Genomic DNA, 72,089 nt, shown 5'->3' with positions numbered 1-72,089 from the left:
CACAGTTCCGGACACCCAGTCCTGAACACGCAGCTCAGGACACTCAGTCCTCACCATATTCTCCTTGAGCTAAGGTCACATAGACCTCGCCCAATCACTCTGGTAAGTCTTCAAGGTAGACTCCCAAACCTTCACAGACTTCGTTCACCGGCAATCCACAATGTCTCTTGGATGCTCAAAACGCGATGCCTAACCGGCTGGAGGATGCACAGTCCTCAAGTGTAATAAGTCTTCAGATCACACAGACAAGAAGACTTAAGTGATGCCCAATTCTCTCTGGCTCTGGTGGTTAGGGCTTTATCCTCGCAAGGAATTCTCTCTCAAAGGCTTCGAGGTGGGTTGCTCTCAAACGACAAAAGCCGTACTTTCAATCTGAGCATCCAACCGTTTATGGTTGTAGGGGGTGGGCTATTTATAGCCACTTGGCAACCCGACCTGATTTGTCCGAAATGACCCTGGGTCACTAAGGAACTGACACGTGTTCCAACAGTCAGATTTCAAACTCACACGACAACTTTACTTGGGCTACAAGCAAAGCTGACTTGTCCGACTCTGGACAAGATTCGCTCTCATAGTCTTCACTCGAAGACATAGGTTTTTTGGTTTAGGCATCACTTCAGTCATTCTGACTGGTTCTCTTGGACCCCACTTAACAGTACGGTGGTTCCTATGACTCAACACAAAAGAAAAAGAACTACGAAAGATCTAAGTCTTCGAGCTCCATAGGCTTCATATAGTGTCTTCTCTTGTCATAGTCTTCAATGTGAATATCTTCATATACCACCTTTGACTTTAATGTCTTCATACATTTTTAGGGGTCATCACTGGTAGTAAAGCCGAATCAATGAGGGACTTCTACCTGTGTTATCCTGCAATTCTCACAAACACATTAGTCCCTCAACTAGGTTTGTCGTCAATACTTCAAAACCAACTAGGGGTGGCACTAGATGCACTTACAATCTCCCCCTTTTTGGTGATTGATGACAAACTAGTTGAAGTTTTCAACGGGGAATATAATCTATGAAATTGTAAAGGATAAGGAATTGTCTTCATAAGTTGTAAGGGCTCCCCCTGAAGATGTGCATATAAGTTAATTTGCTTTTGGAATGCAAATGCACATGGCAGGTTGTACTTGTGGAGATCCACTTCAACTTATGATGACAATCCACTATGCATGTGAAAGTATATGAAGATAATGACATGCATAATGGAAAATGGACGTCTACAGAATGAGCTAAGTGCGGAATTTATCGTCGCACATGCGGAATTTATCTTCGCAAAACAAGGTGGCAAATAAGTAGCAGACAACCATCTAGTTTAAGTGTTACAACTCATAAGAACCAAATGTAGCAAAAACGAGAGTTGTAAGTACGAAGCAAAATATAAAGCACCCGTCCATATGGACCCGCTTGAAGACTATCAATCTCATATGCTTCTCCCCCTTTTGTCAGTAATGACCAAAAAGGTTTGAAGACATAGAGCCTCTACTCATTCCCATGAGGAGTAGGTGAAGTAGCAGGGTTGTTGGTGTTGTTTGGCGGTGCAAAAGAGCTTGGAGGTGCTGAAGGAGGTAGCGGTGAAGTAGCATCGTCTTCTTCCTCAATAATTCTGGCAGTCACTGTGGCAGCAGAGGAAGAGAACTCAGAGTCTTCAAGGGATGGAGTTCCTAGAAGCACAGCCCGCCGAGGAGGTGTGGAGTCAAACTTGAATCTCTCAGAGAAGCCATCCTCTTGAAGATCAGCTTCAGAACACATCACCGTGAGCCCTTTCCATGTGCGGCGACAGGTTTCATGGGCAACGAAAGCATTCTTGGTGGCAAGATTTCGAGTGCGATTAACATCCACCAAGAGGCTTTTCATCTGACGCTTCAGCCAGTCATGATGCCTATCATGTTTCTGATGTAGAGCCACCAGAAGCTCTCGGTCGTTGAGAACACGAGTGCGCTTCTTGCGTCTTGGAGCGGTGGCACTGTCAGTGGCTTCAGTGGAAGCAGGGTGTGGTGCACGTGTAGTGCCAGCCAAAGGATACACCCGAGAAACTGCTTCAACGCCTTCAACGCTCTGAGTAAAACTCTGATGTTCTGCATTCTGAAGACTTAGAGGTTGCTTGGCAGGCTCAGAATATATGACTTCAGTAGACATGTCCACGTCAGGCAAGAAGATCCGATGGTTGCGGGCTGAGGGCTGATACGAGATGGCGGAGTGTAGCTTGATCAGCCGCATGACCCAAGGGGCGTAGAACTTCAAACCAAACAGATCAATGCCTGATGCAGCAAGTTGGCGTATGAAGAAGTCCTGTGCATTGAAGCATTTGCCATGAAGTATATAGAAGACCAAAGTCTTCATTGCACCCTGTAGCTTGGCATTTGGAGAGTGCCCTTTGATAGGCCAGAGAGTTCGCCTGATGATGTGATAGATGGTTCTTGGCAGGTACTCAAGGTCATCAACGAATAACTCTGTGGGATAAGCAGCATCTTGGGGCAATGGCTTCATCATGCTGAGCATCTGACTCATATCAGGTTCTGACCGCTGAAAGATGCTCTCAATAGCTTCAGCATGTAGCTGACAGCCTTGCTCGAAGAGATCGCCAGGAGTGGGCAAGCCAGTGAGCTCAATGATGTCAAATGCATTGGCTTCGTGATGAACGTTGCCAGCCATCCACTCCAGGACCCAAGTCTTCGGATCTCTGCTGTACCCTCTGATATGAAGTGTGGCATAGAATTGAAGCAGCAACTCTTCATTCCAATGCTCTTCGTCAGTAATGAACTGTAGCAGTCCAACTTCCTTGAAGCAATCTAAAGCTTCTTCCAGATAGGGCAGACCAGCTATAGCTTCAACGTCAAGGCGCTTGTGTGGGAAGATGCGACCTTGGTTGTAATGAATGCAAGAGTAATAGCTTCACTGAGGATAGCTCCAGAACCGATCAGATGATATCCTTTCCCTTGAGTAGGGGTTCCTGGAGCTATTGAAGAACGTGTTGTCTGCCCTGAAGCCATTGATGTTGAAGGAGCCAGGTGCTGATGCAGGACCTGGAAACCTTGACAATCTTGGGATTGGCTTCTGGACCTGAGGCCTGTGCTCAACATGATAGTCGAATTGGGGACCGGCAGCAGACTCAGGAACAGAAGTGGCGGGATCAGTGGCTTCGCTGTCTTCTGAAGCTTTTGCTGGGGAGGGCTCCACATTAGCTTCATTGGTGGCTGTGGCAGCCTCACAATTTTCATCCTCCACTTGACTAGCTGAAGGGTCGGTCACAAGAACATTCTCCTGAAGAACTGCTTCTTGGTGGGACAGGGGAGTGGGATCTTGTGGGACTCCTTCTTCTGCGGCTGATGCAGCCAGAATGTCTTCAGCAGAGACTTGAGGCCTTGGACCTTTGCGAAGCCTGCGGAACGCAGACGACGCCTGTGGAGTTGGAGTGGGCTGGGCCTCATTGTCTTCTTCCTCTTGTGGGCGATCCGCCCATGAAGCATCCTGTGCAATTGGCGTCAGTGCACGACCAATGCTGATGAGTTCGCTGTTTTCATGCTAAGGAAGGACTGCACCATCTTCTACATTGTCATGTTGACCAATGTCTTCAGCAGCGATGGGATCAGCTGCTGGAATGTCTTCAGCTTCATGAGCCTCTGTGGAAGCAGGCTTATGAATTGTCAGTTGTCGTTCAGCTTCAGGATAGACCATAGAAATGGGTTCAACTATCAAGGGCTCTGTGGAAGCAGCCCGAGCTTTCTTGGTCTTCCTTTTCTTCTTGGAGGGGGCAGTTGGAGAGGCTTCAGAGTGTTTCCTCTTCCTGGCTTCAGCCTCAGCAGTCCTTGTCTTCTTGAGCTCTGAAGCTGTTGACCGGCTTTTTGGCTTTGAGCCAGTCAGTCTAGTTGGGAAGACAATCGGAACTGCTTCTTGCCTTGGTGCATCAGGTTCAGCCGTAGCAGGCTTCTTCTTCTTCTTTGCGGCCATCCTGGGGTCGATGCCAGGACGCCCAAGTGCCTTGCGCTTCTCAGCCTCATTATAGGCTTGCACACATCTGTCAGCTAGAGTCTTCATGCGCTCATGCGAACCCTGAGCTTCTGCACGCTTCTTCACAAAGGCTTCCTTGAGCTCGTGCATCATTGTTTGAAGTTCTTCACTTCTTGCACGCTGAGCTTGGCCATATGCTTCTTGAACTGAGCCTTTTCATAGTCAATCTTCTGCTTTAGTTCAACAATGCGCTGGGCAATTGCAAGTTCTAAAGCAATGGCGCCTTGGAAGACGACACTGAGGCCAATGGGTAGCTGCAGATCTTCAAAGCTGATGTTTGGTGTGTCAAACCACTCGTCAATGAAGTTGTGGATGATGGTGACATCAAAGAGAGGCAGATCACTGAAGATTTCTGCTTCTTCTTTGCTCTTGATGAGTTGCTCAAGAGCGTCATCTGCAAGATCTTCATCACTTGACAGATCAATGTCGTCATTGCGTAGAATGGAAGTAGCTGTTAGCTCTTTGCCAGTGTGAGACAGAGGCATCTTGGCCTTCTGGGGCTTGGAGACGCGTGATAAGTCTTCAGACTGCACACTGTCTTCAGGAGGTGCAGTTCCCAATGGCTTCGCCCTTGAGATTTTTGATGAAGGGGCCGGCTTTGAAGCTTTTGGCTTCTTCAACTGCTTTGGCTTCGGCACTGCAGGCGCGTCATCGGACTCAGTGTCAGCTGCAGGCTCATTCACTGCAGTCCCTTGAACCAAGATGTAGGTGATGAGGCCTTCAAGGTTGGCGAAAGGACCGATAACATTGGGTTCTGCATGTCGTGTGCCATCTGCCCTTGGAGATGAGGGACCAGGGTTGAAGTCTAACCCAAAAGTCTTCTTGTTCTGCTTCACTGAGTTCTGAGCAAACTGGAAGTTGCGCTTGAACAAATTGTCGTCACGACACCATAGCAGTGACGACGAGTGTGCATCAGCAGGCTGTGGTCCACGGACCATGCATGGATAGAAGCCTTGAGCAATGGCTTCATCTCTGGACCTGGGTAGAAGATTCTTGAATGGGATGTCTCCCCACGGTCTCTTGATGGTGTTTTTCTCAGCATACTCCTGGGTCACAAATCTGTATTTGAACCATTGTTCTGCCCAATATCTTCGAATCCATTGGATTCGGGTCTTGCGCTGACTGTAATCCTCTTCAGGATCTGTCTTGTACATTTTTGAGAGTTCATCTGGCAGATCTCTGGAGGTCTCACCATGACGCTTTCTGCCACCCTTCCTTGCTGCTTTCTCTGAAGCCATAAACTTTAACTTGAAAGGCTTCAAGACGTTCAAGGGCTTCAAAGGTTTTTGTTTGCTGGACCAACAGGAACTGGGTTCGGGAGAATTTATGTGATGCTGTAAGAATTCTGCAAATGAATGCAGACTATGAGAACCAAAGGATTCTCCCACGGACATGTACCTGTGACAGCATTAAGGTGCGAGGGAAGGGGAAGAGGTCATATGCATTCTCAGAAGATTTTGAAGATAAATCAATTTAGAAGACATTGACCTCATCGTGCAAAGACATTCACTCATAGATAAGAAGTTGGTTCCAGATTTGTACGAATCCACAGATCAGTACAAGTGAGGAATCTAACTACTTTGTGAAGCACAAGTGAATATACTAGGCATGTTATGAGATGCAGTATGAGAGAGATCTAGCTTGTGTGAACAGAAACTGCTTGTGGTAGAAAGTGACAAATCCATAGGATCAATGGTGCTGTAAAAAGAGGAAGTTTTATTTACCACACTAAGAACTGCTAGACGGAGTGTAAGATGAGGCCGAGCAGTTCGATCTTCCGTGCCCTAACTTGGCGACGGAGGACACCTACGGCGACGGCGGAGAGGACGATGTCCGCGGTCGACGTGAAGACGGCGTCGGAGAGGTTGCGGCAGCGAAGCGCTTCGTCGCCGGCGTCGTCGAGGGCTGGCGGTGGCGCTAGGGTTCGTGCGAGGGTGGAAGAAGAGATAATGACCGCTGTGAGTGTGTATTTATAGGTACAGGGGCAGCACTGTGCTATTACACAGGTGCCCCTGGCGATTCGCATCTGAGGAACACGTGGCCATTATGCGGAATTTTGGGGTTTGTTCCACGTCCCACGCACGCCTGGATTGTCGGGTGCTCGTTCCTACTTCTCCGGATTTCATGTGGAGGAATGAGCATTGAAAACGGACTTAATGGTTGTCTCTGTACCTTTTGCCGACAAGGACGCAGAGAAGACATTCGACAGTTTCAATAGAATGCATATGACTTGGAGAGATAGAGTTTGAGATAGAAAGCATAGAGAGGTTAGGTCCGATCACATTCACTTTGTTCAAAAGATTCAACACGAAGACATAGCTATAAATGAATGGTGTAGAGGACAGAACACTAGTATATATATATATATATCTATAATCAACATAGAGATGATAATCATGAAAATATGTTGAGATCGAAGCCAAACCAAATGTGAAGACATTGCAAGGTAACGCCATGAGTGAAACACTTCAAAATAGAACGTTTGGTGGTGGCGTTACCCACCGTATAGGAAGTATTAGACCCAGACACGGCGCACAATTATCGTGGCGCTCCGAAGTCAAATTCCACATTAATGTATTCACACTTACAATGTATGTCTTCATTGATTGAAGATATACTTTACTTCGTGTGTTGCACATCTAAGTCATCAATATGCATAAGGGTTAGGATGTGTGCCTGATCACAGGACATTTGAGGATTCCAGGATATTTAGCTCACACCGTAACTTGCAAAACCTTTTCTCATCCAAGGGCTTGGTGAAGATATCTGCCAATTGCTCTTCAGTGTTGACGTGTATGATATCAATGTCTTCCTTCACAACATGATCTCTGAGAAAGTGATGACGAATTTCAATGTGCTTTGTCTTCGAGTGCTGAACTGGGTTGTTGGCAATCTTGATGGCGCTTTCGTTGTCGCAGTAAAGTGGCACTTGCTTCAGATGAATGCCATAGTCCTTGAGTGTTTGCTTCATCCACAGAAGCTGAGCGCAGCAAGATCCAGCAGCAATGTATTCAGATTCAGCAGTGGAGAGAGATACACAGCTCTGCTTCTTTGAAGACCAACATACAAGTGATCGTCCGAGAAAGTGACATGTGCCTGATGTAGACTTGCGATCAACTTTGTCACCAGCATAATCAGCATCCGAGAATCCAACCAGATCAAACTCTGAGCCCTTTGGATACCATAATCCTAGAGTTGGGGTGTGAGCCAAATATCGAAGAATTCGCTTCACAGCTAAGTGATGCGACTCCTTTGGTGCCGCTTGAAATCGAGCACACATGCAAACACTAAGCATAATATCTGGCCTAGATGCACATAGATAAAGTAAAGAACCAATCATGGAGCGGTATACCTTTTGATCGAACTCTTTACCATTGTCGTCAGGACCCAGATGATGTTTGGCTGGCATTGGTGTTGTGAAGCCTTTGCAGTCTTGCATACCGAACTTCTTCAGGCAATCTTTGAGATACTTCTCTTGAGATATGAAGATGCCATTGCGTTGTTGTCGTATTTGAAGACCAAGGAAGAACTTCAGCTCCCCCATCATGGACATCTGATATTGCTCTTGCATCATATATCCAAACTCTTCACTGTACTTCTGATTGGTGCAGCCGAAGATAATGTCATCCACATATATTTGGCACACAAACAGTTCACCATCATATGTCTTCGTGAAAAGAGTGGGATCTAGGGAACCAGGTATGAAGCCTTTGCTCTTGAGGAAGTATTTGAGTGTGTCATACCAGGCCCGAGGGGCTTGTTTGAGGCCATACAGTGCCTTGTTGAGCTTGTATACCATGTCAGCATGTTTTGGATTTTCAAATCCAAGCAGTTGTGCAACATACACTTCTTCTTCAATCTTGCCATTGAGAAAGGCACTCTTCACATCCATTTGATATAGAAGTATGTTATGATGATTTGCATAGGCCAGCAGTATGCGTATGGCTTCAAGTCTAGCCACAGGAGCAAATGTTTCATCGAAGTCAATGCCTTCCACTTGAGTATATCCTTGAGCAACGAGACGATATTTGTTTCTGACAAGTTGACCATGCTCATCTTGCTTGTTGCGGTATATCCATTTGGTGCCTATTATATTGTGCTTCCGTGGATCAGGACGCTTAACCAGTTCCCATACATTATTCATCTCAAACTGTTGAAGCTCTTCTTGCATAGCTTGAATCCATTCAGGTTCCATGAAGGCTTGTTCAACTTTCTTGGGTTCTGTTATTGAGACGAATGCGAAGTGCCCACAGACGAGTGAGTGGACCAGGTGCATTGATGCTATCAATTATTCTTTAAATCTGCACTTCATTGGCAACGCGAGGATGTACAGGGCGAAGACTTTGCTCTTGCTGTTCATTGTCGTTGTTGGAAGGAATGTCTTCAGGCTGAGCATTGTCTTCATGTTGATCAGGTGCTGATAAGTTCTTCTTTAGGATGAGCTTCAGAAGGTATAATTTCTCTAGTTCCCATTAGCTTGATTAATTCACTGGATGGAACTTCATCTAGCACATTTGGCAGCTGCTCTCTTTGTGAACCGTTGGTCTCATCGAACCGCACATCCACTGTTTCAACCACTTTGTAATGAAAGAGATTGAAGACTCTGTAGGAGTGCGAATCCTTTCCATATCCAAGGATAAAACCCTCATGTGCTTTTGGTGCAAATTTTGAGGTGTGATGTGGGTCCTTGATCCAGCACCTTGCGCCAAATACTCTGAAGTAACTGACATTTGGCTTCTTGCCAGTAAGGAGCTCATAAGATGTCTTGTTCAGTAGCTTGTGAAGATAAACACGATTGATTGTATGGCATGCAGTATCAATGGCTTCAAGCCAGAATTTTCTTGGGGTCTTGTATTCATCTAGCATCGTCCTGGCCATCTCAATTAGTGTTCTGTTCTTGCGTTCGACGACACCATTCTGCTGTGGCGTGTACGGGGCTGAGAATTCATGTGTGATGCCCAAGGCATCAAGATATGTATCAAGGCCAGTGTTCTTGAATTCAGTGCCATTGTCACTTCTGATGTGCTTTATCTTGGCGCCAAAATTGTTCATAGCTCGATTGGCGAAGCGTATGAAGACATCCTGCATTTTAGTCTTGTAAAGGATTATGTGCACCCAAGTATATCTAGAATAATCATCAACAATAACGAAGCCATAGAGGCAAGCAGTAGTATTTAGAGTTGAGTAATGAGTGGGACCGAAAAGATCCATGTGAAGAAGTTCGAAGGGTCGAGTTGTGGTCATGATTGTCTTCGAGGGATGTTTGGCCCTCGTCATCTTCCCTGCTTCACAGGCACTGCATAAGTGGTCTTTCTTGAACTTGACGCCCTCGATGCCTATGACATGCTTCTTCTTCGCAAGGGTGTGGAGGTTCCTCATGCCAGCATGTCCAAGCCTCCGATGCCAGAGCCAGCATTCTGAAGCCTTTGCTAGAAGACATACTGCAAGCTGTGGCCCTGTTGAGAAGTCTACCATGTACAAATCATCTTTTCGATACCCTTCAAACACTAGAGACTTGTCAGATTCCATTAGTACAAGGCAATGATATTTTCCAAACATCACAATCATGTTTAAATCGCAAAGCATTGAGACAGACATTAAGTTGAAACCAAGGGATTCAACAAGCATGACTTTATCCATGTGTTGATCCTTTGAGATTGCAACTCTACCTAGACCCAATACCTTGCTTTTACAAGTATCAGCAAATGCGATGTGACTTTTGTCAGATGGACGTAAGGTTGAGTCCATGAGAAGGCTTCGCTTGCCAGTCATGTGATTGGTACACCCACTATCAATAATCCATTCTGAAGCTGCTGGTGTCGTACCCTATAGTGCAGTTAGGGGGATGGGCTTCACAAAGAGAATTGTGAAGCAAAAACATTTGACGAACCAGTGGATTATTAAAGCTTAGATCGAGATTAGGACTGATAGGGCAAGTAGCAAGCGATTCAGGAATAAAGTACATAATAAGACCATTTGGGCATTTGATCTTGCGCCCTACAAGAAGTTTAAGGTTCCCAGCAATAGCGTTAGACGATTTTGGTTTTTGGCTGGAGACCTTTCCCTGCAAAAGAGAGTTAAGCTTTCTTAGCCACCCACATATTCAAGGGTGGCTTCGAAGCAATGAGTCTAAGTGCAGCATCTGAGAACTTTGGCTTTGGAGCCCTAGCAAAAAGTCTTGCAGGTGGACAATAGTACTCATAAGAATAAGCAGAATAGTTCTTGGTCTTATGAACATGGCGGTTTGATGAACCGCGCTCATATTCATAGGCCTGAGTATGGCTTCCCTGCAAAACATTTGCGTTAGTGCGACTCAGGTGAGTCCTCTATCTGTATGAAGCCTTTGGACCGTATGAAGCCTGTGGTCTGGCGTTTGTCTTCTTCACATGTGGTGTCATGATGACATTCACAGGAAGATTCTTCAAACACCTTTTCGGCACCTAGATCTTCTTCATAGGCGGTCCATTCCTGCAGTTAGTACCAATATACCTGGCAAACACTTCACCATTCTGATTCTTAAACAGTCTATAGTTTGCATCAAAGGATTCATCAATAACAATGGGATTAGCACAAGTGAAGCCAGATAGGGTGGATGGATTCGTTGAAGGTTCCTTTGCAGTAACCCATGTGGTTTCGGGGTACTGCTCAGGTTTCCAGTAAGAGCCATCAGCATTCATTTTCCTTTCGAACCCAACACCCTCTTTCCTAGGGTTTCAGTTCAGGATCTGCCTTTTGAGGACATCACATAGTGTCTGATGCCCTTTGAGACTTTCGTACATCCCTGTTTCAAGCAGTGTCTTCAACCTAGCATTCTCATCAGCAATAGCAGTGGTATCCTCAGCAGAGGGGTTAGTTACCACATCAATAGTTGAAGATATTGCAACAGTAGCAGCAGTAGAACATTTAGCAACAGAAGTAGAGTTATCATGCTCAAGGCATTTAAGACATGGTGGTACAAATCCTTCCTGAGCGGGACTGATCTGTTCAGCGCGAGGTGACTCGTTTTCCGTTTGAAGATCTTCATGAGTCGTTCTCAATTTCTCGAGTTCTTGCTTCCTTTGAAGATAATCATAGGAAAGCTTTTCATTAGTTGTTGAGAGCGTTTCATGACGACTTTCAAGTTCCTCATACTTAACATGAAGATTTTTTATGTCTTCAATTAAGGACTGAGATCGAGTCATTTCAGCGTCCAACAGGTCATCGCTTTTGTCTAACAGTTTTTGAATATGTTCCATAGCTTTCTGTTGTTTAGTGACAAGGGAAGCAAGTTTTGCATAGCTGGGTCCAAATTCATCACCAGATTCATCATCACTGGATTTAGATAGATAGCATTCAATTACCTTAGCATCATTTTCCATAAGGCATGATGCAAAAGATGATGATTCTGGTTCGAATGTCATTGCTTTGAGAGACTCCTTAAAGTCCTCGAACCAAGGATCATGACGAGTTCGATGACCTTCAAAGACCTCAGAGAGACGGTCCCAGATAAGCTTCGCATGATCGAGATGCATGATCTTCCTAAACTGATTTTGAGATAGACAGGAGCAGATGACGTCCTTCGCCGTGAGATTGAGAAGAGGGTACTTGCGAATGTCATCAGCTTCCGCCATCTTGCACAGATCGGTCAGACCAATCTCAGTGACGGTCCACAGCTTGCTATTTGTCGCCATGAGGCGCTTCTTCATCATGGCCTTCCACTTGGGATACTCGTGACCGTCAAAGATGGGGCATGACACAGTCTTCATACTTGTGGTCGACATAACTAAAACTCCAGGTGGTTAAACCAAAATCACATAGAACAAGGGAGTACCTTGCTCTGATACCAATTGAAAGTGTGTTATATCGACAAGAGGGGGGTGAATAGGCGATTTTTATGAAAGTCTTCAATACATGGAAGTTTCGAAGACAAATGATAGAAATGAACCTATTACCATGCAGCAGAAGGTAGACTACACTAGGCAGACCATAGTCAAGTATTCAATGAAGTGAAACCACAATGACTAATAGCAGCTAGCCAGTAAGGATCAGGTACACGGTGAAGACAAATAGATAATGCAAATAGGCACTGACTTCACAAGAGCCAACTGTAAATAAAGAGATGGGAAGGATAGAACCAGTGTGCGTGATGAAGACAAAGGTTTGGTAGACCAGTTCCAGCTGCGGTGACAGTTGTACGTCTGGTTAGGGCGGATAGGTATTTAAACCTGAGGACGCTCAGTCCCGGACACTTAGTCCTGAACACGCAGCTCAGGACACTTAGTCCTCACCATATTCCCCTTGAGCTAAGGTCACACAGACCTCGCCCAATCACTCTGGTAAGTCTTCAAGGTAGACTTCCAAACCTTCACAGACTTCGTTCACCGGCAATCCACAATGACTCTTGGATGCTCAGAATGCGACCCCTAACCGGCTGGAGGATTCATAGTCCTCAAGTGTAATAAGTCTTTAGATCACACAGACAGGAAGACTCCAGTGATGCCTAACACTCTTTGGCTCTGGGTGTTTAGGGCTTTATCCTCGCAAGGAATTCTCTCTCAAAGTCTTCGAGGTGGGTTGCTCTCAAACGACAAAAGCCGTACTCTAACTCTAAGCAGCCAACCGTTTATGGTTGTAGGGGGTGGGCTATTTATAGCCACTAGGCAACCCGACCTGATTTGTCCGAAATGACCCTGGGTCACTAAGGAACTGACACGTGTTCCAACGGTCAGATATCAAACACACACGGCAACTTTACTTGGGCTGCAAGCAAAGCTGACATGTCCAACTCTGGACAAGATTCGCTCTCATAGTCTTCACTCGAAGACATAGGATTTTGGTTAAGCATCACTTCAGTCATTCTGACTGGTTCTCTTGGACCCCACTTAACAATACGGTGGTTCCTATGACTCAACAAAGAAAAACACAGAACGACGAAACTGCTAAGTCTTCGCGCTCCATAGTCTTCACGCGATGTCTTCTCATGTCATAGTCTTCAATGTGAATGTATTCACATACCACCTTTGACTTCAATGTCTTCATACATTTTTAGGGGTCATCTCTGGTAGGAAAACCGAATCAATGAGGGACTTCTACCTGTGTTATCCTGCAATTCTCACAAACACATTAGTCCCTCAACTAGGTTTGTCATCAATACTCCAAAACCAACTGGGGTGGCACTAGATGCACTTACAGATACTAATACTTTCCATGAAAATTTATGAACTTGGGTAACAGCACTTGAGTAACATATATATAGTGGTTAAACTATTCCACAAAAGGAGGGTCTTCGTAACACGATTTTGACAACCATATGGTCCATATCTACATACTTAACATAGTAACAACTATCACATTTTAAGAGGCTAAGGGCCAACAACCATATGGTCCATATCTGCATACTTAACATATATACTAACAACTAGCACATTTTAAGAGGCTGAGGGCCAACAACCACAACTATCCACTGGAAGCAGCTTGATCACGGTGACTCGGCATCTCGTCAATGAAAAGGAAGAGCCCTCATGTGCCTTGGTAGAGCATGACTAGAATAGTGTCTCCAATTTTCCAATATGGATGCATTGCCACGAGAAGCGAGAACTTGTTAATTTGAATGGTTCCATTTCTGTGGGAAATGCAGTACCTTGCAATCACTTTGGCGTTATTAGCAGGCACAAGTTTAATGCTACCACGCCGGGAAATTGATCCAGGAACTGCTATAGGGGGAAATTTCTGTTAACATGTAGAATAAAAACCAATTGTAACATATCGTCGAAGATATATATAGTTTATAAGCATCAACATTAAAATAAGACTTTTTACCAGCATTTTGTGCACACAATTGGTCTTGTTCAATGTGTGCACCATAGGTCTAATTAATACCATCCAAAATTCAGCGTTCATATGATGTGCTATCTCTATCAGAGTATCAACAAAGTTTATGACATGCTTCAAGTCCTTCCAGTAAAATTTGGTGCGCTTAGTAACATAAAAATCGTTCACTATGCATCCAACATATCCTGCTTAAAAGGTGGAAAGATATTATTTATTCAGAACATGGCAAAAGAATATATAGTGCGCATAAATTGGTAAATAGAATTTGTTATTGCCTAGGAATGGAGTCAGAATATGAAATCACAATTTGTTGCTTAAATAGTGATCAATTAGTCAAAACAAATACCCCAATTTTTCTAAGTAATATGACAACATGGAGAAAGTTGAAACGACACTAACCTCGATCAGACTTTGATCGGCTGATGACGTTGGGGAAGTAAACATCCATGTTAATTAGACCAGGTTGTGGTGCACGCAGTAGAATTTTATTTCCATCGTTCAGTTCATAACACTTTGACATTTTTCGCCAAAGGTCCGCATTAAAATAGGAGTGACCATATTTATCAAGTTCTATGCTAACCGTCATTGTAAATCCATGTTGCGTTGTCAAGATGACATCCTGGGAGTCATCAACAAAGTAAAGCCCAAGATTTCCTTCTACTCCTGTTCTTGCAAAGCAAGGGATGTACTGCTTGAAATGAAAATTAAGATCGTAAATTAGATATATTGAAATAACAGAGCAAGATGCAAATATGGGAGTAACTGATAGAATAGATCAATATATAGATGAAAGGAAAGTACCAAAAATATAGAATTAAAAATAGATAATGTAACAAAGATTTGATACAAATATATAGATAATGTAGCAACAGACGGTATATGTTGACAAATTTAGGCTGTGCCGACCATGGTAGGTTGAGATTGAACATACCGAGCGCTCCCTGAAGTCATTCGGAATGGTGAGATAGAACTTCGTTTCCGACTGGCCACGACCACAGTTGCCCGATTTGTGCTCGCTCTGTGGACACATGAATGAACACCCACGAATCAGCTAGAACAAAAATGATTCCACGGTGATTTCCACCGGTTGATTAACTGCGACGGATGGACTGCGATAAGAGATGAGTGAATATTTCACTAAGTTGATTACCTTCTCCTTGAGAAAAATCCCCGACCCAATCCCTCAGAAAACCCCAGTCGACCAGAGTATAGAATGTCGGTGGAGATAGGCGGCGGAAAGTGGTAGGGGCGAAATCTCGTGTCGTTCGGAGCGCGACCTACGCCCACCGCCAAAAGTCGTCAAGCTTAGGGTGCAGAGTTGTGGAGGAGTCCGCGGCGAGCGAGTGGGGACGAAATGGGCGAGGGTCTTCTTTTTCCTTTTGCATGTGTGAGTGAACACACACGGTTCGCAGAGGCGACGTGGATTAATCGTGTGCGATAGTAAATCACCGAGATTGAATGGGAATCCAAATTTCCTTTGTCCTTCATCCATGAATTTTTTTTCTACGATGAACATAAACCCTGCTAATCACCGTGTTCAGATTTGACGCTTTTCCGGGTTCATTTACAATATTTAGGGGATTGTGTCCATTTTGTAGGCATTAATGCACATAATTTAAATTCAAATAATTGGTTCTTGAAAAGGTGCACAAGAACGGTCTGGAAAAACCATACTCGTGATATTTAGTAATTTCTCAAGCCTTTTACAAGGAATGGGCAGAGATTTCAATGGAATGCATGCCAATAGTCAACCACAAACGCGTCACTTACTAGGTTATCAACTATAGAACAATGAAATGTGTGCTTGAAAAACATGACACCTAGCATGGTGCCATGGTATGGCCTCATCGTGCCATGGTTAAAAGCTGAGAAGGTTTATTTATGTCGTCATGCACGCCCTTCATAAATCGAACCATCACCGAGGAAGTTCAATGCTTTCGAGAGGGAAATCACCAAGATTGAAGAGGAATCCAAATTTCCGTCCTAGTTTGTCATTCAGTTTTTTCCAATGATCAACATACCGCCTCAAATGCAACGTGTTCAAATTTGACGTTTTTCTGAACTCATTTACCATATTTAGGGGATTATGTGCATTTTCTAGGCATTAATTATGCACATAATTCAAATTCAAACAATCGGTGCATGAAAAGGTGCACAAGAATGGTCTGGAAAAACCATGCTCGTGCTATTTAGTACATTCTCATGCCTTTTACAAGGAATGGGCAGATATTTCAAGGAAATGTGTGGCAATAGTCAACCATAAACACGTCGTTTACTGGGTTAACAACTATACAAAAATGAAATACATGCTTGGAAAACATGATGCCTGGTGTGGTGCCATGGTATGGTATGGCATCATCGTGCCCTGGTAAAAATGTCGTCATGCACGCCTTTCATAAATCGAACCATCACCAAGGAAGTTTCATGGTTTCGAGGGGGAAATCACCAAGATTGAAGGGGATCCAAACTTCCTTTGTCCTTTGTCCACGAGTTTTTTTCTATGATGAACATACAACCTGCAAATCACTGTGTTCAAATTTGGCACTTCTTCGGGTTCATTTGCCATATTTAGGGGGATTATGTGCATTTCCTAGGCATTAATGCACATAATTCAAGTTCAAACAATCGATGCATGAAAGGGTGTACAAGAATGACCTGGAAAACCATGCTTGTGCCATTTAGTAAATTCTCATGCATTTTACAAGAAAGGGACATATATTTTGATGAAATGCGTGGCAGTGGTCAACCACTTGTTTATTGGGTTTTCAACTATAGAAAAATGAAATAAATGCTTGAAAAACATGACGCCTAGCATGGTGTGCCATGGTATGACCACATCATGCCCTGGTGAAAATTTGAGAAGGTTTGGTTGATGTCATCATGCACGCCCTTCATAAATCGAACCATCACCAAAGAAGTTCCATGCTTTCGAGAGGGAAATCACCAAGATTGAAGGGGAATCCAAATTTTCTTTATTCTTTGCTCTGGAGTTTTTTCCTACGACGGACATACACCCTGCAAATCACTGTGTTCAAACTTGGCATTTTTCTGGGCTCATTTACCATATTTAGGGGATTATGTGCATTTTCTAGGCATTTAGATATATAAATCCAATCCAGCTACAGGTGCATGGGTGTGATGTGAGGGACGTGGATTGACGTTCGATCGCGGCGCATCCTACGTGCACACGCGCGATCCGCGTGGCTGGGGTTCCGGCCAATCATAACGCAAAACACAATAGGCTCGGCGCACACTATTTCCGGAAGCAATGGAGATGAACCATGTGCGATAATGAATGAGCAAAATTGTAAGGGAAGCCAAATTTCTGTTGTCGTTTGTCGTTCAGCTCTTGAATACCACCGCACTGTACAGCTGCCCGGCCCCTCTGTCCCAAAGCTCTCTCCAGGCGTCGTCCATGGCACCATGGCGCACAGTAACTGGTAAGGAAGCAATGGCATCCCGTCACGCCGCATTCCTCGCCGTTCGCGACCGCACACATGGTAAGGTAGCGATGTCATCTCGCCGCGCCGAGTTCATCGCTGCCGGTGGCCAGACAGTTACATGGGCGGACTTTGAGGCTGCCATGGCCGAATGGGTGGTGGATCTAGAGGCAGCCAAAGCCGCACAGAAGGAGCGGAAAAGGCAGAAAGCAGTCAAGAAAAGAGAGTTCCGCCACCGTAAGAAAAAAGATGCCACACGCCATGGTGAGGAGAGCTTGGTGGAGATCGAAGCATGGTGGGCTGCCATCTAAAAGGCGAGAAGGATAACGCCGGTGTCTGGCCAGCATGCCCCGATGGCAGCATGTGAGAAGTAGTTTAAGTTTGTAGTATTAGAGCAAATAACCAGTCGTACTTTAAGTTTGTAGTATGAACGTACAATGTCGGTAAGAGCATCCTTTGAGGGCTTTGAGCGTTGATTAGCATGTGTGCCCGTGTGCATTTTTTGCGTTAATCATTAGAAGATCACAAAACACACGGTTTCTATGCCGTACCCGTCTGCGTTTTTGCGTTAATGATCCATAAGTCAGTTACCTGTGCAATGTTTCATAATAAACCAGGCATACCATTGACCGAAAAAAATCAACTACACGTGTACATTTTTTTGAGACGGGATCTGCCAACTTTGTTTTTTGTCGCACACGAGTATTTTACGCGCTTCATCTGCGTTGTGTGTTTCCCCCGCCCAAGTTTCAAGTCTCGCAATGAAATTTTCATTAGGCATGTGATTTCAGAATTTATTCCTCCAACCACATCCCCACCCCCCTCGCGCCTCCCCTACCGGCATTTCAAACTGCCGCCGCAGTAACCACAGCGTCAACCACATCTACATTCTGCTTGAATCTAGTCAGGTAATCCACCGATCTCTATCATGGCCCCGGCCTGATTGCTTAAATGGCGCCTGCGAAACATCCTCATGCCTCCAAATCCCCACCGCCGGGAGCTGATGGCGTTCCATGGCGTGATGGCCGTTGTGCGTGTTGACCCAGAGGAACACCTCGCCTTTGCCACCGCCGCAGACATGGTGCAGGCTCTGGCCCAGATGAAGTGCCCCAGCGACTACCCCCCCCCCAGGACTTAACAGGTAAGATCTGACCATCTAAATCTTACCAATACCACTTGCAACAGCTATGATTTGCACGGTTGATGTATTAAGCATGTTCGTGCCTTGTTTATTTCAGTATTGCACACTGTATGATGTTTAAATATTACCGTGTCCACCTCAATTTCACCAATACCAACAACAAACTTACAATACGTGACTCAGGATATCACTAGAGATGCTGCCCATTTGCTATTTTTAGTGGATGCTAACCCTATTGTACTTAACATGCCTGTCCATGTACTTACGTAGGGTCATAATGGCCGATGCTGTTGTTTGTCGTCGAGGTTAGCTGCATCCCATGTCTTACAGTATTTCACATCATTTGTGCAATTGCAGTTTAATTTTGCCCATTTAATTGTTGCCTGTAGGTACACATGTTAGTGGCACTGATCCACTCTTCGACCCGGAGGAACAGCTCGCCTCCGTCGTCGCTGACTTTGGGCGGGCTCTGGCCAAGATGAAGTGCCCCAGCAACTACCTCTCAGGACTTACCAAGTATGTACTCACTAGTTCAATCTTACCAATACCAGTTGCAATTAATGGCTATGTTTTGTAAGGTCAATGTATGAAGCATGTTCTAGTAAACATGCCTAACATGTTTTAGCTACTTTCCCTACCTTTTTATAGACATCTGGGACATTCTCTGCTCTGGCAGCACCTGCCTTGTGATGTTTAACTATGCCAATTGCATTTTTATCAGTACCGGTTTCAGTGTCTATTAAGCATGTTGCAATTAACAGTTGAATCCATTTTTAAACAGTTGTATTTCAATGGCTACAAACTTAGAAAACATGACTTAGGATGTTGTTAAGCCTGTTGCAATTAACAGTCGGTGTATCCATTTTTTAATCTGTCCATTTGCTACCATGCTACTCTCCACAATGAAGATATACTAGAGATGCTGCCCATTTGCTGTATTTGGTGGATGATAACCCTGTTGTACTTAACATGCATGTCCATGTACTTACGCAGGTTCATAACGGCTGACGCTATTGTTTGCCGTCGAGGTTAGCTGCATCTCATGTCTTACAGTATTTCACATCATTTGTGCAATTGTAGTTTAACTTCTACCATTTACTGGTTGCCTGTAGGTACACATGTCAGTGGCACTGCTCCACGCTTTGACACAGAGGAACAGCTCGCCTCCGCCACCGCTAACTTTTGGCGGGCTCTGGCCAAGATGAAGTGCCACAGCAACTACCTCTCAGGACTTACCAAGTATGTACTCACCAGTTCAATCTTACCAATACCAGTTGCAATTAATGGCTATGTTCTGTACGGTCGATGTATTAAGCATGTTCTAGTAAACATGCCTAACACATTTTAGCTATTTTCCCTACCTTTGTATAGACAACTAGGCCATTATCTGCGCTGGCAGCACCTGCCCTGTGATGTTTAACTCTTCCAATTGCATTTTTATCAGTACCGGTTTTAATGGCCATTAAGCCTGTTGCGATTAATAGTTGTATCCATTTTTAAAGAGTTGTATTTCAATGGCTACAAACTTATAAAACATGAATTAGGATGTTGTTAAGCCTGTTGCAATTAAAAGTTGTATCCATTTTTAATCTGTCCCTTTGCTACCGTGCTACTTTTTCGCAATGAAAATATCACTACAAATGCTGTTGTTTCATTACCATTTGCTATTTTTGATGGATGTTAACCCTGTTGTAGTTAACATTGGCTTTCCATGTACTTACACAGGGCTACAATGGGTGATGCTATTGTTTGCCATCGAGGTTAGCTGCATCCCATGTCTTATACACCATCTATTCCCAAATATAAGTATTTTTAGAGATTCCAATATAGACTACAGAAGGAGCAAAATGAGTGAATCTAGATTCTAATCTAAACTATAACTATAATTCTATATACATTTGTATGTAGTTCATATTGAAATAAATACTTGTACTTAGGAACATGGGTAGTTGTATTTTACATCATTTGTGCAATCTCAGTTTAGCTTCTAACATTTACTAGTTGCTTGCAGGTACATATATGAGCCGTACTGATCCACGCTTCAATCCCTTTTGCGTATGGGGAAATGAGATATTCATGAACAAGCGTCAAATGAGGAAACTAAGAAAGACTGTTAGGTGAAAGAAACGGGTGATTGGAATTAAACTCTTTAATTACACTTTGTCCAAGACAACAATGAACTTTAGGATGGTAAGTAATGTGTTGCCTTTTCCCCCTGCCCACAACAAGTTACTCTATTAGACCTCGGTATCTGATATTTTTCTCTTTTCAGTGGTTTCCAAAGATATTTACTGATGATTACCTTGCAAACTACATGACCGGGGTGGAGGCAACTAAGGTTAAAGTATATAATTCATGCTACCATGATAATGCTCTAGAAGTCTTCCTGAAGGCGATGAAGGATGGGCAGGCGATCGTCACAAGGGGTTGGACAAAAATGGTTCGTGCCTATGGCATGCAGGAAGGCACATTATGGGCATTCCGTTTCTTCAACACCGTCGACGGTCAAAATGATTTACACTTGTCTCTTCACCTTTTACCGCCTTTAAATATTGTGGTTCATCATAGTTAATTGCTGCCTAATCCTATAATTACTGAACATATTGTACTGGCAATTTTATTTATGGATTCATGGTTGAACCATTATGCTGAGAATTTGAATTGCACATTTCATATTTCAAAATTTCCAATTTGAATTATAAATTACAGGCAAAAATAAAAATATATAGGAGCTAACAAAATAATGTGCACACGGTTAGAAAGAAAACAGCGTGTGCGATATAAAAAGAGAATAGACAGTCATGGAACTTTGCAAACGGTTCTGGCAGTAAAAGCGCTTGTGATGGATAGCAAAATTCCACACAATTTTCTACATCAAATTGTGTGTGATGTAGTTCATAAAAGCAAACCGTTAACCAAGGCAGAGCGTGTGTGATAGTTACACCTTTTACACACGAGCATATACATAAAACTGTGTGGGATGTACATACGAACGGAAACGTTTTCCCTGGATTGACTGTGTGGGATGTACATAAGAACGGAAATGTATTCCTTGGATTGACTGTGTGTGATATACATACGAACGGAAATGTTTTACTGGGATTCATCGTGTGGCATGTACATACGAATGGAAATGAGTGCGTTTCGATGCCTCGCCCGATCACACACGAGTGATTTGGCCCTAGCGTGTGTCCTATCCCCGACGATTTCTGGGTCGTGTGGGAAGTACCCCCCTATCGCCCACACTCGGCGACGGTTCCAAATGCCTTCGTGGAAAGGGGTTTAAAACCGTTTGTATAGCACCGACACGTACCAGTGCATGATGACATTCATGGGAAGCTTTTCAAGAAGACTTATAGGTACCCAGATCTTCTTCATAGGAGAACCATTCATGTAGTTAGGTCCAATAAACCTGGCAAACACTTCACCATTCCAATTTTCAAACAATTTATAGTTTGAGTCAAATGACTCAGCAATGATGATAGGGTTAGCACAGTTATAACCAGATAATGTGGATGGATCTACAAGTGGCCCTTTTGAAGCAACCCATGTGGTTTTGGGGTACTACTCAGACTTCCAGTAGGAACCATCACCATTCATGTTTCTTTCAAAAATAATGCCCTCCTTTCTAGGGTTCCTGTTCAAGATTTGCTTCTTGAGGACATCATAAAGGGTTTGGTGCCCTTTGAGACTTTTGTACATTCATGTCTCAAGAAATGTCTTCAATCAGGCATTCTCATCAACAACAGTGGTGGTTTCCTCAGACGAGGGGTTAGTAACCACATATATAGTTGACGATATTTTCGTTTCAGAAGCATTTGAGCATTCGGTAGAAGAATTAGTGTTTTCACGCTCAAGGCATTTTAAGCAAGGTGGTACAGAATCTTCCTGAGCAGTACCGATCTATTGAGTGAGTAGTGAATCATTTTTAGTTCGAAGATCATCATGAGACGCTCTCAGTTTCTCTAGACCTTGATTCCTTTGAAGATAATCATAACAAAGATTCTCATGATCTACTGAGAGGGTATCATGGCGACTTAGAAGTTTTCATACTTTACTTAAAGATTTATTATGTCCTCAATCAAGGTTTGACTTTGATTCATTTCCTCATCCAACAGATCATCGCTTTTGTATAGCGGTATTTGAATCTTTTCCATAGCAATTTGTAGCAATTTTAGCAAGTTTCTTATAGCTAAGTTTGGATTCACATTTAGAGTCATCTTCACTCAAGGTGTCAAAGTAGGCAACACAGGAGGATACCTTGGCACCTGTTACCATGAAGCAATAGGTAGGAGCAGAGTCGTCGTCATCACTGACCTCATTGTCAATGTTGTCGCCATTCTCTTCATTATTGAAGATAGATGATAAATTGTAAGTACAATAGGCTTTTACGCCGAAACTTTGGGTTGTCGTGTTCTCCACGGGACTAGGCAATCAGCAGCTACGCTCAGCTAAAGCTAGGTAACACAATTCATATTATGAATGCAAGAAAATAAACCTAAACTATCAATGATTATCGCCAAAGAAAATGCAGATAAGCAAAGATAGATTCAGATTTTACTCACTTTCTTTTTGGTATTTCATATTACTTTAGACAATATAAACTAAAAAAGGGAAGTAACATGACAAGGACACATATATAACTATCATACATGTAACAGACGGAAGAAACAATACTAACTATCATACATGTAACAGACGGAAGAAACAATACTATGACATGGATAGAAATATATCACAACACAAATATATCTATTTTCACATGAACATAGTTAACAAAAGGATTTCAGAACAGACATAACCACACATATGCGAACAGGGGGGTTACAACACATAATTCTAGTACTCACAGATCAACAAAATGAGTAGTAACAAACAAGCACAAGTTAAGAAACAAACACATAGGGGATCACACACATACACTAGCCGAATACTAATTAACAAATGACAAGTGCCAACTGAACATGTAGCAGGTTGCGAGCACTCTTAGAATCTGAACATTACAAAGTTTTACACATCTCAGCTTACAAAAAATTCAGAGAGAGAGAGAGAGAGCAATAGCAAAGGGAGGTTGGGAGAGGAGATTCGGCAGAGGATGTTGGAGAAGGAGAAGCAGTAGGGGATGTAGCCGGAGGTGCAATAATAGAGGAGCAGCAACAGCGTGGGGACTTAGAGAAGAGCAGCACCAACAGTGATTGAGAAGGAGGAGGAGCGGCGAGGCAAGGGATGCAGGGTACAGTAGCAACAATTGGGACGTGGGGAGGAGCAGCAATGGAGGGAGAAGAAGAAGAGAGTCTCAGCATGAGTGTGAGGAGAAGAAGGTTGGAGACAAGAAGAGAGCAGTGGGCAGCAGGGAGATGGCTGTAGGCGCGGCAATGGCTGAGATGGATGGATGTTGCAGCGTATGGGGGTGATGGAGGCTGCTGGTGCAATGGTGCGGCGGCAACGATGGTGGATGGGTGGTGTTGGGTGCTATGGGCGCACCTACCAAACCGGCCTAGCTGTGGTGGTGGCCTGAAATGGAGAAAGGGGTAGGGGAGGGAGAGAGAGAGGTGCCATGCCTGAGGGGGATTGAAGATGAACTAGGGATTTTGACTCCTCGATCTGATCTGCAAACTTTACACATTAGCCTTCTTCCTTCTCTTCTTTCTTCACAAGAAGGTCCTTCCACTTCTTTAGCTAGCCCCATGGTTACTTCTTTTCATCTCACACAAGTCTCTTCTTCCTTCTCTTCTTTCCTTCACTCTTCTTGATAGCCACATAGATGTAATCTTGACAATTATAGTGCCTTTGCACACATTTTTGCAAAATAGATCAAATACTAGTAAATGATCCCTTTTTATGATTATCAAGCCAACATTAAATCAATCATAGCAAAGAATTGATGGTCACATCTCAATATATGGTATATTTGTGGCTAAATTATGAATAGGAAATGTGCTTATGAAGTTCCCCCACACTTAAACTTTTGCTTGTCCTCAAGGAAAGGATATGACAAAGGCAAGACAGTGAATGGTAAACTGACTAATGGATGCACTAGTAAATCAGGTCTCCAAACAATGCTTGCTTTGAACTTTGCTAGTGAAAAATAATGGTTAGGAGTGCTACAAAGAAATAGGATATTGTTAACTCATCATTTTAAACTTTTACAATGATAAAAGAAGATTGGCAAGTTCAAATGCTGATTATGCCAAAGGTTCCTAAAGAGAGCATGATCCGGAGAAACACTTATTACCATGAAAACAACATTGTGGTTGAACCACTTATTGAATTTGAAGGAAGCAATGATAATATTTTATCAGTCTCACCAAAGGAACATACCATCGATCCCGAGAACATGGTATACACCTGGATCGACCAATTATTAGTTTTTTGTTTGTCTCCCCAAAGGAACATACCACTGATCCAGAGAACGTGGTATACACCTGGTTCGAAAATTACAATTTTTTATATATAATTAACTCCAATCCGACCCAACCAGATTTCACAAGCGACGCGCGGCAGGCGCCAGAGCGGGGCGGCTAACGTGGCGATTGCCAGATGCGGGGTTGGTGCGCACCGGGTGGAAGCGTGGCGGCCACAGGAGCGTGATCGACAACGAGACGCAGCGAGCGGCGAAAGCCACGGAAGGCAGAGAGTAGAGAAGGAGGAGAGGTGGTCCATACCACCGATGCACGAGTTCACCAACGAGGCTCGACGGAGTCCGCCGGGAAGGAGGTCGAGGAGGCGAGCGTCGACAACATCGGGAAGGCTTCAGGATGAGGTGGCATCCGGGACGCGGTAGGGCATCGGGGCGCGGTTGCCCCTGATCCAGATCCACGCGGGAAGGGAAGACGGGGGGAGTGGGGGTAGTCGGGGGTTACATGCTAGGGTTTGCTGGGAGGGGAAGTTATATCCCCAAGGGGTTTGGGGCCGGCTTGGTTGGGGTGGGCCAAGGCCCGGGGGTGGCTTCAAGGGCCTTTTTCCTATTATTTACTTTCCTTTTCTTTTTACATTTTTTGTTTTCTTTCTAGTTTTCTTTATTTTAGTTTTATAAAATACCAAGTTAGCACATAAATTAGTATCATTAATATAGGCCATCGCCAAACTTAGTTTGGACCCAAAATAAAATAGTTTAATTTTTTATAATTTAAAAAGCTATTAAATTATTATTTTAGCCACTATTTTTTACTAGTTTAGGGCATTTAAACACTTTATAAGATTTTATTTCTCCACAATAATTACTTATGATTTATTTGACACATGTAGAACATTTTAGTTTAAAATCTTCGAAATCATTTATCATTTAACTTTATTTTAAATTTGAATTCGAACGGGATTTAATTCATCGCGAGATTGACAACAGTAATCATGATGATGTGGCATCATTAGTAGAGAGTTATTGTAGCTTAATTATTCGGGCGTTACACAGATATAAACAGAGCATAGCTAACTAACTAGATGATCCTAGTCTATTTCTAACTTAAATGTAACAACCTTTTGCGCCTAACAGTGGGTGTAGCATATTGGATGTACTCCCCTTTTTTTCTACTTCGCATATTAGATATGTATCAAGTTAAATTTAGCAAAGTTTGACCAAATTTATATTAAAAAATATCAACATCTATACTATCAAATACATGTATTGTGGAACTACATTTCATAATGAATCTAGCAATATTGATTTGCATTGTGAATGTTAATACTCCATCCGTTTCAAAATGTAGTGTGCGTAGATTTTTTTATAAAGTCAATCTTTGACCAAGTTTTTTAGAAAACTATTTATATCTATAATATCAAATATATAAAATATGAAACTACATCTTATGATGAATCTATTGATATGTGTTGGCATCTAGATGTAAATGTTTTTCTCTACAAATTTAGTCAAAATTTGTGAGGTTTGACTTTTTAGAAAATATATATTCACTACATTATGAAAAGGGGAAGTATAAATTTGATCAAAGTAGAGATACCTTGACTTAGGATAAAAATTATATGCATACTAAAAAGAACCGGAGGGAGCAATAACATTTTATATTATGAAACAGAGAAAGTATTCATCAAAGAGCAGACTAGTGAAAAACATGGGTTGCTTGAGAACTCAATCAATCTATCAATCAAACCGTGTATACGTAGGTGGAGGTGATATCCTGCTGTGTGGAGTTTGGCATCCTAGATGGCTCCTCTCCCTTCTCTCCCTCCGTCCCCCTGCTCCCCGCTCCCCTCCTCCTCCCCTGTCCTCGCCATGGCCCATGGCTCCCCCGCCGTCCCCTCCGTTCTCTGCGGGTCGGGATGGCTCTCCTTGCTCTTCTTCGGCGGCGTCCTTCCCTGGTTCGCGTTTCTGGGCGCTGGGCGACTTGGTGGAGTCAGATTCTGATTCGGAGGAGTGCGCTCCGTCGGTGGTGGTATCGGTGGTGCCGCCCGTGCCTGCGTCCGACCGCGCCCGAAAATTTGCTCCGGGTGGCCGGGGCCGGCCGGTGTCGTTTCCCTCTGGGTCATCGGGGTGGTGGTGCGTTGGTCGGCGCCGGCGGCGTGCGGGTCGGGGCCCGGCTCCTTCCCCTGAGCGTGGTCTCCTCGGTCCTTCCCCGTCCGCTGTGATGTTGGATTTGGTTGATGTGGTGTCTCCGGTCGCTAGTCCTGCTCGCCCTCCTCCTCTCCGGCCTGGGCCGGTGGCGGTGGCGGCGGTCGCGCCAGATTATGCGGGGGCGGTTGGTGGCCAAACCCTAGATTCGATCTACCTTCCAATCAAGATGGGCCTTGGTGGGCTCGTGGGCCTGGCGGCGCCTAGTTCGCTTCGGGCTGGGCCGCCTGGGCCCCCGGCTCTGTCGTCCCTCGAGTCTCCCCCCCCTCTCGTCTGTGGGCCCGGGGCAGATGGTTGTGGCCACTGCTTGCGTCCGTCCCCTTCCCGGGCCTGTGGCCCCGTTCCGGCCCATTCGGCCCTCTCTGGCCTGGCCTATTGTGGCTATTTATGGGTGCACCGCGGTGCCTCTCCCCCCTTCCTAGGGTTTCCTGCTTCCGCCGCCGATATCCGCAGGGCGCGTCGCCCTATCCGCCATTTTTCCAGATCCTCTCCCTCCCCACCCCCTCTCCTCCTTTCCTTTGCTGAAGTGATCGCCATGGACAAGTCTAGGGGTTCCTCCTCCGAGGCCCTTTCGGGTAGCAAGCGGGCCCGTGAAGCTTCGCTGGGCGATGGTGTCGATCTGGCCTATGAAGCGGAGCTGCGGTCCAAGCTCGAATCTGAGCGGGCGGTGCGCGTGTTGCCGTGCGAGCGGGAGGATTGGGAGGCGGGGCCGGAGCGCTCCGTGGCCAGATCTGGGACGGCGCTCCCTGGATCTGGTGGTGCGTCGGGGTCTAGGCCGGATCCCTGGGAGGCCGCTGCTGCTTCGGCTGGCGGTGGTTCCTCCACGTCGGCGCCGCGTCCCGCTCCGGCTAGGGGCCCGGTCCCTCCGCCCCGGCCTCCTCCTCGCTCGTTTGTGGCGGGTGTTGCCTCTCGCTCAGGGCCGCGCTTCGGGCCTGGTTCTTCCTCTTCGCAGGCTGGGGAACGGCGCCCTCCTCCCTCTACTTCGGGTGCCCCTTCTGTGATCCGTGGTGATGGCATCCTGCCGCCGCCGTTGCCTCCCCCTCCTCGCCAGCATCCTACTTCCTCGGGCCCCTCATCGACCCTGACTTGTTTTGCTTGCCACCGCCCGAACCACTTCCAATCTAGATGCACTAACCCACCCTTCTGCCTCATTTGTCGCTCCGATGGTCATCTTACTGTGGACTTTCGTAACCGTACCAAGAACCCCTCCTTCATTCAGTTTGGCTTGGGTTTACCCGGATGTTCTTTCTTCTCTCTGGATGCTGATGTCCCTGTGGTGATGGTTGCGCGGTCCTTCTCTAACGCAGCCATCATCACGGTGTGTGGCCAGTTGATTTCTCCGCAGACCCTCCTGGATGGTTTGAAAATATGGGACGATGGTGGCTGGGACTGGCAGGTGCGCCAGCTTTCAGAGTATGAATTCGCAGTGGTTTTCCCCTCCAAGGACTGTCTACGGATGATCTCCTCATGCACCAGTTTTACCCTCCCCTTGAACCAGCTTGTGGTATCTGTCAAAGCGGCTACTTGTGGTGCCAAGGCAGTGGGCCCTCTCAGCAAGATTTGGGTGCTAGTTGACGACGTGCCAGTTGGGCTTCGATCTGTGGAGTTCATGATGGTGTTTGGTATGCTCATTGGCAAGCCCGTGGAAGTGGATTCGGAATCTCTGGGCAAGGTTGGCCCGGTTCGTCTCAATGTCTAGTGCATCGACCCCGTCTGTGTTCATGGTTCCATTGATGTCTTCCCTTCTCTTGAGGGTGTGCAACTTCGGGTTCGGGTGGAGGGTGCTGAACCCCGTGCTCCACCTACGCCTCCTCCTTCCAAGCCTTCGGACCAAGATGACCTGCAGGGGGATGGTTCGGCTGGGGGGCATAACCCAAGTGGAGGTACTGATCCGCGTTTTACGCATCTGAATGGGATAAGCTGGATCCGGATGAACGCGAGCTGCTCAAGGATAACGCCCCTGCTCCTAATCCTCAGAAGGAGGACTTGGCTTCTCGTTCGCTGCTGTTGGTAAGGGGACCCCCTACTCTGGTGTTTGCTCCAATGTGCCTACTCGCCCGCAGTCTCCATCCTTCTCTAGGATCAAGGATCTTCCCGCTTCCCCCTTGCGCTCCACCGAGCCCTCAACTAAGAGGAAGAAGAAATCATCGGTCCGAAAATTCTCGGCTAAGAGTCGGGCCTCCTCCACTTCCAAGCTTTCGGCGGCGGGTCTGGATCATCGTCTGGACAAGGATCTGGGCTCCGCCTCGGGGTCTGACCTTGGGCCGGCGTCGCCGATCCGGTGCTCCCCTTTGCTGCATTCTCCGGCGTCCACGAAGCGGAAGGGCCGACGCGTGCGCGATTCTGGCGTTTCGGTGGCGGTGCGGGCGGAACAGCGTGTCGCGGCCAGGGATCTCCCTCCTTCAGGTTCGTCTGCCCAACCATCTCTTCCTGCCTCTCCTGTTCGCCTTGTTTTACCAGCTCTGTCAGATGATCATTTGTTGCATATCATGTCTGATATTGGGGTGGCTGCTATACCGGGGATGGGCTCTCCCTCTCACGTTCTTTCTGTCATTAGGTCCAATGAGGCAGCCCAGGCTGCTATTTCTAAGGCCGTGGAGGCCATGAAGGGTGTTGGTCCTGCTGGTGCTGAGGGCCAAGCCAGGGGGTTGGAGGCGACAAATGGTTGTGGCCAGTCATCTGCCCCCCGCCCCTTGCTAAGGTTGGGCGTCCCAAGCGATCTAAGCCTTGTGTGGATCCGTGCAGATCGATTCTTCGTATTAAAAACTTTTCCTTCAAATGAGAGCTTTATTCTGGAATATTCATGGTTTCGGTGCTAGGGGGCGCCGTGACCAGATTCATGACTTGGTTTGTGGTGAACATATTGACATTTTAGGGTTGGTCGAAACATTTAAGGAATCCTTTTCCCCTTCCGAACTCTCTGCGATAGCTGGGATGGATAGGTTTGATTAGCACTTTCTCCCTGGGCTAGCTGTGTGGTTCATCATCGTCAGCTGAACACTCTGTGGGAATTTATGGTGGTATACGGCCCTGCGGATCACACGCTTGCTCCTTTCTTTTTGGATGAACTGTCGATTAAGATTGAAGCATGTAATATTCCTCTTTTAATTGGGGGTGATTTCAATTTGTTACGTTCTCCGGTCGACAAGAACAATGCTAATTTCTCCTGGCCTCTTGCCAATGTTTTTAATGATTTCATTAGTAATTGCGTGCTTCATGAGCTCCCTAGGGTGGGGTGCGTTTCACCTGGTCTAACCATCAATCCTCGCCTGTCCGGTCGGTGCTGGACAGGGTTTTTGTTTCTGATCAGTGGGATTCGCTGTTTCCCCTCGCGCTGCTTAAGGCCAGGCCTGCGGTGGGCTCTGATCATGTTCCCCTGATCCTGGATGCCGGTATCCTTTCACTTGTTTCTCCCTCCCGTTTCCAGTTTGATGCTTCTTGGCTTGTTGTTGAGGGTTTTTGTGACATGATGGTTTCTAAGATTACTAATCTTCTATCTTCTCCTCATCGCTCCTTTGGTCCCATGGATGATTGGCACAAGTTGTCTTATGAGCTGCGTAAATTCTTGAGGGGGTGGTCTCGAAATAGGGCGGCCGAGTTGCGTAGAGACAAAGAGTCCCTTGAATCTCAAATCCGGGTTTTGGACCAATCTGCTGACACATCTGGGCTCTCCGCCTCTCAGTGGGCTACTCGCTGCTCCCTGGAAGACGCTTTGATGATGCTTCACCAACAGTCAGAAATTTACTGGCGCCAACGAGGTGCCCTTAACTGGACCTTGAAGGGTGATGCTATGACGGCATATTTCTTTGCGATCGCGAATGGCAGACGCCGTAGATGTTTCATTGACACTCTGTTGATTGAGGGTGTTAGAATTTCGGACCAGCCCCTCATCATGAATCACATTGTTAGCTTCTATTCCAATATACTCGGCTCTAAGCCGGACCCTGGGTTTGGCCTCTGCTCTGACTTCTGGGATGAGGGGTCTAAGATCTCTCCGGGCAAAAATTCGGGCCTGATGGTCCCCTTATCTGACGAAGAGATCTGGCAGGTGATTAGCTCGGCGAACCCAAATGCTGCTTCCGGCCCTGATGGTTTTTCTATCCCCTTCTTTAAAAAATTCTGGCCGTAGTTGCGGCTTCTCATTTGTACGATTATCCATGGGTTGTGGTTGGGTACGGTGGACATCTCTCGCCTTAATTACGCTGTCATTACCCTTATTCCTAAAGTCAAGGGCGCGGACTTGATATCGCAATTTAGGCCGATTGCCCTTATTAATAACTTCGCCAAGTTTCCGGCTAAAGGGTTAGCCACTCGCCTCTCCCCCATTGCCCACCGTACCATTAGCCCTTTTCAGTCGGCTTTCATTAAGGGTCGCTTCATTCTGGATGGGGTTCTTTGCTTGCATGAAATCGTTCATGACCTTAAGATTCGCAAGTCGAAAGCGGTGATTCTAAAATTAGACTTTGAGAAGGCCTATGACTCGGTGAGTTGGCCTTTTCTTCGTAGAGTTTTATTGGCCAAAGGGTTTGAGGGGACCCTTGTCCATAGGATTATGCAGTTGGTCTCGGGAGGCCACACTGCCATCAATGTTAATGGTCAGGTTAGCAAATTCTTTGCCAACGGTAGGGGCCTGCGGCAAGGCGATCCTGCCTCTCCCATTTTATTTAATTTTTTTGCGGATGCTTTATCTCGCCTACTCTCCAGGGCAGCCACTTGTGGGCACATTACTCCGGTTTGCTCTAATCTTATTCCCCATGGTCTGACCCATCTACAATATGCGGATGACACTATTATTATGGTCGAGTTGAATGAGGCCTGCCTTTTCCCACCTCAAATTTATTTTATTATGCTTCGAGGTGATGTCGGGGATTAAGATTAACTTCGCCAAGAGCGAAGTGGTTGTGACTGGTGTGGACGAATCGGAAGCCGCGCGAGTGGCCCACCTTCTTAACTGTAAGCTGGGCTCCTATCCGTTCAAGTACTTGGGTTTGCCTATTTCCCCGGATGTGCTTCATGCCAAAGATTTTGCCCCGGTAGTCACAAAGGTGGGGAACAGGGTCCTCCCCTGGCGGGGTAGATATAATATGAATGCTGGTAAAATGGCTCTAATTAATGCTTGCCTTTCCTCCCTCCCCATGTTCCTTATGGGCTTCTATCTCCTGTCGGCTGGGATTCATGCTGATTTTGACAAACACCGTGGGGCGTTTTACTGGAATGTTGCGGACAATCGTCGCAAATTTCGCTTCGTCAAATGGAAATTGATGTGCAGGCCCAAAAACCTTGGGGGGTTAGGAATTCTTAATACTTCCATCATGAATCAATGCTTGATGATTAAATGGTGGTGGAAGATTATGAGCGCTGAGGGTCAACCCCTTTGGTTGTCGATCCTTAAGGGTAAATATTTTCCGTCCTCGAGCCCGATGTTTGCTCTGCCGCGTGGTGGCTCTCAGTTCTGGATGTCTCTGGTCAAAGTTAGACCTATTTTTCAATCTTTCGTTAAGTTTGTTGTCGGGGACGGATCCTCGATTATGTTTTGGCTTGATTGGTGGTGTGGAGATTCACCTCTCTCGGTGACCTTCCCTACCCTTTTCTCTTTCTGCTCTGACCCTAATATTTCTATTGCGAAGCTTGCATCCCAGGGGTGGAACCTGGCCTTTCGCCGCTCTCTGTCGCCTGTAGAGTTTGAAGATTGGCAACGTCTTACTACCCTCTTCCCTACGCTCTCGACGGTCAGGGATTCGGTGCTTTGGCCGCTTTCTGCCTCTGGGCGTTTTTTCGTTAAGTCTCTTTATTATAAGCTCGTTGGTGGCTCGCCTACCAATCATTTTTCCCATATTTGAAAGGCCCGTATTTCCCCTAGGATTAAAATTTTCTTATGGCAAGCTTTCCGAGGCCGGTTGCCCTGGGCTGATCAAATTCGTAAGAGAAATGGGCCAGGCTCCCAATTCTGTGCCCTTTGCGGTGCTCGGATCATATCTTTTTTCACTGTCACCTGGCTAAGCTTATTTGGAGTTGTGTGCGGGACTGGCTTCGTGTCTCTTGGGGCCCTGCCTCCTTTGCCGAGTTGCGCAGCTTGGCTTCCAACCTTTTTGGTGTTTCTAGGCGCATCTTTTGGGTGGGCTTGGGGGCTATATGTTGGTCCTTGTGGACAACTAGGAACAAATTTACTATCGAGCACGTGTTTCCGGCTAAACCGGCTGACTGCTTATTTAAATTGTGTGCTTTCCTGCAGCAGTGGAGATCATTGACTAAGGTCGACGACCAAGAGGCGCTCTCTATGCTGATCTACAAAATCCGGACGACGGCGTCTCAGTTATGCGGACAAGAGCAGGATGCTTGATTGCTTCTTTTGGGCCAAATGCTTTAGCTTTAGTTGGATCTTTCTCTTCCGGCCTGCGTGCCGTGTACTGGCGTGGGAGCCATGTACCTGACTTTATCCTTCGTCGTCTCACCCATCGTTGGAGCTTGGATATGTTTGATACTTTTCTGTGATGTTGTTGCCACCTGCCTTATGTCTTTATTTATAAAGTTGGGCATGCCTTTCCTCTCAAAAAATCCTGCGGTGTGAGCTTTATCTTGTGACACGACACACGTATCGCTCTTGGCTTTTGCATCCATACATGCCTCTACTTGTAAATCTCTCCCTCTCTCGCTTCCACGGCGTGCGTCCGCGTCTCTCTCCAACAGAGTCCTTGGCTGCAGTGAAAGTCCGGCGCGGAAGGAGCTAGCCAACAAACTCCGAAACGCTTGCTGGTTCTGACCATCACTTGTGCGTCTGTGAGCCACGGAACCGCTACAAATACGCCCCGTACGCCCCGTGACTAGCGACGACAGAACCCTCACGTACGCCTAGATCTCATCTCTTGTTCTCTTCCATTCGTTTCCCCTCTCTCTCTCTTTCTGTTTGTGTGCAGAGTCTGCTCTCATGGCGCCGACTGCCCAGGTACCACCTCCCTCACCAACCCCCGCTGTGAAGTGCGAACTGCAGTTAATGTGCATGCCTCATTTCCTGTTTCTTGGTTCTTCAGATTGCGGCGCATGAGCGGCTTGGAGGCTGCGCGTGCGCGTGCAAGGCGGCGGTGAGGTGCCACCCGGCGCTGTCGTCGGAGGGGAAGGCGTCCATCAGGGGAGTCGTCGGCGAGCTGCTCGCGGCAGCCGGCAAGGACAAGGGCCTCGTCTCCCTCGGCGTTGGCGACGCCTCCGCGCACGCCTGCTTCCGCCGGGGTGGGGAGTTCGCCGCCGACGCCGTCGCCTGCGCCGCCAGGTCCGGGGACTTTGACTGCTACGCGCCTTCCTACGGCTTCCCCGCCGCACGCCGGTGAGCGCATGTTCGTCGCATGCCATGTTTCTTCAACTTGGCTAACCAATCAAAACATTCTAGTAATTATTTTGATTTTTTAGAGGTTTCGTTGGTGACATCGAAATACTAGTACCATTTGATACGCATTGCAAAGCACTTTCACATCATTTGATTTTCTTCCATTTTGCAACACCTCCACATTCACATGGCGTTTGCCCATAACAAAGACGTTACGATATGTGGTACGACCTGCTTGGCTCCCCGCCACCTGGACTATCAATATCTGTCAGAAAGTTCTAACTTCCAACTCAGTTAGTCAGTTGTACTACACTGCACCCTTGATAGCTGGCAACCACACATATACTAGTAGTAGATGTACAAACAGGATATGCAGACCAACAAAGCTAACCATTTCAAGCCGTTCATGTCACTGGTGCACCTTCACTGACCAATCTCTTTCAGCTTTACATTTTTCCCAATACAACAAAACTTTGACCCCCCCCCCCCCCCCCCCCCCCCAAAGTTTGCATTCTAAAGATGATGAAAACGATGTTCGCTTCATATTTGTTTTGACAAGATTTTACCAATCTTGATGACATCCCTGGTAATTCTTTCACTGACGCAAGGGACATTCTTTGTAACAGCGCGGTTGCCGACCACCTGTCTCTGTCTGCCGGCACACACCACCGCATCCGGGAGTCTGACGTGTTCATGACGGTCGGAGGTACAGGCGCGATCACTGCCATCACCATGGTGCTCGGTGGGTCTCCCGGGGCTAACATCCTGCTGCCTCGACCGGGCTTTACCCCCTATGAGGCAGCCTGCGAGCTTGTCGGTGCCGAGCCTCGGTTCTACGACCTCCTGCCCCGGCAAGGCTGGGAGGCCGACCTTGCAGGAGTACGTGCCATGGCTGATGGCGCCACGGCAGCCATAGTTGTCATCAATCCAAACAATCCTTGTGGCGCTGTCTACTCTACGCAGCATCTTCTCCAGGTGACCATCGGACGGCAGAGTTCACGAGCACAGCTTGCTGCATCCTGAAAACCGAAATCACAATGATTTTCATTAACAAAAACCTCTAAAGAATCAGGCTCCTACAAACACTGAATATTATGAACAAATGTACCTTCATGTACTCTGAACATGCATGATTTACTGGCATAGCACTGATCACCAACTGCATCCCTTGATCTATAGATTTCTGAAACTGCAAAAGAGTTGGGGATTCCAGTAATAGCGGATGAGGTATATGCACATATGGTCTTTGGTGCCAGCAAGTTTGTGCCCATGGCCTCATATGCACACATCGCACCAGTTATCACTATTGGAGCCATCTCAAAGAGATTCATGCTACCAGGATGGCGTCTCGGTTGGTTGGCATTCTGTGATCCTAATGGTGCAATCAAGCATGTAAGACACTAGATTCTTCTCATGTTTCTCCATTGCTGGCTATATGAACTCATGTACGCAGATCCATAATTTTGTTCTTTTAAAGGTCAGAACTGCAACTGAGATGCTACTGAACGTGACTTCAGGACCAGCCTCGATCATTCAGGTCAGGATCCTATTACGAAACAATGTTTAACCTACACAAACGAATTTGCATTAATTCATTTAGATCTTTTGACACACAGGCAGCAGTTCCCAAGATTCTTTTGGATGAACATGACGAGTTCCACCAGAATGTTGTGAACTTGCTAGAGTCTGCTGCTGATGCTCTCTACAGAAGAGTGAACCAGATTGAAGCTCTGCAATGCTACTCAAAGCCTCACGGTTCAATGTTCATGATGGTTGGTTCAAAGTTGCACTTGTCTTTGTATATAATGATTAATTATCCTATCTTTGAATTGATGATCAAAAAATTATGCAGGTTGAAATCAACACTTCACTTCTGTTCGGCGTTGCAGATGACATGGACTTTTCTCACGAATTGATCAAAGAAGAATCAGTTCTTATTTTACCTGGTATAATACACCAAAATTTCTGTCTTTCTCTTACTAGTATGACCTTATAACCATTCTGAACCGCTAGGATGTGGTAAGCAATACTAGAAGTTCCTTAAATGGTTGATCTTGTAGTGGCTTCTGCGTTCTTAAGCACTAGTCTTGTTCTCTAGATTTACAATTTCAATTTCTGTCCTTTCTGATTTCCAGGTTCTGTCCTTGGGTTGAAGAACTGGGTTAGGATATTCTTTGGGGCACCTGTTCATCTAATACTGGAAGCCTGCGATAGGATTGAGTCATTCTGCCAGAGAAGGGCAGGTCAAGCAAAACTATTGAAAAAAACGTTCTGAAACCACCATATAGGGTTTTTGTTAGCTCAATAACATTTATACGGCCTCTGATTTCAGTTCTCAGATGCATATTTTATGTCATACAGCTGAAATTTGTATATAGAATCTGAGGAACGGTTACCAGATAGTGTGTAGCAGAATAAAAGTCTGCAACAAATTTACAGAATAAAGGTTTTCTCAATAATAAGCATTCCTTATTACTGCATAGCAGCAATACTATTACCGTCTATTGGTTGCAAATAACAAGTGAGCCACAAGATCGACTTTATTCCCAATCGAGCTACAACCATTGTAAGAGAAAAAAAAACAGCTGAATGTTCTAAACGCCAAGTACAATATTGATAATTGTTGGTAGTAGGAGGGTATAAAGTTAGACAACTGTGCTTGCGGTCTAAGGAGGAAAGAAGTGCATAATCCAAATCCTTTGTTTCCTAAGCGGTGATAAAATCTATTGCATAGTATCTAACAAAATGAATTTATTATGTCGTAAGTGTTCTCTCTTCATCTGTTTAACATGACACATTCAGATGTGTTTATAGAGCCGATCCAACAGGCATGTAAGGTATGTACGACAGGTTCTCATTATCCTATCAGATCACTGAGAACTGCAAAGATATATTATCAATTATTAATTGTAACATGCCATAAAATGCAGACATTGAACAAAGACCAGCTCAATTCCAGGAAAACATGCAAACACAGATATAGAAACTCAACTTCATTTATAGTACCAAACGGTTCGTCATATGGCAAAAGTAGGTAGTAAAACAAGTGGAAGCCTGGTTATTCTTATTTGTGCATGCTCAAGCAAGCGAACAAAAAGCGAGTAAAAGAGTTCTCTGTTCACCGGCTACGAGCAGCGTAGACAAAGGAAGCGGCGGCGAGAACGGTCGTGGTAGGGCACAGCCATGTCCACGCGCTACTCTTCCCCCTCTGCCGCGCCTCAGCGACTGCGAGATGCAGCTCCTCAAGCTTCCCATTCAGGCTACCGATCTGTCTTTCCTTGTTTAGTGCTTCTGCCTTCAACACCCCAATGTCACGGTCCTTCTCAGCATTATAGCTCTCAAGCTCCCCAAGGTTCAGCCTTAGCTTGTCTCCTTCAGATTTCTCCTTGCCAAATGCTTTCAGAAGCACAACCTTCTCAGCTAGGAGCGAAGAATACTTGTTCTTGAGATCATCACAGTGAACACGTTGATCCGCTATGGTACCGTTCAGTGCAGTCAGCTTAGCCATCAGCTTTGCAGCCTCAGCATCTTTCTGGTGGACAGAGGCCATGGCAGCATCCTTGTTGGCTTGAATTTTTTCAACCCTCCTCTTCAGCCCATCCAGTTCCTTCTCCAACTTGGTCTTCTCAGTAGCAAATGCAGCCGCAGCCGCTTCATTTGTTTTCCTCATCTCGTTAATCTCATTGCGGAAACTATCCACGTCAGCCACCACTGTGTTATACTTGCTGGTGGCATTTGCAACTTCGATCTGGAGATTCTCCACCTCCTTCTGCGCGGCATCTAACTCTGCCTTGCTAGTCTCTATCTCCAACTCCATTTCCCTGTTCCTAGCCTGGGCCGCCGAGAGCTTTGCCTCCAAAGACTGGATCTTCACCTCCATTTCCGCCTCACTGGATATCAGGCTGTCCAACTGCTTGGATTTCTCATCAAGCTTCTCCTTCATTTCCTGCCTCCATATCTCTGTGCTCTTTTTGTAATCATGGAAGTTTCCCTCCACTTCTGCCTTGAGAGCACTGACACTGTGAGCCGTGGCACTCATTTCCCCCAATTGCTTCTGCAATTCGCCTTTCCCTGCACACAGCTCAGTACTCTTCCCCGCCAGTTCACCAACAGAGGATTCCAATTGGGTGACATTTTCGGACGCAGAGGCGGCCTCCACCTGCTTCCTGCGGAGGAACTCCTCGACTTTAAGTGTATCCACTTCGGCCTCCTCCAAGCGCGCTGCAGCCTCGACCCTGGCATCCGTCTTGCGAGCCACCCTCGCCTCCGCGACCTGGAGCGACTGCTGGGCGTCGGCTAGGTGCCCGCGCAGCGCCGTGCCATGCTCGGCGGCAGCTTGGAGGGGGGCAACAAGGGCAGCCCGGAAGACCACATGCTCCAGATCGGCGAGTGCAGCAGCATCGGCAGAGCACTGGTCGACTTGCGCGGTGAGCGTGGCCACCACCCCCCGCGCCTCAACTGCCTCCTTAAGGAGCGTGCCGTTGAGCGACTTGAGATTCTCCACCTCATGCTCCGGCGACGAGTCCCGCCTCTCCTCCGGGACCTGGTCCTCTGACCCCGTCTTTGCTGACGGCTCGCCGCTGTTGGCTGCCTCAATCGAAGGCGGCGAGTTCGCGTCGGCCGGCGCCGCTGAATCCGGTGGCATCTCGTCGCCAACTGTAGGCGTCGACGGGTCTCGATTGGCCGCTGCCGCAGAATCCACCGGTGACTCGACGCCATCGGCCGCCTCAACTGGCGGCGGCGCAGCATGTTCTCCATTGGGAATCGCCGCAGATTCCGGCGGCGGCTCATCGTCCCCAACCGGAGTGGGCATCGGCGGTTGAATCGCGTCTCCGCTGGCCGACGCCGAATCCACCTGCTGCGGCTCGTCGCTGTTGACCGCTACATGGGAGGAGGCGGCGGCGGCGGGCGCCTTCTTCTTCTTATTCTTGCCCTTGCCCATCGCTAGGTGTCGTCTCTCCCTAGGGTTTGCGTTGCGACCACCGGAGATTACGCCATGGGCGTGCTTATTAATACAGAGATTTAGTGAAACTGACCCGTGGGTCGGGGCAAGCCCGTGCCCGAACCGTCAGTGGCGCGGGAGCGGGAGGGGTTTGGAGGTGGTGAGTACGTGCGGGAGGCCAAGCGCAACCGTTGGGGCGCGTGAGGTTTGAAAGGAAACCATCCCATGGTGGGGGAACGGACGGTCGGGATGCACCGCAGGCTTATCGCGTTCTGCGCCGCACGCGCATGGAGACGAGCAGCCTGGCCTCGCGAAGAGGTCGCCGTCGCCGTCGCTTCTTCCCGCGCGCGACGGGTGGATCTCGATGCACCGCCCGTCGCGTGCTCTCTTCTCTTCGGCCTGTTCGCCGTCGCCGTGCACTGGAATGTTCTCGCCGCCAGCGACAGCCGTTCCAGGCAGTTGCACTCGCGGTAAACATATATACGTCCAAGTATACTATACTGGAGTATTATATTATAAAAAAAGATTGACGGTAAATGGATTTTATATTCCTCAAATATGTAGTAATAATAGACATGTCGATTACAAGTAATGAGAAATAAAGTCCGGGATCACAATATCCCAAGAACCAGAGGATCTATTACTAAAGGAATTCCTAGCTAATTCATCCGCGACTTGATTAGCATCACGGTCACAATCCTTATACAAGATCTTCACAAAATCCAGGACCATTTGATTATAGCCACGTCCTGTCCAAGATAATCATCCTATAAATGTACTGAACCCACAGCAGGCAGTCGGACTCAATTTTCACGGTTTCACATTCTAAGAGGGTATTTGGATCCGAGGGACTTATTTTAGTCTGACTAAAAATAGTTTTTTTAAGAGGCTAAAGTTCCAAGCACCCCTGACTAAAAAGGGGTTAAAACTAGTCTTGAGACTAAAGTTTTTTAGTCAGGGGTATCCCTACTAAAATGTGGATTAGTCCTCTCTCCTCATTTAACTCCTCTCAACACTTGCGAGTTCTGGATTCACTAGTAGAAAAGGGGGCAAAGGTCCAGGCCGGGTCAGTCCATTAGTCCCGGTTCAGTCCAGAACCGGGACCAATGGGGGCCGGCCGGGCCACGTGGGCCATTGGTCCCGGTTCGTCTGGACCTTTTGGTCCCGGTTAGTGGGACGAATCGGGACCAATGGGCCTCGCTCCTGGCCCACCACCATTGGTCCCGGTTGGTGGCTTGAACTGGGACCAAAGGCTCCCCTTTAGTCCCGGTTCATGCCACCAACCGGGACCAATGAGGTGCCTATATATACCCCCTCGCGTAAGAGCAGAGCACACTGCTCTGTTTTTTCTGGCCGAGGGGGAGAGGGCTTGGTTGTGCTCTAGCTCACCTCCTATGCACACAAGGTGTTCGATGGAATGCCCGAGCCACACTACTTAAGCTTTCTCCTCTCCAAGCTCGACCTCCAAGCTCCATTTTCCTCAGTATTTGTCTAGGTTTAGCGGTCCGTCATGCCCCGTCCTCGTCTTCACCGCCGTCGATCACCCGCGCCGAGCTCATCGCCGGCACCACCATGGTGAGCCTCTTGTTCTTATCTTCTTTCTGAAAGAAAAAAATATTCTTACTTGTATGTTTACATAGATACTTGTATTATTTTTTTACTTTTATTATTTCATCTTATATAGTGTGATGGTTTGGGTATCCGCCCCCGTCGGCCCTCGTCTGTCTATGATTCGGATGTGGTATATATATTATCTTTATAACTATTGGTTCATTTATTGTTTATGAAAATTATGCCGACCAACGTGACATAGATTTTATTTATCTAGGATGTATGTGAACCGGAAATTCCAACCGACCCTATTGTCGAGAGGTTAAATTTAGTTGAAGAAGAAAACAATTTCTTGAAGGAAAAAATAAAAAAATTAAGGAGGAGAAGATGATATTGGAGTTGCATGTTGCGGATGTCGTCGATGATCACAAGATCAAGATGGATGCAATGCGCTTGAAGATTAGAAAGATTAAAAAATATGCCATTCATACCGACGCTTGATATCATTATGTCGTTGGATCAATTGTTACCTTGGTTGCAATTATGATCGCATTTGTTTTCGCATTGAAATGTTTTACATAGTTTCAATGTATGGTTTAATTAATTAGATGCTCTGGAGAGCTATATGTTGTTAGATGAGAACTATGTATGTACTTTGGTTTTAATGTGATGATGAACTTTTATTAATTTGGACACTTAATTATATATAATGCACGCAAATGAACCGGCAATGGATGTACGGTGACAGACACACCTCCGAGTACATTAAGGGCGTGCATGAGTTTCTCGATGCGGCTGAGGCAAACAAGCAGAATGGTTTTATGTGTTGTCCATGCACTGAATGTGGGAATACGATGTCTTACTCTAACCGAAAAATCCTTCACTCCCACCTGCTTTACAAGGGTTTCATGCCACACTATAATGTTTGGACGAGGCACGGAGAAATAGGGGTTATGATGGAAGACGGCGAAGAAGAAGAGTACGATGACAACTATGTGCCCCCTGAATACGGTGATGCTGCAACGGGGGGAGCTGGTGAAGATCAAGAGGAACCATACGATGTGCCCAATGATGCTGCAACGGGTGAAGCTGCTGAAGATCAAGAGGAACCAGACGATGTGCCCGATGATGATGATCTCCACCGGGTCATTGTCGATGCAAGAACGCAATGCGAAAGTCAAAAGGGTTGTACCCCAATTGCGAAGATGGCAACACAAAGCTCGGTACCGTACTGGAATTGCTGCAGTGGAAGGCAGAGAATGCTGTGCCTGACAAAGGATTTGAGAAGCTACTGAAAATATTGAAGAAGAAGTTTCCAAAGGATAACGAATTGCCCGACAGTACATACACAGCAAAGAAGGTCGTATGCCCTCTAGGATTGGAGGTGGAGAAGATACATGCATGCCCTAATGACTGCATCCTCTACCGCGGTGCATACAAGGATCTGAACGCATGTCCGGTATGCGGTGCATTGCGGTATAAGATCAGACGAGATGACCCTGGTGATGTTGACGGCGAGCCCCCCAGGAAGAGGGTTCCTGCGAAGGTGATGTGGTATGCTCCTATAATACCACGGTTGAAACGTCTGTTCAGAAACGGAGAGCATGCCAAGTTGATGCGATGGCACAGTGAGGACCATAAGAAAGACAGGAAGTTGAGAGCACCCGCTGACGGGTCGTAGTGGAGAAAAATCAAGAGAAAGTACTAGGATGAGTTTGCAAAGGACCCAAGTGAAAGTGCGTTATACGACTAGAGGGGGGGTGAATAGGCGATTTTTATGAAAGTCTTTAGAACATAGAAGTTTTGAAGACAAACGATAAAATTAAACCTATTACCATGCAGCGGAAGGTAGACTACACTAGGCAAACCATAGTCAAGTATTCAATGAAGTGAAAGCACAAAGACTAATTGCAGCTAGGTAGTAAGGATCAGGTAGGAAGATATTGTGAAGCCAAACAGAACACGCAGTCACTCAGTGAAGACAAATGATAGTGCAAACATACAATGACTTCACAAGGAGTAACAGTAAGTAAAGGGAAGTGAAGATGAAACCAGTGACTCGTTGAAGACAATGATTTGTTGGACCAGTTCCAGTTGCTGTGACAACTGTACGTCTGGTTGGTGTGGCTAGGTATTTAAACCTTAGGACACACAGTCCCGGACACCCAGTCCTGAACACGCAGCTCAGGACACCCAGTCCTCACCGTATTCTCCTTGAGCTAAGGTCACATAGACCTCGCCCAATCACTCTGGTAAGTCTTCAAGGTAGACTCCCAAACCTTCACAGACTACGTTCACCGGCAATCCACAATGTCTCTTGGTTGCTTAGAACGCGACGCCTAACCGGCTGGAGGATGCACAGTCCTCAAGTGTAATAAGTCTTCAGATCACACAGACAAGAAGACTTAAGTGATGCCCAATTCTCTCTGGCTCTGGTGGTTAGGGCTTTATCCTCGCAAGGAATTCTCTCTCAAAGGCTTCGAGGTGGGTTGCTCTCAAACGACAAAAGCCGTACTTTCAATCTGAGCAGCCAACCATTTATGGTTGTAGGGGGTGGGCTATTTATAGCCACTTGGCAACCCGACCTGATTTGTCCGAAATGACCCTGGGTCACTAAGGAACTGACACGTGTTCCAACAGTCAGATTTCAAACTCACACGACAACTTTACTTGGGCTACAAGCAAAGCTGACTTGTCCGACTCTGGACAAGATTCGCTCTCATAGTCTTCACTCGAAGACATAGGTTTTTTGGTTTAGGCATCACTTCAGTCATTCTGACTGGTTCTCTTGGACCCCACTTAACAGTACGGTGGTTCCTATGACTCAACACAAAAGAAAAAGAACTACGAAAGATCTAAGTCTTCGAGCTCCATAGGCTTCATATAGTGTCTTCTCTTGTCATAGTCTTCAATGTGAATATCTTCATATACCACCTTTGACTTTAATGTCTTCATACATTTTTAGGGGTCATCACTGGTAGTAAAGCCGAATCAATGAGGGACTTCTACCTGTGTTATCCTGCAATTCTCACAAACACATTAGTCCCTCAACTAGGTTTGTCGTCAATACTTCAAAACCAACTAGGGGTGGCACTAGATGCACTTACAATCTCCCCCTTTTTGGTGATTGATGACAAACTAGTTGAAGTTTTCAACGGGGAATATAATCTATGAAATTGTAAAGGATAAGGAATTGTCTTCATAAGTTGTAAGGGCTCCCCCTGAAGATGTGCATATAAGTTAATTTGCTTTTGGAATGCAAATGCACATGGCAGGTTGTACTTGTGGAGATCCACTTCAACTTATGATGACAATCCACTATGCATGTGAAAGTATATGAAGATAATGACATGCATAATGGAAAATGGACGTCTACAGAATGAGCTAAGTGCGGAATTTATCGTCGCACATGCGGAATTTATCTTCGCAAAACAAGGTGGCAAATAAGTAGCAGACAACCATCTAGTTTAAGTGTTACAACTCATAAGAACCAAATGTAGCAAAAACGAGAGTTGTAAGTACGAAGCAAAATATAAAGCACCCGTCCATATGGACCCGCTTGAAGACTATCAATCTCATATGCTTCTCCCCCTTTTGTCAGTAATGACCAAAAAGGTTTGAAGACATAGAGCCTCTACTCATTCCCATGAGGAGTAGGTGAAGTAGCAGGGTTGTTGGTGTTGTTTGGCGGTGCAAAAGAGCTTGGAGGTGCTGAAGGAGGTAGCGGTGAAGTAGCATCGTCTTCTTCCTCAATAATTCTGGCAGTCACTGTGGCAGCAGAGGAAGAGAACTCAGAGTCTTCAAGGGATGGAGTTCCTAGAAGCACAGCCCGCCGAGGAGGTGTGGAGTCAAACTTGAATCTCTCAGAGAAGCCATCCTCTTGAAGATCAGCTTCAGAACACATCACCGTGAGCCCTTTCCATGTGCGGCGACAGGTTTCATGGGCAACGAAAGCATTCTTGGTGGCAAGATTTCGAGTGCGATTAACATCCACCAAGAGGCTTTTCATCTGACGCTTCAGCCAGTCATGATGCCTATCATGTTTCTGATGTAGAGCCACCAGAAGCTCTCGGTCGTTGAGAACACGAGTGCGCTTCTTGCGTCTTGGAGCGGTGGCACTGTCAGTGGCTTCAGTGGAAGCAGGGTGTGGTGCACGTGTAGTGCCAGCCAAAGGATACACCCGAGAAACTGCTTCAACGCCTTCAACGCTCTGAGTAAAACTCTGATGTTCTGCATTCTGAAGACTTAGAGGTTGCTTGGCAGGCTCAGAATATATGACTTCAGTAGACATGTCCACGTCAGGCAAGAAGATCCGATGGTTGCGGGCTGAGGGCTGATACGAGATGGCGGAGTGTAGCTTGATCAGCCGCATGACCCAAGGGGCGTAGAACTTCAAACCAAACAGATCAATGCCTGATGCAGCAAGTTGGCGTATGAAGAAGTCCTGTGCATTGAAGCATTTGCCATGAAGTATATAGAAGACCAAAGTCTTCATTGCACCCTGTAGCTTGGCATTTGGAGAGTGCCCTTTGATAGGCCAGAGAGTTCGCCTGATGATGTGATAGATGGTTCTTGGCAGGTACTCAAGGTCATCAACGAATAACTCTGTGGGATAAGCAGCATCTTGGGGCAATGGCTTCATCATGCTGAGCATCTGACTCATATCAGGTTCTGACCGCTGAAAGATGCTCTCAATAGCTTCAGCATGTAGCTGACAGCCTTGCTCGAAGAGATCGCCAGGAGTGGGCAAGCCAGTGAGCTCAATGATGTCAAATGCATTGGCTTCGTGATGAACGTTGCCAGCCATCCACTCCAGGACCCAAGTCTTCGGATCTCTGCTGTACCCTCTGATATGAAGTGTGGCATAGAATTGAAGCAGCAACTCTTCATTCCAATGCTCTTCGTCAGTAATGAACTGTAGCAGTCCAACTTCCTTGAAGCAATCTAAAGCTTCTTCCAGATAGGGCAGACCAGCTATAGCTTCAACGTCAAGGCGCTTGTGTGGGAAGATGCGACCTTGGTTGTAATGAATGCAAGAGTAATAGCTTCACTGAGGATAGCTCCAGAACCGATCAGATGATATCCTTTCCCTTGAGTAGGGGTTCCTGGAGCTATTGAAGAACGTGTTGTCTGCCCTGAAGCCATTGATGTTGAAGGAGCCAGGTGCTGATGCAGGACCTGGAAACCTTGACAATCTTGGGATTGGCTTCTGGACCTGAGGCCTGTGCTCAACATGATAGTCGAATTGGGGACCGGCAGCAGACTCAGGAACAGAAGTGGCGGGATCAGTGGCTTCGCTGTCTTCTGAAGCTTTTGCTGGGGAGGGCTCCACATTAGCTTCATTGGTGGCTGTGGCAGCCTCACAATTTTCATCCTCCACTTGACTAGCTGAAGGGTCGGTCACAAGAACATTCTCCTGAAGAACTGCTTCTTGGTGGGACAGGGGAGTGGGATCTTGTGGGACTCCTTCTTCTGCGGCTGATGCAGCCAGAATGTCTTCAGCAGAGACTTGAGGCCTTGGACCTTTGCGAAGCCTGCGGAACGCAGACGACGCCTGTGGAGTTGGAGTGGGCTGGGCCTCATTGTCTTCTTCCTCTTGTGGGCGATCCGCCCATGAAGCATCCTGTGCAATTGGCGTCAGTGCACGACCAATGCTGATGAGTTCGCTGTTTTCATGCTAAGGAAGGACTGCACCATCTTCTACATTGTCATGTTGACCAATGTCTTCAGCAGCGATGGGATCAGCTGCTGGAATGTCTTCAGCTTCATGAGCCTCTGTGGAAGCAGGCTTATGAATTGTCAGTTGTCGTTCAGCTTCAGGATAGACCATAGAAATGGGTTCAACTATCAAGGGCTCTGTGGAAGCAGCCCGAGCTTTCTTGGTCTTCCTTTTCTTCTTGGAGGGGGCAGTTGGAGAGGCTTCAGAGTGTTTCCTCTTCCTGGCTTCAGCCTCAGCAGTCCTTGTCTTCTTGAGCTCTGAAGCTGTTGACCGGCTTTTTGGCTTTGAGCCAGTCAGTCTAGTTGGGAAGACAATCGGAACTGCTTCTTGCCTTGGTGCATCAGGTTCAGCCGTAGCAGGCTTCTTCTTCTTCTTTGCGGCCATCCTGGGGTCGATGCCAGGACGCCCAAGTGCCTTGCGCTTCTCAGCCTCATTATAGGCTTGCACACATCTGTCAGCTAGAGTCTTCATGCGCTCATGCGAACCCTGAGCTTCTGCATGCTTCTTCACAAAGGCTTCCTTGAGCTCGTGCATCATTGTTTGAAGTTCTTCACTTCTTGCATGCTGAGCTTGGCCATATGCTTCTTGAACTGAGCCTTTTCATAGTCAATCTTCTGCTTTAGTTCAACAATGCGCTGGGCAATTGCAAGTTCTGAAGCAATGGCGCCTTGGAAGCGACACTGAGGCCAATGGGTAGCTGCAGATCTTCAAAGCTGATGTTTGGTGTGTCAAACCACTCGTCAATGAAGTTGTGGATGATGGTGACATCAAAGAGAGGCAGATCACTGAAGATTTCTGCTTCTTCTTTGCTCTTGATGAGTTGCTCAAGAGCGTCATCTGCAAGATCTTCATCACTTGACAGATCAATGTCGTCATTGCGTAGAATGGAAGTAGCTGTTAGCTCTTTGCCAGTGTGAGACAGAGGCATCTTGGCCTTCTGGGGCTTGGAGACGCGTGATAAGTCTTCAGACTGCACACTGTCTTCAGGAGGTGCAGTTCCCAATGGCTTCGCCCTTGAGATTTTTGATGAAGGGGCCGGCTTTGAAGCTTTTGGCTTCTTCAACTGCTTTGGCTTCGGCACTGCAGGCGCGTCATCGGACTCAGTGTCAGCTGCAGGCTCATTCACTGCAGTCCCTTGAACCAAGATGTAGGTGATGAGGCCTTCAAGGTTGGCGAAAGGACCGATAACATTGGGTTCTGCATGTCGTGTGCCATCTGCCCTTGGAGATGAGGGACCAGGGTTGAAGTCTAACCCAAAAGTCTTCTTGTTCTGCTTCACTGAGTTCTGAGCAAACTGGAAGTTGCGCTTGAACAAATTGTCGTCACGACACCATAGCAGTGACGACGAGTGTGCATCAGCAGGCTGTGGTCCACGGACCATGCATGGATAGAAGCCTTGAGCAATGGCTTCATCTCTGGACCTGGGTAGAAGATTCTTGAATGGGATGTCTCCCCACGGTCTCTTGATGGTGTTTTTCTCAGCATACTCCTGGGTCACAAATCTGTATTTGAACCATTGTTCTGCCCAATATCTTCGAATCCATTGGATTCGGGTCTTGCGCTGACTGTAATCCTCTTCAGGATCTGTCTTGTACATTTTTGAGAGTTCATCTGGCAGATCTCTGGAGGTCTCACCATGACGCTTTCTGCCACCCTTCCTTGCTGCTTTCTCTGAAGCCATAAACTTTAACTTGAAAGGCTTCAAGACGTTCAAGGGCTTCAAAGGTTTTTGTTTGCTGGACCAACAGGAACTGGGTTCGGGAGAATTTATGTGATGCTGTAAGAATTCTGCAAATGAATGCAGACTATGAGAACCAAAGGATTCTCCCACGGACATGTACCTGTGACAGCATTAAGGTGCGAGGGAAGGGGAAGAGGTCATATGCATTCTCAGAAGATTTTGAAGATAAATCAATTTAGAAGACATTGACCTCATCGTGCAAAGACATTCACTCATAGATAAGAAGTTGGTTCCAGATTTGTACGAATCCACAGATCAGTACAAGTGAGGAATCTAACTACTTTGTGAAGCACAAGTGAATATACTAGGCATGTTATGAGATGCAGTATGAGAGAGATCTAGCTTGTGTGAACAGAAACTGCTTGTGGTAGAAAGTGACAAATCCATAGGATCAATGGTGCTGTAAAAAGAGGAAGTTTTATTTACCACACTAAGAACTGCTAGACGGAGTGTAAGATGAGGCCGAGCAGTTCGATCTTCCGTGCCCTAACTTGGCGACGGAGGACACCTACGGCGACGGCGGAGAGGACGATGTCCGCGGTCGACGTGAAGACGGCGTCGGAGAGGTTGCGGCAGCGAAGCGCTTCGTCGCCGGCGTCGTCGAGGGCTGGCGGTGGCGCTAGGGTTCGTGCGAGGGTGGAAGAAGAGATAATGACCGCTGTGAGTGTGTATTTATAGGTACAGGGGCAGCACTGTGCTATTACACAGGTGCCCCTGGCCGATTCGCATCTGAGGAACACGTGGCCATTATGCGGAATTTTGGGGTTTGTTCCACGTCCCACGCACGCCTGGATTGTCGGGTGGTCGTTCCTACTTCTCCGGATTTCATGTGGAGGAATGAGCATTGAAAACGGACTTAATGGTTGTCTCTGTATCTTCTGCTGACAAGGACGCAGAGAAGACATTCGACAGTTTCAATAGAATGCATATGACTTGGAGAGATAGAGTTTGAGATAGAAAGCATAGAGAGGTTAGGGTCCGATCACATTCACTTAGTTCAAAAGATAACACGAAGACATAGCTATAAATGAATGGTGTAGAGGACAGAACACTAGTATATATATATATATATCTATAATCAACATAGAGATGATAATCATGAAAATATGTTGAGATCGAAGCCAAACCAAATGTGAAGACATTGCAAGGTAACGCCATGAGTGAAACACTTCAAAATAGAACGTTTGGTGGTGGCGTTACCCACCGTATAGGAAGTATTAGACCCAGACACGGCGCACAATTATCGTGGTGCTCCGAAGTCAAATTCCACATTAATGTATTCACACTTACAATGTATGTCTTCATTGATTGAAGATATACTTTACTTCGTGTGTTGCACATCTAAGTCATCAATATGCATAAGGGTTAGGATGTGTGCCTGATCACAGGACATTTGAGGATTCCAGGATATTTAGCTCACACCGTAACTTGCAAAACCTTTTCTCATCCAAGGGCTTGGTGAAGATATCTGCCAATTGCTCTTCAGTGTTGACGTGTATGATATCAATGTCTTCCTTCACAACATGATCTCTGAGAAAGTGATGACGAATTTCAATGTGCTTTGTCTTCGAGTGCTGAACTGGGTTGTTGGCAATCTTGATGGCGCTTTCGTTGTCGCAGTAAAGTGGCACTTGCTTCAGATGAATGCCATAGTCCTTGAGTGTTTGCTTCATCCACAGAAGCTGAGCGCAGCAAGATCCAGCAGCAATGTATTCAGATTCAGCAGTGGAGAGAGATACACAGCTCTGCTTCTTTGAAGACCAACATACAAGTGATCGTCCGAGAAAGTGACATGTGCCTGATGTAGACTTGCGATCAACTTTGTCACCAGCATAATCAGCATCCGAGAATCCAACCAGATCAAACTCTGAGCCCTTTGGATACCATAATCCTAGAGTTGGGGTGTGAGCCAAATATCGAAGAATTCGCTTCACAGCTAAGTGATGCGACTCCTTTGGTGCCGCTTGAAATCGAGCACACATGCAAACACTAAGCATAATATCTGGCCTAGATGCACATAGATAAAGTAAAGAACCAATCATGGAGCGGTATACCTTTTGATCAAACTCTTTACCATTGTCGTCAGGACCCATATGATGTTTGGCTGGCATTGGTGTTGTGAAGCCTTTGCAGTCTTGCATACCGAACTTCTTCAGGCAATCTTTGAGATACTTCTCTTGAGATATGAAGATGCCATTGCTTTGTTGTCGTATTTGAAGACCGAGGAAGAACTTCACCTCCCCCATCATGGACATCTGATATTGCTCTTGCATCATATATCCAAACTCTTCACTGTACTTCTGATTGGTGCAGCCGAAGATAATGTCATCCACATATATTTGGCACACAAACAGTTCACCATCATATGTCTTCGTGAAAAGAGTGGGATCTAGGGAACCAGGTATGAAGCCTTTGCTCTTGAGGAAGTATTTGAGTGTGTCATACCAGGCCCGAGGGGCTTGTTTGAGGCCATACAGTGCCTTGTTGAGCTTGTATACCATGTCAGCATGTTTTGGATTTTCAAATCCAAGCAGTTGTGCAACATACACTTCTTCTTCAATCTTGCCATTGAGAAAGGCACTCTTCACATCCATTTGATATAGAAGTATGTTATGATGATTTGCATAGGCCAGCAGTATGCGTATGGCTTCAAGTCTAGCCACAGGAGCAAATGTTTCATCGAAGTCAATGCCTTCCACTTGAGTATATCCTTGAGCAACGAGACGATATTTGTTTCTGACAAGTTGACCATGCTCATCTTGCTTGTTGCGGTATATCCATTTGGTGCCTATTATATTGTGCTTCCGTGGATCAGGACGCTTAACCAGTTCCCATACATTATTCATCTCAAACTGTTGAAGCTCTTCTTGCATAGCTTGAATCCATTCAGGTTCCATGAAGGCTTGTTCAACTTTCTTGGGTTCTGTTATTGAGACGAATGCGAAGTGCCCACAGACGAGTGAGTGGACCAGGTGCATTGATGCTATCAATTATTCTTTAAATCTGCACTTCATTGGCAACGCGAGGATGTACAGGGCGAAGACTTTGCTCTTGCTGTTCATTGTCATTGTTGGAAGGAATGTCTTCAGGCTGAGCATTGTCTTCATGTTGATCAGGTGCTGAAATGATAAGTTCTTCTTCAGGATGAGCTTCAGAAGGTATAATTTCTCCAGTTCCCATTAGCTTGATTGATTCACTGGATGGAACTTCATCTAGCACATTTGGCAGCTGCTCTCTTTGTGAACCGTTGGTCTCATCGAACCGCACATCCACTGTTTCAACCACTTTGTAATGAAAGAGATTGAAGACTCTGTAGGAGTGCGAATCCTTTCCATATCCAAGGATAAAACCCTCATGTGCTTTTGGTGCAAATTTTGAGGTGTGATGTGGGTCCTTGATCCAGCACCTTGCGCCAAATACTCTGAAGTAACTGACATTTGGCTTCTTGCCAGTAAGGAGCTCATAAGATGTCTTGTTCAGTAGCTTGTGAAGATAAACACGATTGATTGTATGGCATGCAGTATCAATGGCTTCAAGCCAGAATTTTCTTGGGGTCTTGTATTCATCTAGCATCGTCCTGGCCATCTCAATTAGTGTTCTGTTCTTGCGTTCGACGACACCATTCTGCTGTGGCGTGTACGGGGCTGAGAATTCATGTGTGATGCCCAAGGCATCAAGATATGTATCAAGGCCAGTGTTCTTGAATTCAGTGCCATTGTCACTTCTGATGTGCTTTATCTTGGCGCCAAAATTGTTCATAGCTCGATTGGCGAAGCGTATGAAGACATCCTGCATTTTAGTCTTGTAAAGGATTATGTGCACCCAAGTATATCTAGAATAATCATCAACAATAACGAAGCCATAGAGGCAAGCAGTAGTATTTAGAGTTGAGTAATGAGTGGGACCGAAAAGATCCATGTGAAGAAGTTCGAAGGGTCGAGTTGTGGTCATGATTGTCTTCGAGGGATGTTTGGCCCTCGTCATCTTCCCTGCTTCACAGGCACTGCATAAGTGGTCTTTCTTGAACTTGACGCCCTCGATGCCTATGACATGCTTCTTCTTCGCAAGGGTGTGGAGGTTCCTCATGCCAGCATGTCCAAGCCTCCGATGCCAGAGCCAGCATTCTGAAGCCTTTGCTAGAAGACATACTGCAAGCTGTGGCCCTGTTGAGAAGTCTACCACGTACAAATCATCTTTTCGATACCCTTCAAACACTAGAGACTTGTCAGATTCCATTAGTACAAGGCAATGATATTTTCCAAACATTACGATCATGTTCAAATTGCAAAGCATTGAGACAGACATTAAGTTGAAGCCAAGGGATTCAACAAGCATGACTTTATCCATGTGTTGATCCCTTGAGATTGCAACTCTACCTAGACCCAATACCTTACTTTTACCAGTGTCAGCAAATGTGATGTGGCTCTTGTCGGATGGACGTAAGGTTGAGTTCATAAGAAGACTTCTTTTGCCAGTCATGTGATTTGTACACCCACTGTCAATAATCCATTCTGAAGACGCTGGTGTCGTACCCTACAGTGCAGTTAGGGGGATAGGCTTCACCAAGAGCATTGTGAAGCAAAAACATTTGACGAACCAGTGGGTTATGAAAGCTTAGATCCAGGTTAGGACTAATAGGGAGAGTAGCAAGCGATTCAGGTATAAAGTACATAGTAAGACCATTTGGGCATTTGATCTTGCGCCCTACAAGATGTTTAAGGTCCCCAGCAATAGCGTCAGACGATTTTGGTTTTCTGCTGGAGACCTTTCCCTACAAAAGAGAGTTAAGCTTTCTTAGCCACCCACATCAAGGGCAGCTTAGAAGCAATAAGTCTAAGCGCAGCATCTGAGAATTTTGGCTTTGAAGCCTTAGCAAACAGTCTTGCAGGCGGATAATAGTACTCATAAGAATAAGCAGAATAGTTCTTGGTCTTATGAACATGGCGTTTTGATGAACCGCTCTCATATTCATATGCCTGAGTATGGTTTCCCTGCAAAACATTTGAGTTAGTGCGACTCAGGTGAGTCCTCTGTCTGTATGAAGCCTTTGGACCGTATGAAGCCTTTGGTCTAAGGTTTGTCTTCTTCACGTGAGGTGTCATGATGACATTCACAGGAAGACTCTCCAGACACCTTTTCGGAACCCAGATCTTCTTCATAGGTGGTCCATTCCTGCAGTTAGTACCAATGTACCTCGCAAACACTTCACCATTCTGATTGTTAAACAGTATATAGTTTGCATCAAAGGATTCACCAATGATAATGGGGTTAGCACAAGTAAAGCCAGATAGATTGGATGGATCTGCTGAAGGTTTCTTTGCAGCAACCCACATGGTTTTGGGGTACTGCTCAGGTTTCCAGTAAGAGCCATCTGCATTCATTTTCCTTATGAACCCTACACCCTCTTTCCTAGGGTTTCGGTTCAGAATCTGCTTTTTCAGGACATCACATAGTGTCTGATGCCCTTTAAGACTTTTGTACATCCCTGTTTCAAGCAATGTCTTCAACCTAGCATTCTCATCAGCAATAGCAGTGGTATCCTCAGCAGAGGGGTTAGTTACCACATCAACAGTTGAAGATATTGCAACAGCAGTAGCAGTAGAACATTCAACAACAGAAGTAGCATTATCACGCTCAATGCATTTAAGACATGGTGGTTCAAATCCTTCCTGAGCGGGATTGATCTGTTTGGCACGAAGTGACTCATTTTCCGTTTGAAGATCTTCATGAACCGCTCTCAATTTCTCAAGATCTTGCTTCCTTTGAAGATAATCATAGGAAAGATTTTCATGAGTTGTTGAGAGAGTTTCATGACGACTTTCAAGTTCCTGATACTTAACGTGAAGATTTTTTATGTCTTCAATTAAGGATTCAGATCAAGTCATTTCAGCACCTAACAGATCATCGCTTCTGTCTAACAGTTTTTGAATATGTTCCATAGCTTTCTGTTGTTTAGTTGCAATTTTAGCAAGTGTTTTGTAGCTAGGTTTTGAACCACAATTAGAGTCATCATCACTAGATGTTTGATAGTGAGTAGTGCGTGTGTTTACCTTGGCAACGCGTGCCATGAAGCAGTAGGTAGAAGCAGAGTAGTCCTTGTCATTTGCATCGGTGTCGGTGATGAAGTCATTGTCTTCAGTGTTGAAGATGGACTTGGCAACGTATGCTGTAGCCAGACTTGCAATGCCTGAGTCGGATTCCTCCTCAGACTCCACCTCCGCCTCCTTAGAAGCAGACTCCTCTGAATCCATTTCCTTGCCAACAAACGCACGTGCCTTGCCAGATGAGCTCTTCTTGTGTGATGAAGACTTTGAGGAAGACTTGGAAGAAGACTTTGAGTATTTATTCTTCTTCTTCTTGTCGTCAGAGTCATATTCCTTGCTCTTCTTCTTCTTTTTGTTCTCATTGTCCCACTGCGGACACTCAGAGATGAAGTGGCAAGGTTTCTTGCACTTGTGACATGTTTTCTTCTTGTAGTCATGAGCAGGAGCTTCATCATTCCTTGAACTTGATCGGGAAGACTTTCTGAAGCCTTTCTTCTTGGTGAATTTTTGAAACTTCTTGACAAGCATAGCAAGTTCCCTTCCAATGTCTTCAGGATCATCAGAACTGCTGTCAGATTCTTCTTCAGATGAGGAGACAGCTTTTGCCTTCAAGGCACGAGTTCGCCCATAGTTTGGACCGTAGATATCTCTTTTCTCCGAAAGCTGAAACTCATGTGTGTTGAGCCTCTCAAGTATGTCAGACGGATCGAGTGTCTTGAAATCAGGACGTTCTTGAATCATCAGGGCCAGGATGTCAAACGAACTATCAAGTGATCTCAGCAGCGTCTTGACGACTTCGTGTTTGGTAATCTCAGTGGCACCGAGGGCTTGAAGCTCATTTGTGATGTCAGTGAGTCGGTCAAATGTGTGCTGGACATTCTCATTGTCATTTCGCTTGAAGCGGTTGAAGAGGTTGCGAAGGACACCGATTCTCTGATCTCTCTGGGTTGAGATGCCTTCATTGACCTTGGAGAGCCAGTCCCAGACCAGCTTGGATGTCTTCAAAGCACTCACACGGCCATACTGTCCTTTGGTCAGATGACCACAGATGATATTCTTGGCAGTAGAGTCCAGTTGAACAAATTTCTTGACATCAGCAGCAGTGACACCTTCTCCAGCCTTGGGAACGCCGTTCTCGACGACATACCATAGGTCGACGTCAATGGCTTCAAGATGCATGCGCATCTTATTCTTCCAGTAGGGATATTCAGTTCCATCGAAGACGGGGCACGTAGCGGAGACTTTAATTATCCCTGCAGTCGACATAGCTAAAACTCCAGGTGGTTAAACCGAATCACACAAAACAAGGGAGCACCTTGCTCTGATACCAATTGAAAGTGCGTTATATCAACTAGAGGGGGGGGTGAATAGGCGATTTTTATGAAAGTCTTTAGAACATAGAAGTTTTGAAGACAACCGATAAAATTAAACCTATTACCATGCAGCGGAAGGTAGACTACACTAGGCAAACCATAGTCAAGTATTCAATGAAGTGAAAGCACAAAGAGTAATTGCAGCTAGGTAGTAAGGATCAGGTAGGAAGATATTGTGAAGCCAAACAGAACACACAGTCACTCAGTGAAGACAAATGATAGTGCAAACATACACTGACTTCACAAGGAGTAACAGTAAGTAAAGGGAAGTGAAGATGAAACCAGTGACTCGTTGAAGACAATGATTTGTTGGACCAGTTCCAGTTGCTGTGACAACTGTACATCTGGTTGGAGCGGCTAGGTATTTAAACCTTAGGACACACAGTCCCGGACACCTAGTCCTGAACACGCAGCTCAGGACACCCAGTCCTCACCGTATTCTCCTTGAGCTAAGGTCGCATAGACCTCGCCCAATCACTTTGGTAAGTCTTCAAGGTAGACTCCCAAATCTTCATAGACTATGTTCAACGACAATCCACAATGTCTCTTGGATGCTCAGAACGCGACGCCTAACCGGCTGGAGGATGCACAGTCCTCAAGTGTAATAAGTCTTCAAATCACACAGACAAGAAGACTTAAGTGATGCCCAATTCTTTCTGGCTCTGGTGGTTAGGGCTTTATCCTCGCAAGGAATTCTCTCTCAAAGGCTTCGAGGTGAGTTGCTCTCAAACGACAAAATCCGTACTTTCAATCTGAGCAGCCAACCATTTATGGTTGTAGGGGGTGGGCTATTTATAGCCACTTGGCAACCCGACCTGATTTGTCCGAAATGACCCTGGGTTACTAAGGAACTGACACGTGTTCCAACGGTCAGATTTCAAACTCACACGGCAACTTTACTTGGGCTACAAGCAAAGCTGACTTGTCCGACTCTGGACAAGATTCGCTCTCATAGTCTTCACTCGAAGACATAGGTTTTTGGTTTAGGCATCACTTCAGTCATTCTGATTGGTTCTCTTGGACCCCACTTAACAGTACGGTGGTTCCTATGACTCAACACAAAATAAAAAGAACTATGAAAGATCTAAGTCTTCGAGCTCCATAGGCTTCATATCGTGTCTTCTCTTGTCATAGTCTTCAATGTGAATATCTTCATATACCACCTTTGACTTCAATGTCTTCATACATTTTTAGGGGTCATCTCTGGTAGTAAAACCGAATCAATGAGGGACTTCTACCTGTGTTATCCTGCAATTCTCACAAACACATTAGTCCCTCAACTAGGTTTGTCGTCAATACTCCAAAACCAACTAGGGGTGGCACTAGATGCACTTACAGCTCTTCAATCGACGTGATGCACGTGACGAAGAACCCTTGCGTGAACCTGCTAGGCTTCTTGGGCGTGTATGGAAAGACAAAAGATACACCTGAGGCATGGGAGGACCTGCAACGTTTGCATGAAAAAGACAGCATGCCTTTGAAGCAGTATGAAGGTCCTGCCAGCTACGCTCTTACGAAGGAAGAGAAAGAAATATTTTTTGAATGCCTGCTCAGTATGAAGGTCCCGACTGGCTTCTCGTCGAATATAAAGGGAATAATAAATATGCCAGAGAAAAAGTTTCAGAACCTAAAGTCTCATGACTGCCACGTGATTATGACGCAACTTCTTCTGGTTGCATTGAGGGGGCTTCTACCGGAAAACGTCTGATTAGCCATTGTGAAGCTATGTGCATTCCTGAATGCAATCTCTCAGAAGGTGATCGATCCAGAAATCGTACCAAGGCTAAGGAGTGATGTGGCGCAATGTCTTGTCAGTTTCGAGCTGTTGTTCCCACCATCCTTCTTCAATATCATGACGCACGTCCTAGTTCATCTAGTCGACGAGATTGTCATTCTGGGGCCCGTATTTCTACACAATATGTTCCCCTTCGAGAGGTTCATGGGAGTCCTAAAGAAATATGTCCGTAACCGCGCTAGGCCAGAAGGAAGCATCTCCATGGGCCATCAAACAGAGGATATCATCGGATTTTGTGTTGACTTCATTCCTGGCCTTAAGAAGATAGGTCTCCCTAAATCGCGGTATGAGGGGAGACTGACTGGAAAAGGCACTCTTGGAAGTGACTCAATAATATGCAGGGACGGATATTCTTGGTCTCAAGCACACTACATAGTTCTACAGAACTCTACCTTGGTGACCCCGTATGTCGATGAAGACAAGAACAGTCTGCGCTCCAAACACCCGGAGCAGTGCGACGACTGGATTACATGTGAACACATCAGGACTTTCAGCAGTTGGTTGGAAACACGTCTCAGAGGTGACAACACTGTTTGTGATGAGCTGTACTTGTTGTCCAGGGGACCATCTTTGACTGTATTGACTTACAAAGGATATGAGATGAATGGGAATACATTTTACATGATCGCCCAAAATCAAAAGAGCACCAACCAAAACAGCGGTGTCCGCTTTGATGCAGCAACCGAGAGGGGAAAGGACACATATTATGGTTACATAGTGGACATATGGGAACTTGACTATGAACATGATTTTAAGGTCCCTTTGTTTAAGTGCAAATGGGTCAATCTGTCAGGAGGCGGGGTACAGGTAGACCCACAGTACGGAATGACAACAGTGGATCTGAAAAATCTTGGGTACACTGACGAACCGTTCGTCCTAGCCAATGATGTGGCACAGGTTATCTATATGAAGGGCATGTCTACCAAACCGAGAAAAGGAAAAGATAAGGAAGCGAATACATCATATGATGAGCCAAAGCGCCACATAGTTCTTTCAGGAAAAAGGGACATCCTGGGAGTGGAGGGCAAGACAGACATGTCTAAAGATTATGAAAATTTTCATGAAATTCCTCCCTTCAATGTCAAGGATGACCCAAGCATCCTAATAAACGATGAAGATTATCCATGGTTATGGCACAATAAGCAAATGACACAAGCGAAGAAAAAGTGAAGACTTTCTCCCGCAACTATTATGATGATACCATGCCAACTTTGTAACACACGAATATGCTATGCCAACTCTTTCAGAGTTCATTTGAAAACTATGAATTTAGGTCGAATTTTCTCTATAGGTGCGTCTATGTTCATTTTTTAGTAAAGTTAATCACAAACTTGTGATTCACACAAATTTCAAAGAATTCAAATTATAACTATTCAAATTTGAAAACTAATGGCACTAACAGAAAGTTTATAATTTTTCTAAAACTAATGGCACTAACAGAAAGTTTATAATTTTGCTGACCTAAAAGCAAAAAGAATTAAAAAATAAAAGCAAAAAACAAAAGAAAATAAATAATACAGAAAACAAAACAAAAAAAACTGGAAAAAATAAAAATAGCAAGAATAAGTATTTTGTTGTAAGTATAAACAAAATAAAGTAAATAAAGCAACAAAGAAAACAAAAAAACTAAAAGTGTGTTTTCAAATTTGAAAACTAATGGCACTAACAGAAAGTTTATAATTTTTCTAAAACTAAAAGCAAAAAGAATTAAAAAATAAAGCAAAAAACAAAAGAAAATAAATAATGCAAAAAACAAAACAAAAAAACTGGAAAAAATAGGCCTCGCCCCTGGCCCATGACCATTAGTCCCGGTTTGTGCCATAAACCGGGACTAAAGGGTTGGTCCTCGTTGCGCTCAGAGTTTAGTCCCACCTCGCCAACCGAAGGGCGCCCACACCGGTTTATAAGCCCGTCCCTCTCTGCCTTGTTGAGCTCCTCTCAAAGTGAAAATAGATGCCCCTATACAGGGAATTTGACCTAAATTCATAATGAATTTCTCTGAAATTCATAGAAATTGATTACGAATTTAGGTTGAATTTTCTCTATAGGTGCATCTATGTTCATTTTTTTAGTAAAGTTAATCACAAACTTGTGATTCACACAAATTTTAAAAAATTCAAATTTAAACTATTCAAATTTAAAACTAATGGCACTAACAGAAAGTTTATAATTTTTGTGACCTAAAAGAAAAAAGAAATCACTAAAAAACTATAAGTATTTAGTTCTAAGTAGAAATAAAAAAATAAATAGCAAAAAAGAAAAAAATGCCACCTACTGGGCCAGCACGGCCTGAATACGACTAGAAACCCAACCATGGGCCAGGATTCAGGCCCGCAGCAGGCCCAGTAGGCCCACATGCATTGCAGTGTCCCATTAGGACCGTAAGCCTGCAGTTCAGAGGAGTTCGAAAGGGAACATAGAGCAGGGCTTATAAGCAGGTGCGAGAGCTCTTCAACTAGCGAGGTGGGACTAAAAATCCCACCGCACCGCACCGCGGCGCAGGCCATTGGTCCCGGTTAGACGCACGAACCGGAACCATAGGGGGCATTCGTACCGGTTCGTGGCACAAACTGGTACGAATGCCTACCTATGGTCCTGGTTCGTGCGACGAACCGGGACCAATGGCATCTGCTTCCCGCCCTTTGGGCTGCCGAAATGAGACCTTTGGTCCCGGTTGGTAGCACGAACCAGGACCATAGGTGGCATTGGTACTGGTTCGTGCCACGAACTGAGACCAATGCTTCATGTATATATACCCACCACTTAGCAGTTTCAGTTTACATCGCCCATTTCCCCCCGACGCCGCCGAGCTCATCGCCGCCAGGCTGCCTCACCGTCGCCGCCCAGGCTGTTGCCCCTGCCCCGCCCCCGAGCCCACGCCGACGCCGTCCGCCACCCACGACGTTGCCGTCCGCCGCCCCCGAGCGTGCCCTGCTGCACCCCCTGCGCCCCCGAGCCCGTCTGCCGCCCCCGAGCGCGCCCTGCCTCGCCGTCGTCGCTGAGCGCGTCCCGCCGTCGCCCTCGCGACCCAGAGCCCGTCCTCGTCGCCGTCGCCCCCGCCGCCAGCCGCCCGCGTCTCCTCCCCGATCCCGCCGGGAGAGGTAGCTACCGCCCCATCCTCCCCCTTCCTTCCTTCCCCTTGCAAAATATTGATATGATGAATTTGATATGATGAATAAGGGGGTCATGTGTATGTATGTGTGTATGTATATGTAAATATTGATATGATGAAATTTTTGTTCATATATATATACTGTAGATGTATGTATGATGAATTTTTATATTTTTTTGTTCATATATAATGTAGATGTCTATGTATGGAATGATATCGATGGATGTATGTATATAGAACATTCGTAGAAAATATGACGAATCCTATATGACCAATGTCCCCCTCCGGTTCACTCGGGAACACTAACTCTCTCGGAGAAAAAAATGTTATCGGGGAGAAAAAAAGTTCTAGGATCGTCAAGGGGTCGAGAGAGGGTCGAGGGTCGCCGAGGGGTCGAGGGTCGAGAGGGGGTCGAGGGTCGCCGAGGGGTCGAGGGTCGAGAGGGGGTCGACGGTCAATGAGGGGTCGAGGGTCGAGAGGGGGTCTAGGGTCGCCGAGGGGTCGAGGGTCCTCTATTCTTTCTTCTCCTCTTTTTTTTCTTCTTCTTCCTCTTTTTTTATCGGGAACGAGGGTCGTCGAGGGTCACCGAGCGGTAGAGGAAACCCTAAATAGCAAGTATCGTCGGTGTGAGATACATGTGGTCGTCGGTGTCAGACACTACATCCACGTCCCACAAGTGATGCGGGCGTCGACGCCCACGTCACTTGTGGGACGTAGATGTAGTGTTCAACGCCGACGCCACACGTATATATGTTCTCTCTCTCTCTCTCTCTGTGTGTGTGTCTATATATATATGTTCATGTATATATGCAAAAGATAGATTATCGGGGAGGGGGTATATCGACCCCCCTCGTGTTGAAGTTATCGGGAGGGAGTATATCGACCCCCCTCGTGTTGAAGTTATCGGGAGGGAGTATATCGACCCCCCTCCCACGTGTCAAAGAAAAAAAAGAGGAGAAGAAGAAAGGAATAGAGGAGAAGAAGAAAAAAATAGTCGATATACCCCCTCTCCGATAATATTAGTTTCCCATGTACGTATGTCGTGTCGATATAAACTCCCGATAACTTCAACACATGGGGGGGGGGGGGTTGATATACCCCCTCCCGATAACTTCAACACGTGTGGGGGGGTCGATATACCCCCTCCCCGATAATATTATTTTCCCATGTACATATGTCGTCGTTGTCGATATACCCCAAACCCTTGAAGCGTTGTCGAGGCCACCCCAAACCCTAGAGAAGCAGCGTCGAGGCCACTAATTAATATTAGTTCTACGTTTGCCACTAATATATCCATCTGTCATGTTTGAATAATAATTGCCATGTTGTAAATATTTGTAGAAACTATGGACACCGCCCGAGATGAAGTACAAGAAGAGTTATTGGGGGCATAATCGCACGAGGAAGTGATGCCGTCTGCTCGTTGTTTCTCGACGACACCGATGGTCTGGAAGCAGCTGGCTATTATTATGATGGCTCCAGTGACCCAATGCCGGTGCAAGGAGACCGTGAGGACGGCTCCGGTGACCCAATGTCAGTGCAAGAAGGAGACCGTGATGACGGCTCCGGTGACCGAACCGAGTCCGGCCAGGTATATATATTAGTTAAGCCTGTGCTGACTAGCTAATTGATGCATTCATTGTTTTGGTATGTACACATATTAATTAAGTCTTTGTTCTCTAGCCCTCCGGATCGAGCACAACTTCGGTAAAGAGACGAGGCCCGAAGAAAAAGTTGAGCTCGGATGAAAGGTTTGAGATCATAGCAATCGCGCCCGATGGCCAACCGATTGAACCCATCCGGACAAAGAACGCATTTGTTGCTCAGTGCGGGGTTCTGGTTAGGGACAAGATCCCGATCAGCATCCAGCAATGGTTAAAGCCGGCTACAGAAGACCCTGAGGTGTCTTATGTCAATGATATGCAGAAAAATGATCTTTGGACTGAGCTGAAGTCAAATTTCACCCTACCGCCAGAGGATGATCCGGAGAAGCCAGTTAAAGAGCAATTAATCAAGTCTTTTGCTCTTAAGAGGATGGAAACCTATTCAGGAGGTGGAAGAAAGAGCTGAATAAGTTTGTCGATAAAAAAGAGACACCTGAATTCAAGGGCAGATATGAGAAGATCAGAGATCACTGGCCCGCATTTGTGGCCCATAAGACATCGAAAAAGAGTAAGAAGATGTCGGCGACAAACGTGCAAAATGCTGCGAAGAAGAAGCATCACCATCACATGGGGTCAGGTGGCTACCTCGTAGTCCGGCCTAAGTGGGCCAAGACTGAGAATGATCTGGTTGATAAAGGGATCGAACCAGAGACAATTAACTGGCCAGACCGTTGCCAGACTTGGTTCTTCGGGGCTGGCGGAACCTTGGACCCTGTATCAGGGAAGTGCATTTGGACGGACGAGCAAATGGAAATGCCGGTCAAGAGGCTTAAGCACTATATCGAAGCAGCGCAGCAAGGGACGTTCGTTCCAGACAAAGAGAACGACGAGCTCACAATGGCCCTCGGGAATCCTGAGCACCCTGGACGGACACGAGGCACGCCAGGCTCCATTCTGTGGAAGGCTGGGTTTTCGGACGTCGGCGGTTACAAATTCCACGAGAGGAGGAAGAAAGTGGAGCAGACCCAACTGCAGGCGCTGCACGCTAGGGTACAAGCGATAGAGGAACGAGAAGCGAATCGCAGCAAACGAACTACCGAAGCTTCCCCCGACGCTACCCCGCCATCTCAGCGGAGAAGCAGCGTGGATTCCACCGAGCTGCTTCAGCCGGAGCATATCTTGACGGCTCCTGCCAGCTATCCCGTGGATGCTATCACGGAGTCTCAAAATTGCCACCTTATGACGCAATGGATTAATATGAAGGTCAAGGCGGCTGTTGGCTCTGTTTTTCCTACTGAACCCGACGCAACTTTTCACTGCCGGCCGATTCCAGAAAGATATGCTAGGGTGATGGTGGATGAAATAACGGAGGGATTTGATGACCTCCAGCTTGACCACCCTACCGGTGAAGGTGCCTAGCGACATCGTCGCTAATGATCCGAGGATGGTGCCCAGTTATAGCAATCTTGGAGATTACCTGCCCGACAATGTACATTGTGATTTCTTGGAGGTGCAGATACAAAGATACGAGTACGGGAAGCCTCTCGTCAAAGATGAAAGATCTCTATCAACGATGATGCGAAGATTGCATGATTGGTACTTGAAAATCTGCAGAGAGTCTGGGGGGAGGAATACTTTGTATGTGAGAGTTAAAAAGGAGCATGACCTCGTTGGAATTGAACTGTTGCCTGTTCCATTTGAGGAGTTCTTTCAGTTTTTCAATCAATTGGCCCTCGATAAAGCAACGATCGCCTGCTACTGTCTGTAAGTAGTACTACTTCTGTCATTAAGTCTCTATATAGCTCAGCTCTTTCATTGCATGTATTTATAATTATCCTCACTATATTATGCAGATTGAAGATAGTCGAATTGAAGAAAAGACAAGTCGGTGATATTGGGTTCATTAACACAAATCTCATAGATGCAACTGAGGTTAAATTTCATGCCGCAGATACCGAGGCCAACTTGCTACGATCGTTGGTAATAAATGAAAACAAAGATATAATACTCTTTCCTTACAACTTCAAGTGAGTGTTACTGTCTTGTGCATATTCGGTTTCTCTTATATATTAGTCAAGGTTATAGTAATGTAATTGATGAGTTATGCATGCGTGCGCAGGTTCCACTATATTCTCCTAGAGATTAAGCTTGAGCAGGGAGTAGTGACTGTCTTGGACTCTAAACGAAAAGATCCCCAGGAGTATGCGGACATGACTCAAATGCTCAAGAAGTAAGTTAAATAGATCATTATCCACCATATCAGCAACTTTGTTCATTTCTGATATCAAGTAATTGTTTTCTTTGTCTGGCAGGGTTTGGAGAAAATTCACCAAAAAGCTCCGGGACTGCCGAAGAAGCTGGAATTTCGAAACCCGAAAGTAAGTACTGTAGTAGCATGTTCCACGCATCTCCTAGTGATTCAAGCGCTAGTTTCATCAATACCATTTGGCATTCTTGCTTATCAGTTTGATTGACCTCTATTTCTTGTAAAGTGGTTGTGGCAGGAACAAGGGAATGATTTCTGTGGATACTACGTTTGCGAGTCCACCCGCCACACGACCTGTGAGCGGGGCTACTCGGATGAACAATATGAAGTGCGTAAATAACAATATCACAATTTTATTTTATTACCATCATTTGTGTTGAGTTTCATTCATTCATATATATATACATGTATTGACCCCCTTCTTCAAATTAGATGTTTCAGATGCGGGATGAACTCCTAGCACCAGCTCGCATGCGAGCAATTCAAGAGGAATTGGCGGCATTCTTTCTTGACCACGTGATCGCTGAAGACGGAGAATACTATGTGGACCATGCGTCCGTATGTTAGGAGATTATATTTGTAAGAGATAATTATTGTATATATGTAGCAGGTAGTGTCGGATAGATATACGAGAACTTGTTGTTCGACCAATCTCTCGGAGAAGGAGAGGTGGTCGATATCACTTCTCTCTGTATGCATATATGTTCATGACGATCTTCTGTTTCCTTCGTTTGATTACTAGCTAGCTAGCGTGTCTAGTCCTCTCTATACGTATGTATAGTACGTAGCGTCGACCAAGCATGGATATAAGAGAGGACACTTCTCTCTATTAATTAGCTAGCTAACACAATATATGAAACACCTAAATTAACCCCCCAAAACCCCCAACCCCCCCTTTCAAAAAAAAACAAAAACCCCAGCCACAGAAATGCTGACGTGTTGGTCCCGGTTGGTGCCACCAACCGGGACCAAAGGCCCTCCTGCCTGGGCTCCGCGCACAGGCCACGTGGAGGCCCATCTGTCCCGGTTCTGGACTAAACCGGGACTAAACGGACAGGGCATTAGTAACGACCCTTTAGTCCCGGTTTAGGAACCGGGACAAAAGGCCCTTACGAATCGGGACAATAGGCCCGTTTTCTACTAGTGATTGGAGGGTTTAGAGGATAATAAATGCTCATTAACTTGATTTTAGTTTATTTAGTATTTGGATCCAAACATGGATGAGGCTAGCAAGTTTTAGTCCCACTACTTTTAGTCATGAGACTAAAACGTATCCAAGCACCCTCTAAGTTTGCTGCCAAGAAAAGACTGGTGGCAATTATCTCAACTGAATGAACATCACGAACAAGCGGTAAAAAGCAATTTGCTGCTACAATAAAATCTCCTCGGTCATCATGAGCAACGGCTCAGCAAGCACCTAAAAGAGTCAACATGGAATGATAAGTCAACATTTTTTCATGGTGACATAGCTAGGTTTTGTTCCGCATGTGATCATACTCCCGGGCAAGACGCTTTAGTTGTCATTGACTTGATAAATTTGGTCTCATGGTGCCATAATTTCGGGCAAGCACTATTAAAAAAATACGTGTTCGAGAAACATGACGCTTGGCATGGTATCATGATATGACCTCACCGAGCTCTGGTAAAAAGCTGAAAAGGTTTGGTTTATGTCGTCATGCACGCTCTTCATAAATCGAACCATTACCGAGGAAGTTTCATGGTTTCGAGGGGGAAATCACCAAGATTGAAGGGGAATCCAAATTTTCGACATAGTTTGTCATTCAGTTTTTTCCAAGCAACATACCCCCTCCAATGCAACGTGTTCAAATTTGGCATTTTTCGAGGCTCATTTACCATATTTAGGAGATTGTGTGTATTTTCTAGGCATTAATGCACATAATTCAAATTCGAACAATCGGTGCATAAAAATGTGCACAAAAACGGTATGAAAAACCATGCTCGTGCTATTTAGAAATTCTCATGTCGTTGACAAGGAATGGGCAGAGATTTCAAGAAAATGTGTGGCAATAGTCAACAACAAACACGTCGTTTACTGGGTTATCAACTATAGAAAAATGAAATAAATGCTTGGAAACATGACGCCTGGCGTGGTGCCATGGTATGACCTCACTGTTCCCTAGTAAAAATTTGAGAATGTTTGCCTTATGTTGTCTGTTTGACACGAGAAAAATCTTATAAGTACTCCGGGAGAAGGGAAGAGAAGGAGTATGGATTTCTCTCAGGCACCGGGGAAAAAGAAAAATGCAGGCGTATTAGTGTACCATAGTATACAAAGAAAAGTGATACAGGAAACAAGTATTTCATTTATATCTTTGGATGAACAAAATTATAAGATCCCACAAAAAATGGTTGCGCTCCATGGCCTACTAGCGCGGCCTGCCTGACTATGGCGATGTGCGGTCTCCTGATTCCCGGGGCCTCGAAAAGCTCCCGGTTAATTACTCCCGTGGGTTGCTCTGCGAGATACCTCTGATTAAGCCGTGTGGTCGTCTTTATCGTCTTCACTTCACGTTCTCCATGCATGATGATGATGGTTTGTGTGTGTGACGTGGGCGGCGGCAAAGCCCGTGTCCTTTTCGGTACACGTGCCGCTCAATACATGGCTTTGTGCTGGCCACGTTCGCCCTCTCCGTCGCACCTCATCGGTCTTGACAACGTTGATGTAGTCGGTGTTGAACTTGCATGGGTTCTGCTCAGCTCAGACTTTCTTGACGATGTAGCGGCTTCGTCGGGTATGCAAGGGGTTGCCTCGCGGGAGTATTATTTTGTGGAGACCAGCGTCGGTCTAAAACCAACGCTCGCTCGTATCAGCAATGCCGGTGTGGTTGGTGCCTCGTCTCGGCTGGACGCCGTGTTTACGTCGGTCCTCCAAGACAAGGACACTGCCTCACGGGGCCATCGAGGGTTAGTGTTAGTGAAGTCACATCGCCTCCTCGCCATCACGCCTTGTCATGGGCTTCGTGTCGCAAATAGCACCATGTAGTGGTAAGGTTTGGTGAATCCACGTCATTGCGTAGCGCCATCTTCTTCGCATCACAAGCTCCGTGTTGTGGGCAGCACCGAGGGGGTGTGTCATCTTCATGGCTCCGGGTCGCGGGCTCCATCTTAACGAGGTAGACGTTGGTGGTGTCCTTCTTGCTAGCTCCACGCCCCGATCCTTCGCGGTACCGGGTTGATGTTGGAGATGGGCGTCATCTCGGCGAGCTCCGCACCACCATCCACCGTGGCACGACAACGACATCCTTGCGAGCTCCACACCTCCGTCCTCCATGGCACCGGCCTGGTGATATTGGCATTGGTGTCGTCTTGGCGAGCTCCGCGCCGCTATCCACCGCGGCACGACGGCGCCATCGTTGTGAGCCTCCACGCCTTTGTCCTCCATGGCACCGGCTTGATGAAGAAGAAGACGGGCGTTCGTCCTAGCGAGCTCCATCTCACCCTCCTCCATGGCACATGGCGGAATCCCTACGAGCTCCATGCCTCCGGGCTCCAGCTTGACGAAGTAGACGTCGGCGGCGTCCTCAACGGGTGCCACGCCTCCGTCCTGTAGCTCCAGCATGACGAAGTGGATGGCGGTGTCCTTCTTACGAGCTCCCCGTCACGATCCTTGCGGCGCCGGGTTGATGATGTTGACATTGGCGTCATCTTGGCGAACTCCGTGGCGCCATCCACCGCGGCACGGCGGTGGCATCCTCTTGAGCTTCCACGCCTTCGTCCTTCATGGCGCTGGCTTGATGATATCGACACTGTTGTCGTCCTGGCGAACTTCGCTCCGCGATCCACTGCGGCACAGCGGCATCATCCTCCACGGCACACGACAGAATCCTTGCAAGCTCCGCGCCTCCGGGGGTCCAGCTTGACGAAGTAGACGTCGTCGGCCTCATCACCAAGGGTGGCCGCCACAAAGGAGGCCAACGGGCTGCGCGCCGGCAGCCCCATCGACATGCCATCGTCTTCCATGCCTTGGCGAAGTCCGGGAGTAGCCTCGTCGTCTTGGTTAACTTGATGAAGATGATGATAATGCCAACAAAGTGCTGCATGATCGTGAGCTCCACCGCGCCACCATGTGTTGTGCATGCATGCAATAATAAAGGATGAAGGAGTGATTAGATGATAACTTTACCATTCAGGAAGATCGACTTGGTGTTTATGTTGTTGTCGAGGCGCCTGCTTCGTGTACGGATGATCGTCGACGTTGTTGTGACGAGATGTCGAGGCCGATCTCTCTTCTCTCCTTCTACCTCTTGCTGCGTGAGTTCTGGTCGCTGGATGTTTCTGCGTGCCGTGGATGTGGTCTTGGATTGGTGGATGTGTTGCTGTGTGGGTTTGTTGGGGACGTGATGGTGGCGACTGTGGTGGCTGGGTGTCTCCTCGGTGGGTTCCCTTAGCTCCTGTATTTATAGGCTGGGAGGACCATGTTCTCATGGAGAGCTAGCGCACGGACTGGCCCTCAAGGTTTCCTTCTACGATTTTTCTTAACGTAGAAGCCTACTCCAAGCAAGGAAAATAAGCTGACACGGTTGTGTATATGCCTTTTAATGATGATCTTCTTTTCTCTTTCCAGTTTAATGCATGCCAATTGATCGAACTCTTTCCAATTTTTGTATTGCACCTCGTCCTGGTTGACCGGCTGCTTGATCTCACAAGCCTGCAAAACAAAACCAAAGAAAAGGAAACGTACCTGATCAGGAGTAGGGTTCGAAGTTTACTAGCCAACTTTTGAGCTCGTATGTGCATGCCAACACACGATTATATTCCAATTACGTAGTATATTTAAGCTTGCGGATATTCCGATATATATGCGTGCGAGCTTGCCGACCGACATACGAGTATGAACACGTACTTTAATGTACCTTCATGCATGTACATGAACATCTTTTTTTGCATCGAAACATCTTTTTTTGCATCCGAATGTACAATGAAATCTAAATAGCAAAAGCTTGAATATCACGTACATGGACCGCGCGCATAGCTCTCCCTTTGCCTCCTTTTCCTTTTCTTACATGTATTTGGACATATACGCGTGAGATTGCCGGCCAGCCGAGTACCAATGTATATGTATAGTACATGCATCGAGCTTTTATGTGCCAATGCTATGCAAGAAGCTTCTTGTGAAATCCAAACTTTTTTTTCCGTGTCCGAAACAGAGTTGGTGTACGGGTCTCATGTGAGCGCCATGTAAGATGCTATAAGATGGGACCCTGGATAGCGTTAGGGACCCTGGATAGCGTTACTTCTCAAAATCCACGGTCAAGCAACACAGCACACAAGTTCTTCCATCGTCCACGGGTCAAGCAACACCGCAAGCCACAAAATAGACAACGCCAAAGTTCGTTGCTTCTCAAATCGAAGTTGAAAGGCCTTGACTCCGCATGCTTGTTCAGCGGATATGTGTATGCCTTTGCTCTTTTTTTCTTTTCTTTTGCTGACTTGGTATTGGTTATTTTTCTTGTATCATCAGAAGAACATGGGACACAACGAGAAGCCCAAGAGGTCCCGGGGAAATCGAGAGGCTGATGACTCGAGTAGCACTAGGAACGGAAAAAGCAGCTTGATGCCTCCCCCACCACCACCAAACATGTCAAGAAGTAACTCTAATGGCATGGAGTACACACGTTTGACACCTCCGTTGTTGAGTGCTCCACGCAGCACGACGTCACAGACTACGCGTCACCAACCCAGCCGCAACTCCAAGAATTCCGACAAGACAGTCATCTCCCTTGATGCCGATGTTCCACCACTAGGGCACCTAGAGGTAAAGAAAATAGCAAGGAAGCAGAGCTTGCATGAATGTATTCTTTCCTTACCCCTACATGTATCCTATATGCATGCAGGACAAACTTGATGACGTGTTGCCGCACATGCCTATGAGGCGCGACATGGAGCAACTCCTAGACCAGGTGATGGAAAACATGGACCAAGATGAGTCGGCCACCAAATCTGCACCTCCGGCCAAGTCTAGTTCGGTGGCGAAGCATACGCCCCCGGCAGCGAGTGATCCAGCTGCGAATTCTTCAACTGTGGCAGGGAGCGATCTCGTTGTAAAACCCGCCTCCCTGGTGACAAAGCTCGCTTCTTTAACCACATCAACATGCACCCCCGAAGTCAAGGAAAAGCGGTCATCGGGAGCTATCAATGACAAGGATTTTGGGATAACAGCAAAGAAGCCAAGGCCGTCTGCTTGCGGTACATGTATAGTACCCCCGCCACCTTTGCATGAATTTTCTTTTGATGCTTTCTTGACTCTTTATCTTTTTGTCACCTTTATAGATGTCTCCAGCAAATCAACTAATCTACAAGGCTTTTATTCCCCTGAAGCAAAGGAGCTCCGTGTATTAATTGAGCAACACCAGAATATCCTTGCTGGAGAAAACACTCTGCTTGAGAAGCTCAAAGTCCCTCCAACTAATAACATCTCAACGCTAAGCCTTGTTCTCCCGCCCGGAATAGCAGCAAAGTACATCTCAATAGGACTCAAATATATACAAGAGGTGCTAAGGGAGCAGCCGATCAATGAGGAGCTAAGCATAACGAGAATAGAGTCTGCGATAAGTATGTGGAAGATCCCGTATGCGAACGAGGTCCCGCCAGACCTCAAGATTCTGATTCGCCACCTTGAAGCAGTGGTGGCTCGTCTGGGCGGAAAAGGTGGTCTTGCCACTTCCTACACATCAGCACCTGCGCCGGCACAAGTGTCATCTCTGCTGGAGAAACTCGATGCAGCTCATGCGGGGATCACTCAAGGACTTCGCCGCCTCGAGAAGGAAGGGCCGCGCCTGGAGAGACGCCTTGCCGACCTTGCCTCCCTCTGCAAAAGACAAAAGAAGTTGGCCGAAGAACATCGAACGCTTGCCGACAAACAATAGCAGCTTGCCAAGGAGTACAAGTCCCCCTGCGAGAAGGAAACCGAGATGGCAGCACTGGCTGAAAAGCGCACATGTGTCCTAGCTGACATGATGACTTCTAGCTCCCGCCATCTTGAAGCTCATGAGGATGTAGTCTGGAGTTTGTCACAGGTGGCCGAGTCGTACACAAGACGCCGTGCGGAGCGGTTTTATTGTTTGAAGTTTTCTAAGATAGCAGGCCCCCTCGTCGCTCCCGTGCGAGCGGTTCGGGCGGAAAAAAGCAACCCTAGATCCCCGCCGCAAAATCCTCCCTCTCCTCTCCGCCGCCGCCAGAGGAAGCTGCAGGGCGAAGCCTCTGCGGCCGACGGTGGAGGCGGAGACCTTGCTCGCGTCGTGGGAAGGCCTCGGGCACGGCAGAGCCCTCCCTCGGTGGTCGTGGCGGCGTTCTCGTGTGGGTCTCGGATCTGGCATAGCCAGCTCCGGCGACCTACATCTCGTCCGTGCCGTGGCTTGGCCGCTCGAGCGCGGCGTTGGGGTGGTGGAGCGGCGCAGTGGATGACCCAGGTTCGATCCGGGACTGCCCTGTTGCGGCCTCGGTCTGCGTGGCAATGGTGGCCACTGCGGCCGCTAGGCCGGCGTGGTGGTCGGGCCTAGGCGTGGTGTTGCTGCCACGCCGGGTGCTCGCGGAGGAGGATGGGGTTGGCTCTTCTTCGGTCTGCTCGGCGGCCAGCGGCTTCGTCCCAGTGTCCAGGGGATCAGGTCCGGTGGGTGGCTCCTCCGGCAGCGTCTCC

At 46.4% G+C, this 72,089-nt stretch overlaps 2 protein-coding genes across 2 annotated transcripts; one reads left to right on the top strand and one right to left on the bottom strand.

Annotated features, from left to right (window-relative positions):
- Positions 1–33,625: 33,625 nt before the first annotated feature.
- On the top strand, positions 33,626–36,776 carry LOC125551544 (nicotianamine aminotransferase 1-like). The gene is made up of 8 exons (XM_048714801.1): positions 33,626–33,910; positions 33,996–34,285; positions 34,912–35,260; positions 35,465–35,677; positions 35,763–35,822; positions 35,902–36,057; positions 36,138–36,231; positions 36,421–36,776. The coding sequence occupies exons 1-8, from the start codon at positions 33,893–33,895 to the stop codon at positions 36,558–36,560; spliced, it is 1,320 nt and encodes a 439-aa protein (XP_048570758.1). The 5' UTR covers positions 33,626–33,892; the 3' UTR covers positions 36,561–36,776.
- A 487-nt stretch (positions 36,777–37,263) lies between these two features.
- Positions 37,264–39,776, bottom strand: LOC125551543 (periplakin-like). Its single transcript, XM_048714800.1, has one exon. It carries the CDS (start codon positions 39,225–39,227, stop codon positions 37,404–37,406), a length of 1,824 nt encoding a protein of 607 aa, XP_048570757.1. The 5' UTR covers positions 39,228–39,776; the 3' UTR covers positions 37,264–37,403.
- Between the last annotated feature and the right edge of the window lie 32,313 nt (positions 39,777–72,089).

The sequence above is a fragment of the Triticum urartu genome, chromosome 4 (assembly GCF_003073215.2).
Source record: "Triticum urartu cultivar G1812 chromosome 4, Tu2.1, whole genome shotgun sequence".
Taxonomy (NCBI): domain Eukaryota; kingdom Viridiplantae; phylum Streptophyta; class Magnoliopsida; order Poales; family Poaceae; genus Triticum; species Triticum urartu.
Note: the sequence above shows the minus strand (reverse complement) of the source record. Positions and strands in the feature narration are given on the sequence as shown.

Bases quoted from the DNA above. Each gene is read 5' to 3' on its own strand.
- LOC125551544 (XM_048714801.1), top strand. The intron at 35,261-35,464 runs GTGACCATCGGA...CTTGATCTATAG, and splicing joins CTACGCAGCATCTTCTCCAG to ATTTCTGAAACTGCAAAAGA. The intron at 35,678-35,762 runs GTAAGACACTAG...GTTCTTTTAAAG, and splicing joins CTAATGGTGCAATCAAGCAT to GTCAGAACTGCAACTGAGAT.
- LOC125551543 (XM_048714800.1), bottom strand. From the start codon at position 39,227: ATGGGCAAGGGCAAGAATAAGAAGAAGAAGGCGCCCGCCGCCGCCGCC.